The 72,089-nt window shown below is 32.2% G+C and overlaps 1 protein-coding gene across 15 annotated transcripts; it reads left to right on the top strand.

Annotated features, from left to right (window-relative positions):
• The first annotated feature begins 12,338 nt into the window (after positions 1-12,338).
• On the top strand, positions 12,339-47,685 carry LOC127719803 (solute carrier family 2, facilitated glucose transporter member 3-like). Of its 15 annotated transcripts, XM_052226092.1 has the most exons (12): positions 12,339-12,513; positions 24,805-24,903; positions 26,725-26,885; positions 27,622-27,746; positions 28,521-28,691; positions 31,125-31,232; positions 37,116-37,204; positions 38,465-38,563; positions 38,873-39,085; positions 41,680-41,755; positions 43,254-43,381; positions 44,737-47,685. In XM_052226092.1, exons 1-12 carry the CDS (start codon positions 12,376-12,378, stop codon positions 44,956-44,958), a joined length of 1,629 nt encoding a protein of 542 aa, XP_052082052.1. In that variant the 5' UTR covers positions 12,339-12,375; the 3' UTR covers positions 44,959-47,685. The 15 variants fall into 15 exon arrangements, with proteins under 15 accessions (XP_052082052.1, XP_052082058.1, XP_052082057.1 ...); XM_052226098.1 differs by lacking the exons at positions 12,339-12,513; positions 24,805-24,903 and adding an exon at positions 24,915-24,966; XM_052226097.1 differs by lacking the exons at positions 12,339-12,513; positions 24,805-24,903 and adding an exon at positions 25,049-25,092.
• The last annotated feature ends 24,404 nt before the right edge of the window (positions 47,686-72,089 follow it).

The following is a 72,089-nucleotide window of genomic DNA, read 5'->3' as shown; positions in this document are numbered from 1 at the left end:
CGTGGTAAAATCACAACTGATAAATTCAAGCCCCCGTGAAATATTTCTTAAATAGTCACAAACTAAAACCGAAATTGTCAATAAAAGTATTTGAAATACAGTGAGTCTGTGAAATTTCCATCTTTGCAAGCAAAACTATATCAATATTGAGATTTGTAATGTCTGTTCGTATGAGTATACGGTAGTTTCATAATGTGTCTGTGTAACTTATGTTGTTCTGTTTTACTTTGTTTGTTGTCTGTAATGTTGCAATGTGGATTGTTAAATTTCATTGTATTTTTTAATGTTGCATTATGGGTTTTTTTATGTGACAATTTTTTATTGTGTCTGGTTCTTTGCAGTATCTACTAGTATGTTGTAGTTTTGTGTTTTTATGTCCTATGAAGATATTTTTTGCTGTTTTGTCCGTGTCATAGCTTTGCTTTGTCTAACATCTACTTGTTGTTCGAATTACCTTATTTCACAGGGTTTGTTTTAAGTCGACTTATTACTTTATTGTATATCTTTATTGTTAGCTTTATGACGATTTTGAGGCGATTTCGATACAAACCTTTTGAACGTTTTTCCAAAAAAACACTTGTTTTGCGCATGGAAATAATATCATACGCATCTCAAAGACCCGCGTGTTGTGAGCAGTGTATAAATAAGTAAAAAATGCATGCCTGTGCTTGCCTTAGATATTCAGTTGTTCAATCGGTTAACCTCGGGTGACTCCGCTTCTCTTCATCTGTGCAGAAACGGAATCGGCCGAGTTGTGACGAATGCCAGTTGTTGTCATTGGTTGTTGTATGCCATATTCGTTTTTCGTTCATTGTTTCACGTTTTTGTCATGTCGGGGCATTTTATAGCTCACTATACGGTAAGGGTTTTGTTCGTTGCTGAAATTGTCCATAAGCCTTGATAATTGAAGATTTGTCAAATTTTAAGCATGCAAGGGATATATTTATTTCTTGGCGCCATCAAGCTATTTCAGTACCAAGCTACTTTGACAAATTGTTTGCTTAATAATTATTTGATCGTTATAGATTTTTTTTAAATACATTTTGTTTACAAAGTTGTTTTATATATAAAAGTTTCAGAAGAATACAAAAAAAGGTTTTCTTATTCAAAGAAAAATAATCTCAAAACTGAATTGTGACTTTTTGCATGTCCTGTGATTTCTGCCCCGCATTCACTATACGGTACGCGTTTTGCTCATTGATGAAGGTCGTACTCTGACCTACATTAGATAGTTGTTTATATACTCGTCCTTAGGTATCTGGTGCATAGTTGTCTCATTGGCAATCACACCACATCTCCTTTTTTACTATAAAAAGAAGATGTGGTATGATTGCCAATGAGGCAACTCTCCGCAATAGACCAAATGACACAGAAATTAACAACTATAGGTCACCGTACGGCTTTCAACAATGAACAATGCCCATGCCGCATAGTCAGCTATAAAAGGCCCCAAAATGACAAATGTAAAACAATTCAAACTAGAAAACTAACGTCCTAATTTATGTACAAAATAATGAACGAAAAACAAATATGAAACACAGAAACAAACGACAACCACTGAATTACATGTTCCTGACTTGGGACAGGCACATACAGAATATGGCGGGGTTAAACTAGTTTGAAGGCGCCGACCATCCCCCTAACCTGGGACAGTGGTGTAACAGTACAACATAATAACAAACTATAAAAGTCAGTTGAAAAAGGCTTAACTCATCAGATGGATACAAATAGAAATACATCCATCAAAAACACAAAGTAGACGTGGACGGGTACTTACTTGTACACCCCAACAATAAAAAGACACTTAGCACAGATCTAAGAGTACTCGCAGTTACTGACAGCTAGTTCAAAGCCAATAACAACTAATAAAAAAAATCATGCATCTAAGACTAAATCAGTACACTTCAACATCCAATGGATTTAGTGTAAAGAAGTCATAAACAGTCAGAGAAAAACATGACCTTATGCAATGCCAAATATAGATATCGACAGATTGTAGAGCCATGAATGAGCATATGTATATAACAATAATATTTAGTTTGATTTTAATTTACTGATAACAAAATCAATAGTAATACCAATAAAACAATATTCAAAGATCTAATTACAGTGTTGAATTGGTAACCTTTTCGAATGAGTTTATTTAATGGATCGATAAGTTTACCGGGATCGTATACTATTATACTAAAACTATAATGTATATTTTGATTGATTGATTGATTGTTGGTGTTTTAACGCCACTTTCAAGCGCAACTTTTAGGCTATTTCGTGGCGGCCAGTTTTTATTGGTGGAGGAAGCCGAAGTGCCCAGAGAAAACTACCGACCTTCGATAGGAAAACTGACAATCCTAGTCAATTAAGATTGGAGTCGAGTGCATCATGTATATTTTGAAGTGTTACTACAACACGAAACGGGAAGCAATGGGAAAATCAGATTTTCTGTAAAGTTTTGTTAATCTTAACTTGCTTCATTTCATTGATCGAATTCCAATAGAATTCTTGTAATTATTGATATTGCCTGGGCAGTTAATATATCGGAAAAATGCAGTTCAATATTACCTACAGTTCATTACGTGCATTCATATGAGACATTTGTCAATTGATTTTGTATTTTGTTATTTTAAAGAACAGTTAATTACATCCGTAAACAAATGCTAAATGTAATTTTCGCTAGATACTAGCAACCTTTGAAGGTTTTATGATACTACTTTCCTAACACGGAAATGTTATGACTAAAAAACAGAATCATTTGACATTTATTTTCAAAAAGGGAAGAAGTCACATTTATATGGTGTCTGTTTATCAATACTTACAAAAGAATTCCAGGAACTCAATTCAATTAAATCGGTGGATTAGCAACATTAAAGTGATTCAGATCGCAACTGAGTTCGATGACATCAGAACGGTGACAAATTCCAATATCGATTCCAAAGACCGATTTCTGACACATACATGAAAAATAAAGCCATACTTATACGAGAGAAATATTAATCATTGTCGAGTAAACAAGTCTTAATTGTTATATAGAATTCCAAGGACAGTTTCCTCTGTATGTCTCTGATTGAAACCTTCTGAGACAGGTAAATAGACAGATTTAATTATAAATACTAGTAGTCCTTGAAGATGATCAAAGGTACATGTCCACACGAAGTATGGTCATTGACATTGTTGTTTTGAAACTTAACGAAGAGAGGAAAAAGATACCAAAGGGATATTCAAATTCGTAAGTCAAAACCCAACTTACAATGCCATGGCAAAAATCGAAAAATATGGAAAGCCTCAGCTGTCATATATTAGAGATTTACAAAACGTTATGCTGAAGCTTAAAATGTAAAGTTAAGACAGCGTGATGTTGAATTAAGTCATCAAAATGCTAACTTTAAATTACAATATGCTAAGTTGAATTTGCGCAATGTTGACTTGCAATGACAAGTGCTTTAGTCGTGATAGTATAATGATAAGTCACGATGTTGTGATGATATGTCAAACACACGTAACGTTGGGTTTAAAGTACATGATGTGAAGTTGACGTTGCATGATGCTAGCTTGCAGATGGATACTGCTCAGTCATACACTTCGATAGCTATGATAACAAATAAAATGAATAGCTAAAATGTATGGTGCTGACTTGTTATTAATAAATGTTGAGCTGAGAATGTACGATGTTATATCATTGTGATATTACGATGAGTCTATAATGCAATCTGTTGATTTAAAACACCATGATGCACAGTTGAAAGTACATGATGTTAAGTTCAGATAACACGATGCTACACCGCTATATTGAAACGAAAGGCTTACCATACAATTTGTTGACTTAAAACAACACGATGCAACGTGTTAAGCTAAGATGCTTACTTGAAACTACACGACGTACAGTTGAAATTTTGTAATGTTAAGCTACGATAGCACGATGTTATATCATTATAATGTCACTATAGGCTTATTATACAATTTGCTCATTTAAAACTACACAACGTACAGTTGAAAGTACGTGATGTTAAGCTAAGATGGCACGTTGTTATATCATTAGAATGTCACGATAGGCTTACCACACGATATGCTCGTTTAAAACTACACGACGTACAGTTGAAAGTACGTGATGTTTAGCTTTGATAGCAATATCTTATATCATAATAATATCACGATAGGCTTGCCTTCCAATATGCTCATTTAAAACTACACGACGTACAGTTGAAAGTACGTGTTGTTCAGCTAAGACAGCACGATGTTATATCATTTTAATGTCACAATAGGCTTATCATACAATTTGCTCATTTAAAACTACACAACGTACAGTTGAAAGTACGTGATGTTAAGCTAAGATGGCAAGTTGTTATATCATTAGAATGTCACGATAGGCTTACCACACGATATGCTCGTTTAAAACTACACAACGTACAGTTGAAAGTACGTGATGTTGAGCTATGATAGCAATATATTATATCATAATAATATCACGATAGGCTTGCCATACAATATGCTCATTTAAAACTACACGACGTACAGTTGAAAGTACTTGTTGTTGAGCTATGATAGCACGATGTTATATCATAATAATATCACAATAGGCTTGCCATACAATATGCTCATTCAAAACTACACGACGTACAGTTGAAAGTACGTGTTGTTGAGCTAAGATAGCACGATGTTATATCATTATGACGTCACGAGAGGCTTATCATACAATGTGTTGACTTGAAACTACACGATGTAAATTTGAAGTAGTTTGGTCTTGACTTGAAACAGTAAAATGTTAAGTTATAAAAACAGAACGTAAAGTCAAAATAAAACAATGATAGGATGACATATACTTGTACAGAATTGAAGATTTTTGGTGTTGACTTCGAATATAGTACAATTATTAGATCGTTTTATGTGAAATTGAAAGACAATAACGATGCGTAAAACATTACAGAATTATGTGAATTGAAACTGCAATTCTATGGAAAAGAATGAGGGACAAATCCCCAGGATTTTTTCTTCTTCATTTGCAAGTTGATGAATATTAATGAAATTTAACTCCGGAGGCAAAATGATATACAAAGAAAGTTTTCCATAAATTCATAAAGCAAAAGAATTACCCATCGGTATATATTACACTTGAATACAGTTTTGCCGTATATTTTACATGTTTTGTTTGGATTTTTTTTATGATTAAAAACCAATCTTTTTTTTTATGAACAATATTTTAGAAAATATTTATCTATGTTGTTTGTTAATATATACAACATAATATTGTGCTTATAAGACTTATGACTATGAGGATAAAATTTTACTCATATAAAATCACATCTATGTAAGAGTTAGCGGAGAATTTGTAGTTACCACTCTCGTTTTCCACAAAATAGAACATAAGAATCTTGAGTATTAATCTTAAAAAACAAAGATCAACTGATATGACAAATAATAACATAAGCGTAGGACTGAGAGGGTCAGAGCTATATCAGAATGTGACTCCCCCCGGTCTTGTTAGAGGTATCTGCAAATTTGAATTTTCTTTTCCACCAAATAAAACAAAAGAATCTGGACTTAATCAAAAGCGATCCGATTACGATTTCCATAGAATGTCAGAGAGAGTTCGTTGAAAATTCGGTTGGGCAAGTAAAGTATGTCTTGTAACAAGGCAGGGTTTATTCATATTCATATCACACTTACATGTTCTCGACCTGATATGCATGTAATATTTGCCACTGTACGTAAAACGCACCTCTTTTCCCCGAAATAAAACCAAAGATATGGACTTAATCAAAACCGATGCTATTTGGATTTCCATAGATTGTCAGAGACGGTTTGTCAACTAGTTTGTTAAAAATTCGGCTAAGCAAGCAAAATATGTCTTGTACAGAGCCAAGATTTATTCATATTCATATCACACTTACATATTCTCGTCCTTATATGCATGTCATATTTGCCACTGTACACTGAATACAAATACATTTTCATTAATTCTTTTTTATGAAAAGGAGCCTATTTTAAGCACGTTCATCGATTTGACACCCTGTAGTTCATGTTTTTTTGGAGTTCCTCGAAAATTATAACACATTCCTTCTTTATTAGCAAAATCGCCAAGTGACGGGTGCCACATATGAAACAGTATCTGCTTACCCTTCTGGAGCACCTGAGATCACCCCTTTTTTGAGGGTTTCGTGTTGCTCAGTTTTTGGTTTTCTATATGTTGCGCTTAATATACTGTTGTTTGGCTTTTGATCTTATTTCTCTCGTTTATTTTGGCTCATGAGTTTTGTCATGACATTGTCAGTTTGGTTAAGATTTTTATTATCCCTTTTGTATCTTTCACCTTCTTTTATCCATTTTTGTGTATTTTTTTTTCGATTCTCCTCTCCCCCTGAACAGTATAATAGATAGATAAATAAAAACAGAAACCCTTTTCAACAAAAGGAGATCTACAAGTAACTCGACGTGACCGAAATTGTAAATTTCTTCCTCATTAGACATATTGCCCTTAGGGTAGATCGGGTGTCTTCCGCCATCTTAGGGAGCTACCATTTGATTTTTATTGGGGCTAGAATGAAATTTGAAAAAAGGCAGGACAGGAGTCTTGAGTAAAAAAAAGGCAGGATGAGCAACTTGGCAAAAAAAAGGCAGGATGACAATTTATGTAAAAAAAAAAGTCAGAATAAACTAATAAAAAAAAAATGCACGACCGAATAGAGTGAAAATAAAAAGGCAGGACAGAGATTACAACTAAAAAAAAAGGCAGGACAAAATTTTTCGTCCTAGCACCCTCCCCCCCCCTCCATCCCCCCCATAAAAATCACATGGTAGCTCCCTTAGATTCTCATATAGCTCAACACAATCGGTCTAGATCTAAAAAAATATACACATTTTGACAGAGGAATGTTATTCATATGTAGTACTTTTCATCTTGATGAAGAAAATTATGAGATTTATCTGATTAAAACGACTATTTGTTTTTGAATACAGAACGTTCAACTTTTCCATATAGGGGAGATAACTCGAATAACATTATTTTTTTGTCGTTTTTTTTTTGCCATGGCATTGTCAGTCTGTTTTCGACTTATGAGTTTGAAATCCCTTTGGCATATTTCGTCTCTAATGATGGAATGTGTAGGGACTTTATCTATTTTGTTTTGTAGACAGAAAACGAGTCTCGTGATCCCAATTTTTATTTTTATTTTCTAACATAGAGTTTTCCATATAATATAGTTTATACAAAATCTGACAATACTGCATAACCTGTAGCTTGCAAAATGCTCTGTGGCCCAAACTTTTTATTATGTTTTTCAAAAAAAAAAAACTACATTTTGGCAAATAATTAAAAAAAAATTACCGATTTAAATTGAGACCACAGAGAGAGAGAGAGAGAGAGAGAGAGAGAGAGAGAGAGAGAGAGAAAGAGAGAAAACATATCTACAAATTAATCAAAGCAATACCAAAATAATTCATGGACTTTAACAATTTTTACAGATTTTTGATTTTTTTCTTTTTCTTTGAAAACACATATAGATAGAGAGAATCTGCAAAGAACCAAGAAAATCACTATGAACAAGAAAATAAGTGACGGAAATCATTAATTGGCTTCTTATTATAAGTGATAGGGGTCATTGTTCATTAATGACTTTACCAATTTGAAAAAGATAAAATATTCTCCGAGTGGATATATACATAAACCTGGGCACTATCTTACTTGGTGCTGGAAAAATGGTTGGCATTGCTGTAAATGATGTATTTTTTATTTGAAAGTTGACGATTTAGACTGGAGGCTCTAGGTCAAATTTCATTAGGTTTCATATAGACTTCATGTATGAGCGAAATGTATGCAACAGAATCTACCATACTTTATGTTTTGGTTGGCCCCATCATGCAGCAGGATTCTTCAACCTATCAATTCTTTTATTTCGTGGAAAAGAACATTCAAATTTTCAGATACCTCTAACAAGGCCGGGGGTGGGGGTCACATTCTCATATAGCTCTGACCCTCTCAGTCCTACGTTTTACCGTATTATTTGTCATATCAGTTGATCTTTGTTTTTTAAGATTAATACTCAAGATTCGTATGTTTTATTTCGTGGAAAACGGGAGTAGTAAATACAAATTCTCCGCTAACTCTTACATAGATGTGATTTTATATGAGTAAAATTTGACCATCACAGTCATAAGTCTTATAAGCACAATATTATGTTGTATGTATTAACACACAACATAGATAAATATTTTCTTAAATATTGTTCATAAAAAAAGTCTGGTTTTTAATCATAAAAAAAAATCCAAACAAAACATGTAAAATATACGGCAAAACTATATCCAAGTGTAATATATAGCGATGGGTAATTCTTTTGCTTTATGAATTTATGGAAAACTTTCTTTGTATATCATTTTGCCTCCGAACTTGCAAATGAAGAAGAAAATATCCTGGGGATTTGTCCCTCATTCTTTTCCATAGAATTGCAGTTTCAATTCACATAATTCTGTAATGTTTTACGCATCATTATTGTCTTTCAATTTAACATAAAACGATCTAATATTTGTACTGTATTCGTTGTCAACACCAAACATCTTCAATTCTGCACAAGTATGTCATCCTATCATTGTTTTATTTTGACTTTACGTTCTGTTTTTATAACTTAACATTTTACTGTTTCAAGTCAAGACCAAACTACTTCAAATTTACATCGTGTAGTTTCAAGTCAACACATTGTATGATAAGCCTCTCGTGACGTCATAATGATATACCATCGTGCTATCTTAGCTCAACAACACGTACTTTCAACTGTACGTAGTGTAGTTTTGAATGAGCATATTGTATGGCAAGCCTATCGTGATATCATTATGATATAACATCGTGCTATCGTAGCTCAACATCACATACTTTCAAATGTACGTTGTGTAGTTTTAAATGAGCATATTGTATGGTAAGTCTATCGTGACATTCAAATGATATAACAACATGCTATCTTAGCTTAACATCACTAGTTTCAACTGAAATCATGTAGTTTTAAATGAGCATATCGTGTGGTAAGCCTATCGTGACATTCTAATGATATAACAACGTGCTATCTTAGCTAAACACCACGTACTTTCAGCTGTACATGGTGTAATTTTAGATGAGCAAATCGTATAATAAGCCTATCGTAACATTATAATCATATAACATCGTGCTATCTTAGCTGAACAACACGTACTTTCAACTGTACGTCGTGTAGTTTTAAATGAGCATATTGTATGGCAAGTCTATCGTGATATTATTATGATATAACAACGTGCTATCTTAGCTTAACATCACCTAGTTTCAACTGAAAATCAAGTAGTTTTAAATGAGCATATCGTGTGGTAAGCCTAACATCACGTACTTTCAACTGTACGTTGTGTAGTTTTAAATGAGCAAATTGTATAATAAGCCTATTGTGACATTATAATGATATAACATCGTGCTATCGTAACTTAACATTACAAAATTTCAACTGTACGTCCTGTAGTTTCAAGTGTTAGCTTAACACGTTGCATAGTGTTGTTTTAAGTCAACAAATTGTATGGTAAACCTTTCGTTTCAATATAGTGGTGTAGCATCGTGTTATCTGAACTTAACATCATGTACTTTCAACTGTGCATCATGGTGTTTTAAATCAACAGATTGCATGATAGACCAATCGTAATATCACAATGATATAACATCGTACTATCTCAGCTCAACATTTAATAATAACAAGTCAGCACCAAACATTTTAGCTATTCATTTTATTTGTTATCATAGCTGTCGATGTGGATGACTGAGCAGTATCAATCTTCAAGCTAACATCATGCAGCGTCAACTTCACATCATGTACTTTAAACCCAACGTTACGTGTGTTTGGCATATCATCACAACATTGTGACTTATCATTATACTATCACAACTAAAGCACTTGTCATTGCAAGTCAACATTGCGCAAATTCAACTTAGCATATTGTAATTTAGAGTTAGCATTTTGATGACTCAATTCAACATCACGCTGTCTTAACTTTACATTTTAAGCTTCAGCATAACGTTTTGTAAATCTCTAATATATGACAGCTGAGGCTTTCCATAGAAAAACGACATAAAGACAAACAACAGTACACAAAACACAACGCTGGTGCTCTGGAAGGGTAAGCAGATCCTGTTCCACATGTGAAGGAAGCATGAAAATATATATCAGCAAAATGTTTGCAAGGAGATTCTGGATGTTAATTAGTTAGAACCTTTATATTACTCATTATTTTATCTAATCTTGAGACATTTTCCCGTATGTCCAAAGAGAGAAAAGTTGCATTTTTTAGTGACATAAAATTCGATCGGAAGTGATTCGAGCTAGTCTAAAAGTTGTCCCCGGCACTATGTAACCTATCAACCTGAAGTTTTCATCCTGATTATTTCACTTTTGTATTTGAAGTTTTAGAGTCCCGCTCGATAATACGTCATTTTGGGGCCCTTTATAGCTTGCTGTTCGGTGTGAGCCAAGGCTCCGTGTTGAAGGCCGTAATTTGACTTTTACAAAGTGTGACTTGGGTGGAGAGTTGTCTCATCGGCACTCATACCACATCTTCTTATTTCTATATATATGGTTGTACATTATTTTTGAGGTCTTTAAAGTTGTTAAAACACAAGATCATCTGTTTACTAAATGACTATCAAGCTTAACCATTACCTAACAATATCGAAACAAATACATAGAAATATATCAAGGAATTATTATATACGGTACCACGCTACGAAGTAGCGGAGGTTATACAGTTTTTGGCCCGTCCGTCTGTCTGTCGGTCATTTTCATTACTCAAATACTTTATATCGGATTACCACCTTACTTTGGTATATAGTCACATATAATAAGAGGAAGATATGTATTGATTCTGAGGTCACCACGTTAGAGGTCAACGTCAAAGTTACTAAAAAAATACCGAATTTTGAAGGATTAAAAGGTATGGCCGAAGATTCTCTTAGTCCTAGGAATTAAAGTCAGTGTCAAAGACTGAGTGTAGTAAGAAGAAAAGAATTCCAGGAACTCAATTCAATTAAATCACACCGAACAGCAATACGTCAACTACCTCAGAATTGGATATATTGCTAAGCCGACACCTCAGTCTAGAATTGAAAGACGTTTTTTTAATTTGAGATGAGGGATAAATACTAGTCAGGAAAAGTTACGCAATCCATATTTGTTCATTATTTGAGCTACATGAATTAAGTTTAAACTGACCTTTCGAGGACTATACGTGTCTTATATGTTTTGGAATGTTTAACTTTTAGCTTAATATAACTTATGATATGAATGTGCTGTGTTTTGGATTTGAAATTTCTTTTAAACTTTCCTCTGTTTTACTTAAACTCACTCAGGTCTCTTACATACCGATACAAGGCCCAAATTAAGAAAGAGGAAAGTCATAGAAAAAAAATAAAATTAATGTTCCGGCATGACACTCAAACTTGTACATGTAGAAAAAGCGCAAATGTCCTACAGGAAAGGCGCAAATGGTAGAAAAAGGCGCAAATGTCCGTGATCAAACAGCGTTAATGTCCTAAGAATTGAAGCGCAAATGTTCTAAGAATTGAAGCGAAAATGATCATGAAAAGTTGACTCGCGCAAATGCCTTATCAAGAGCGCAAACGTCCCACACCGTTTTATTCATATCATTTATGCAATCCTTATTGATTAGATATAATATTTTGAACAAACTCAATGTTTTAAAAGGTTTATATTATAATATGTTTGAAATGACATTGCTACTTCCTATGGGGATCTCTCTCTATATAAAACATACCAAATGAAATATATAAATGGTATATATTTGAATCAAAATGGATAGTTGATTCATTGGCAACATTATGACACTGCCACTCTTTCTTCTCATTACAGTGTCATTAATATAAATAAGAAGATGTCGGGTATGACTCTCCATATATAGATATAACTTGAGAAGATGTGGTATGAGTGCCAATGAGACAACCCTCCATCCAAGTCAAAATTTATAAAAGTAAACCATTATAGGTCAAAGTACGGTCTTCAACACGGAACCTTGGCTCACACCGAACAGCAAGCTATAAAGGGCTCCAAAAATTACTAGTGTAAAACGTGACCATTCAAACGGGAAAAGCAACGGTCTAATCTGTATGTTTATTTTCTTGGAAATAATATATCAATTTTTAACAATTTTTTTCAAATAATGTCATATCAAATCTTTCTACAAATATTTAATACGATCGACGAACAGTTTTTTCATCTTTTTTCTGTTTAAAAAAAATAACAATTAGATCTTGATGATGATTCTTTGTTACTGCAACAAACGCTTGGTTAATAGACTTTCCTTTTCATATAAAATCACATGACCCACATGTGACTAACAATACAAAATGGATGAATCACAATTTATTTACATATGGAGAAGAGATGTTTATTAAGCGACAAAAACGATGTTTCTGTTGATCAAAGCAAATTAACACGTATTGCAATCCTTGAATCTAGTCGAGAAGAACGCATTGACGCAGTGGTCATTATGGATGAAGAGACTTCAAGTGTAAACAAATAAATTATATAAACAAAGTTTGCCACGATCAAGAAATTCCGGGTCCGTTCGCACAAGCACTTGTTTCTATCCATTGAGAGAAGTCGAACTCCCAATGGATAGAAACAAGTGCCTATGTCTGTTTTATCAAAATTACGTTCGCATCCTTTTAAAAGGTTTTTGTGTTGAAATTTTTTAAAAATTGTATTGCTATAAAAAAAAAAAAAAAAAAAAATAATAATCTGATCATAGATATAATAGCCATAGATAAAGTACTGGACCCACATCAAAAGCAGATGATATTTGCCGAAATTTTATCACCCTCTTATTATATACATGTCACGCTTGGTGTTAATTAGCCTTCATTGACAATTGCCATCGATCGATATCTAATAAATTGTGAATCGGGAGACTTTTAAACACACGAATGTGCTACCTAATGACTTTTAACCATAATAAAAAAACAACTTTTTTTTAACTCTGCCAGGTCCAAAGCTCAGATAAAATAGGAGGGAAGTCATGAGAAGTAAATATTGTAAAAGCGCAAATGTCCTATATAAAAAGCGCAAATGTCCATTTAAAAAAGCACAAACGTTCCTAAGTAAAAGCACCAAACGTCCCGCGCCGGAAGGGATATATAGCTGTATTTATAGTACGAATCACACCTCTAACACAATTGTAAGAAGGAAGAGGAAAAAACCATGAATGACACAGGACAAAACTCCTATATTTTCATTTTATCATAGCCATTATAACGCTTAATCTATATATTGTTTACTTCAAAAATGAAATCGACAATCAGATTATACCACCGTCTATTTAATAGCAAAACAAGCACAAAAATGGTAAGCGGAAAGGTATATAGAAGAAACAAATTCAGAGACATGATTGTGCTACATGTATTTCCCAATTATTTAATGTATTCAGTGTGTCCACTACATACGTTTTCTTCACCAAACGGCGTTGAATAAGTTTATAATGTATTCCTTTTTTTCTCTTTATTTTCTAAAACTTTGTGTTACGACAGAAAGTTTCAACACTTGTAAAAATCTTTTTTCTTTTCTAAAAAATAATAATTTCTTCTTTCTGGCATAAAATATGATTACACTATTTGGAATCTCGATAAAAAAGAAATTTTTTTAACTCGCCATAGAAAAATTCGACCAGGTTCGACCTCTGAACCACGTATACTATCAGTAAACGATATGTCTCCTCTTGTCAATCATACAGGTCTTATTTTCCGAGTGCAACCGATGCAAGTGCTATGACAATTTAATTTTACATGCCTGTTAAGTCCATTTTCCATGATTTATAAAATTGAGAAAGGAAATGAGGAATGTGTCAAAGAGACAACAACCCGACCATAGAACAGACAACAGCAGAAGGTCACTAACAGGTCTTCAATGCGGCGAGAAATTCCCGCACCCGGAGGCGTCCTTCAGCTGGCCCCTAAACAAATATATATACTAGTTCAGTGATAATGAACGCCATACTAAACTCCAAATTGTACACAAGAAACTAAAATTAAAAATAATACAAGACTAACAAAGGCTAGAGGCTCCTGACTTGGGACAGGCGCAAAAATGCGGCGGGGTTAAACATGTTTATGAGATCTCAACCCTCCCTCTATACCTCTAGCCAATGTAGAAAAGTAAACGCATAACAATACGCACATTAAAATTCAGTTCAAGAGAAGTCCGAGTCTGATGTCAGAAGATGTAACCAAAGAAAATAAACAAAATGACAATAATACATAAATAACAACAGACTACTAGCAGTTAACTGACATGCCAGCTCCAGACTTCAATTAAACTGATTGAAAGATTATGTCTTCATCATATGAATATCAGGCACAATCCTTCCCGTTAGGGGTTTAGTATCATACTATCATAACATATGTGAGAAGAACATAACCCGTGTCATGCCAACAACTGGTTTTTAAATAAATGTGTTTAGTGCCGATGCAAAGACCCTATAAGTGAATCAATATTAACGCCAAAATATGCAATCTTTAATGACCTGACAACAGTATCGTAACTATATCCCTTCTTAATAAGTCTATTTAAAGGTTTTGTTAGCTTCAGAGGTGAATACTGACATTTTTGTGCTTTATAAAGAATATTTCCATAAAAAATTGGATGTGAAATACCTGAACGTATAAGAAGTCTGCATGTTGAGCTATATTTAGGAATGATGTCCTTATACCGATGATAACATTTAGTAAATGTTTTGACTAGTTTGTGATATCGAAAACCCTGGTGTAATAATTTTTCAGTAATACATAAATTTCTCTCGTTAAAATCTAAAACATTGTTACATACATGAGCGAATCGTACAAGTTGAGATGTATAAACACCGTAAGATGGTGACAAGGGAACGTCACCATCTAAAAAAGGATAATTAACGATAGGAAATGAAAAATCATCTCTTTTATCATATATTTTAGTATTAAGCTTTCCATTAATGATATAGATATCAAGATCGAGGAAAGGGCAGTGGTCATTGTTAGTATTAGCTTTATTTAAAGTAAGTTCAACAGGATAAATTTCTTTAGTATACATACTGAAGTCGTCATTATTGAGAGCCAAAATATCATCCAAATATCTAAAAGTATTATTAAATTTGTGTATCAGATGTTGTTTCGATTGGTCTTTGCTGATTTTTGTCATAAATTGTAACTCATAGCAATACAAAAAAAGGTCCGCAATAAGTGGTGCACAGTTAGTCCCCATTGGAATTCCGATAACCTGACGATATACGGAATCTCCAAAGCGAACAAAAATGTTATCTAGTAAAAATTCAAGGGCATATATAGTATCAAAGCATGTCCAATTGACATAGTTTTTTTGTTTATTGCTACTAAAAAATGACCTAAAAGAGTTTGAACATATGTATTCACATTCTGACTTTTTAAATGCCCATTTAATTAGGTGTGTGAATTTTTTCTTAATGAGAATGTGAGGCAATGTGGTATATAGGGTAGAAAAATCAAAACTTTGAACAGATTCAAAATCAACAATATATGCACGTAATTTATCAAGTACTTCCAACGAGTTCTTGACACTCCAAAAGTAATTAATGCCACTATTTTCGAAGGCCTTATTTGAACAATTTATTATCAGGTTTTTGATTGTACCAAGTGTACTGGTAAGAAGAATAGACAATTTAGTAGTGGAACAATGGCTTGAAGACGAAATGAATCTATATTTGTAAGGTGTTTTGTGTAGCTTCGGAAGCCAATACATAGTTGGGACTTTCATTGTATTTGGTTCTGCTTGTAAAGCGGTAGCTAAAAGTTTATGTTTGTTACAGATGTCGTTTTCTGAAAATGGAGTCAGTTGGAATGTTGGTGAATTGGTGATTTCTTTTTTCAGAACCTCAATGTAAAATTTACGTCAAACAATAATATTATTAGCAGCTTTATCGGCCGGGACAAAAACAAATTCCTTGGCCAGTTCTTTTAGTTTATGTTTGATACGAGAAATAGGTTTATTGTTGTTATTGTTAAGAGTAAAATGTTCTTTAAAATGTTGAATACGTATATCAACTATGTTCATTACTGAATTGAAAAAAGAGTCCAAAGATTTTTTGTCAGCTTTTTCCCGTTTTATCCATTTCAAACAGTAAGTATGGAGTGAGTCGTGGATGATATTACGACACTCATTCCAATTAATAATTGACGGGGGACGATATTTAGGTCCTTTACTGAGGAATGATTTTAACTCTCGGTCTTGAACGATGTTAAGATCTCCTGTTATAACATGGGAAATGGGTCCATAAATGTATTCGGAATTACTGCAATTACATGAAGTAGGTGTATTTTCACTGATATTAACATCTTTACACAATTGGCTATAATTAAACACAAATTTCCGGGTAGATTTCTTGTAAATATAACAAATAAGAGGGAGCTCAGTATTATCAAAATATCCCGGAATTTGTTCTTTAACTGAATGGTCGTTAAAAATACCGGCAATATTTACAAAATCAAAACCTTTATTGACATACTTTATTTTAATAAACTGTTTTTTATGATCTTCAGGGCGATCAATTTTGGGAAACAGTTTAGAATAACAATATGCCATTATAATTTGAACGATTTCATACTTAGGACTACTATATGAAATTGTGTTGCAATCCTGTAAAATTTTATTTAACTTAAATTATTAACCGGTAATGAACAGAGCTTTGTTAACAGATAATGTCTGCCGTTGTTTTTTGAAATAGAAATAAGGTCCGAAATATTGGTATGATTGGTCCGAAATTTTCTTTGATTGCGATTTTTTCTACGACCATGAGAACGGTTTTTACGAACAGTTTTAGAAACTATATCCAAAATGTTAACAGAATCGGTTCTTGATATATTACCAATTCCCATGATATTATCATTAAGACCGAGAGGGTAAACTGTCTGTAATTTTATTTCTCCATTTTATTATTTCAACAACAGCATAACCTTTTCATTTGTTGACCGATTTTCTCCAAATAAATTGCAATCCGAACAACTTTTACAACCAGACGCTTTATATTGCTTCCGCGTCACGGCATATTATTACTTGAGACAGGTAACGCATATTTATTATCGGTTGATAAGACGAGTGCCTGATAATTTAAATATAATTATGATAAGTAATTAGGGGACGACCATTTGATATTCTGGGGGGGGGATTTTGAAAATAAATAACTCAGCCTTGATAATCACAAAAATAAATGGTTTGTTCTGTGGTAGTTTGAAAATGAATGACCTGAATTGCAAAGTATTGAAAATAAATAACTCAGCAGGTCTAATCGAAAGTATGAGATGGCACCAGATTCTTCATAAATTCATTTTTTTTCCAAAAAAAAATCGGGAAACACTTCCCATATCTTTTAATAATAAAAGTATAAATATTATTCAAATATACTTGAAATGTCAGAAAATTGGTTTCATTTAACTTGAGGTTAATTGTCCCAGGAACACTTACCTGACTTTTATTAAATTAGGGCCGTAACTACATTGAGACAAATGCCTCATGTAGGAAATTTCAAAACCAAACGCTTGTCTCCATATCAAATTGTGTTCACCGTGAGTGCCTTGCAAGAAGCAAGTTCTGTTCTCCCTCAGAGGTAGCCCCTGATTTTTCGGGATCAATGTTTCTTATTTATTTGTCTTTTGTTCATTGATTGCCCTTCTGCATTCATTTTGTAATTTAGTAATTTTATTATTAACTTGATCATGAGTTTAAAAAAACACAGCAGCCACAGACTTAACTATGTGAATTACATTTTTGCTTTATCATGCATATTTGTCTTTTGATGTTGTTCCTAGAAACTTAAGTCTTACACTGAATCTATAACGTGATTTTGCTTTGAGACCAAAATATTGTCATAAAATTATTAAAACAGAACTTGCATTTTCAGTTTAAGAAAGGGTCTGGGGAACACCCAGAAGGCATGATTTTGCATCATTTGTTCTATAGCTTCTTGGGCCTTCAGCGGTTCAAAAACCCTTCAAAAAAACTTTGCCTTGCTCCGCTCGGCTAAACATGTTTGCCAATACTTTTAAAAGAGCCTTAGTTACAACCAAACTTTAATACTGTGTATGTATGCAATACATGTATATGCATTGGAGAATATAGAAGATTCATTTCTGCAGAGGATAATAATTAATTCTGATTAAATGGTACATAATGACTTGACTATACATGAATTATTTATAATAAACCAATAATTTAAAAATTGTATGTTTTCGAATATTATAAATATAGTTGTGAAAATAAATAATCAGTCCCTTGCTTTAATGAAAATGAAAAATCTTGCTTCAATAGTGCAGAAAATAGATAATCTGTCCTCTTAGTTTACAAAAATAAATAACTGATCCAAAACAAATCCTCCTGGCCCCCCCCAGAATATCAAATGGTCGTCCCCTTAGTCTATTGGGAGGATGTCGGCAAATATCATCTACATCATAGGCCACTACGCGCAGTGCCCTGCTTTTGATATTTCAAAGGAAACTACATGGGGCTCAGTGTGACAAATTCTGAGTACTTTATCTATGGCTATTATATCTATGATCTGATAAAGATTTTGTGTTATGTGTGTCAAAAATTAGGGAAATCCCTGTTTTGACAGTTCTCTAGTGATTTCGCACATGCCAACTGAAAATAGTTCATTTTGAATAAAGGAAAGATTTTATAAGTGGATTTGAAATACTATATTCAGTTTGAACTGAACAGATTGCCAAGGATGCAGAGCTAAAATCATTTCATCATGTTCATTATTATGAAATTAGCCTTAGATTGAAACCAATGTTATTTGATGATGTTGGGGCCTCGGTGGCCGAGTGGTCTAAGTAGTTACTACTGTAATCACTAGCCAGTCAACACTGAGGTTGTGAGTTCGACCACTGCTTGTGCGGGTGCACTCGACTCCAATCTTAATTGACTAGGATTGTCAGTTTTCCTATCGAAGGTCGGTGGTTTTCTTCGGGCACTCCGGCTTCCTCCACCAATAAAAACTGGCCGCACGAAATAGCCCAAAAGTGGTGCTTAAAAGTGGTGTTAAAACACCAAAAATCAAAAATCAAATCAAATTTGATGATGTCATAATTTTGATGGAAAATGATTAAATATAGTCAATCATGGGTTTGCAATTATCAATTTATGCTTGAACTTATTAATTTTAATATTCTCTGTCCCTTCAGAAGACGAAAACAATGACAAGAACTATTCTATCTATGTTACATTAAGGATATGAAGAAATCAGGTAATCGCCAACCGCATGTACACAGGGGATTCCACTGTAATTCATTTAAATACTGGTCAGGTACCAGTTACTGTCAGAAATTCAAAGTTTTTTTCATTTATATTTTTTTTTTACAGGAACTCCTGTTACAAATTTTCTTTTACCAGAAAATTCGTATACTAGTGTGTCAATTTTGCAGTGAGATTTCATGGTAACATGGACCAGTTACTGCATTTAAGAATCTACTCACTAAATAATAGATATTTCCACTTTTATGAGTATTCATGTTATATACATGTATAATGCTTTTCTGTAGTAAGACGAGAAGGTTCTTTGCTGAATTGACCAAGCTCATAGTCATAACATCGGTCTATTCTACATCTTTTCTTCCTTTCACAAAGTCTGAACTGGTCATAAATAATGTCGCTTGAGATCAACAAAATATACTATATTGAAGGAGAGCAAAATATATGATTTTCAAATTTATAAATCTGTCCTTATTCCATGTATTCTTATAAAAGTAATGTGGGTTCATAAGCAAGATTTGATGTATTATGTATTTGAAAACAGTATATTTTCTAAAATTAAGGAGGCCATAAAGTAATGATGTCATGTCCCTGCAAACGTCACTTCTCCCACATGTTATAAAAACGAAAAACGCAGAATTTCATCATTTTAATTGGATCAAACAAAACAAAATTTTTAAATATAAAGCAAAAATATGTGTCCTCAGATTAGCAGTATGCCAAATTCATGCAACCATCCCTCATTACAAAAATGCCTAGTGATGGAACTGATAACCTACAGTAACTGTTCCTCGACCAGTAGTGTATTGTAAATTATTTTGATGTAATGAATAATTAATATTTCATGATGAACAAAGGCCAAGTTCATTCATATAAGATTGTAAAAGAAAGGCCAATTATTATAATCAACTAATTATCACAAAAAAGTATTTTATTCAAACATGTCAAATAATTTATGAATTTTTATTCGTTAAAATACAAATATTTTAATATATACATCTAAAAAACATCTAATAATTTAAACTGTATTTGAATACAAATAGGGTGCAAACATGTAGGGTGTAAACTTGTGGTGTGAAAACGTGTTTAGGGAGCGAACGGACATGATACCCTGATCAATAGGTTTAGGAAGATCCTTATAAATGGTTACTGTATTATACCCCGAATCAGATATCAATTTACTGTTGGAAAAAAACAGAACCCCCCTTTTTTTGATGATCAATGCCTTTGAATGGGGACGTATGGTTGGAACCCCCCTGCAATACATGTAGTACAAGTGTTACAAATTCTAAAAAAACTGTAAGGTCTTTTACAACATCATCCATGTATCAAGGTTTATAACTTATTTACAGATTGGAACACCTTACAATATCTGTAAACAACTTTGTTGTTTCTTCCAAATTGCATCTTGGTGATGATTTCCAGAGGTACAAAATGTAGGAGCAGGGTTCTGAAGATTTTTGACGGCAAGTCCAGGGACCCTACAGTGACCATATTTGGCAATGCGAATTTAACAGTGTGAAGAAAAACAGTTATTGCTTTGATTAATTATTTAATTCTCCATGCAACAAAAGAGCAAGGTGATCACTTCAAATTTAGATTAATTTGAATACTTTTGCTATGAAATGAAACAACATTGTACAATCTCAATGCGTCTTAGGGCTCCCTAGTTTATAAAACGATGAATCCAGATTGATTATCATGAGTCCTGAACTCATTCATGGAGTTGTCTTAGTGAGAACCCTGGGTAGGAGGTTCCAATCTTTTTTTATTTGGTAGGAAGCTGAATTGTGAAGTGTCCATATTGGCTGGAATTCTTAGAAAGTGCTGACTAATAATGTGTGTTCTATGATGTTTTCTTAAGTTGTTTAAGATTTTCTCTTGGTATGTATTTTGGCTAGATGTTGTATGTCTTTTCAAATAAAATCAGTCTGTTTAGTATTAGCCTACATGTACATGTACATTTATCTCTATGGGATTCTAGTTAGATTTGGTTGGATTGTTCCTTGAGGGACTCCTAAAAGTACTGCCTAATTGCCAGACTTACCCTCATTTACAACTATGCATTGTGACCTACTAAACAGGAATGAGTCGACCAAGTTCATTATATATTTTTTGTACGCTTTATCAGTAGTTCATATGTCACCATGTCAAATGCTTTTTCTCAGTCTAAAATGAATTTTTTACTTTTTGCCATTGTTAATGGCACATGCCAAATCATGGAGGACATTTATAAATTGAATTTTGCGGCTATGATGTTACTTAATGTGTGTTGTCTATTGTTAAGAATGTTGTTGTTTTGGAAATGCTGCATCAAATATGAACAAATGAATGTTCCAAAAGTTGGCATTAATTACATGTTAGATAAAAATGTTCTATAATAACTTGGGAATATTCTGTCATTTTTCTTAAAAAGTGGACTGACTAAATTGGCAATTTTCCACTCAACTGGTATAGTTCCTTTGCCAATTAGATTGTTGAATGAAGTGAGTCATGACCTCTGAGAGTTTAGTTGCCAGTTCTTGTAGCACTCATGGGTGAATAAAGTCTTATTAATATTAACCCAACGCCTTGTCAGTATTTAGTCCTTTCAGTCTTTTTTCAGATCATTTTTTTGTTGACTGTCTCATTATCTACTTGTGATGGCTGGTGTGGTACAGAATTGTGCTCTGATCTTGTAAATCTACTCATGGTGTTTCTTATAAATTGATGGTTAAGTATCTCAGCCTTATCTAGATCTGTTTTTGCAACTTTGTTTTCTTAAGGGATCTGTTGTTTATGTACTGCCAAAATTGGTTTAGAGTCCTTTTAATATTTCCTATAAGATTGTTTTATAACAGTGGTATTGTGAGCCTCAGTTACTTGATATTTCCTATAAGATTGTTTTAATAACTGTGGTGTTGTGATCCTCAGTTACTTGATATTTCCTATAAGATTGTTTTTATAACAGTGGTATTGTAAGCCACAGTTACTTGATATTTCCTATAAGATTGTTTGATAACAGTGGTATTGTGAGTCTCAGTTACTTGATATTTCCTATAAGATTGTTTTTATAACAGTGGTGTTGTCAGCCTCAGTTACTTGATATTTCCTATAAAATTGTTTAATAACTGTGGTATTGTGAGCCTCAGTTACTTGATATTTCCTATAAGATTGTTTTTATAACAATGGTGTTGTGAGCCTCAGTTACTTCCTTGTTAAGCATTTGACCTATTTCCTGCCATTGTCTATTTAATCTGTTGTTGTTAGTCTTCTTGTAGTGCATGTGTTCTGTTAAGTCTTCATATAAATCGGTAATAATGTTGTTATCAATCGATGGTATTGTAATGACTGTTTACCTTTGGCTGTTTTCGGTAAGTTCTTTTTATATTGTAGATGTTTCCAAGATGACTTTGAAGTTAATAAAAATTAGATATTTTTCCCTTTAACTTCAAATTAGATCTGAATTAAAGTAAGTGGCCTCCAAAAATTCTATTTTTTTAAGCCCAATTAAGTTTTATCCAGATGATTTTTCAGTAATGGTGTCGTCAATGCCTTAAGGCAATATGTTGCCTTTTACGTGATTTTTTTTTGCAATATCAGCAATATCGTGAAATCCAAGGTTTAATTTTTGTATCACTGTAAATTGATACCTGATTTTTGGTATAATACCTATAGCTATAAATGAGGATAATACCCATTAATGAGGATCTTCCCAAACCTTTTCAAGGACACAAAAGTCCAACTAAGAGCATTAAGTAATTGCTGTTTAGGACATAAAACACCCTCTAGATAAATTAGGATGTATGTAAGTCCTTGTCATGATTCAATAATGGTATTTTGTGAAAGGAAAAAAATCATCACAGGTACAAATCTATTTATCCCAAGTCAACCTATAGCCCCATTTGAAAAATAAATTCACTCATGGGTAAATATAAGTAAAAAAGTAGTCTTTAGTAAATGTTTTGTTGAGAATAATTGGAAATCTTAACATATATTTTAACAGACCAACCTGAGTTGAAGCCCAAAACATGCCATATATGTGTCAGAAAATCATGAAGTATTATTTTCATTAAGGATTTTGATAGATTTTACTATAGATTGAAATCCTTGTTTTCATCAATTTGAGCACAGCTTTTACATGGGCTTTAGTCAGAGCTAATAGCATTTAGAATTTTTTTTTTAAACAGCTCAGCCATTGAATAGACTAAAGATCAAAGACAGGGACATTTCATGATAAATATTGATTGTTCTAACTACTGCTTATATTTTGTTTATGATTATAAACATGATAAACACTAATAGCCTTGATGACTTTAAATAAAATCCTAATCAGAAGAAGTTCTCAAGCATAATTAGTCACAAGGATTTCATTCAGGAACATTTTATTGATATCTTTTATTCTCTAATGTTTTTCAACGTGTTCATAGAATATCTTGTTGAATAAACATAATACAAGAATGACCAATTTCCAAAAAAATGAATTTCATTACTCATTATTCCAAACATTATTCAAATACATAAGAAAGAAAAGTCCTGGACACAATAACAAATTCTGTGTTATGCATATAGGATTTTGTCATTCTTAAACCATCTTTCAAGAGTAAGGAATAGGCAAATTTGATTTTAATAGGCTTTTCTGAGGCGCCTGATAGGTTATTTTTGTTCTTCGTGATCGGCGCATTTTCGCTATCGTGATCAGTTTTTCTACAGATTTTTTTTTTATATTTTCGTGATCTGTGATCATGGAAATTTATTTTCTGTGAATCATGATTGACAAAAAAATCAACTCGTGAATCGTGATGAGACCCCCCCCCCCCCCCCCCCATCAGGCCCCTCTTTTCTGCTGCAACTGTAGAAATTTGAATATATGTTTATGCAATTAAACGGCAAGTATCTGATTTCTTTGGCAAATTTGAACTTCTACTTCAATATCTTTAAACATCCACCGCATATATAATTAGTCTTGAAAATGGTGACTGCGGAAAATTAACAGTCTTAAAGTTTTACTGCTAGGAAAGTTGATTCTATAAAAATATTGTGTTATTGCAAGCATTTTTAAATTTTTTTTTCTATCTCAATGAAATATGGTAATCAAATTGTCATGTAAAATTGGATCCATGGAGGGCCATGCTTAACTGATTCAGTTTAATACTGTATTCATCATTGTATAAGGCATTGTACCAGTTAGGATTGAAGGGCAGAAGTTTTGAGATGAAGGGCATGTTCAGTGCTGTGTCTTGTCTGAAATTTTTATCATGTGTTTATAGGTAATGAATTGAAATGATTAACTAAAGTAATGTATTTTTGTTTGAAGAAAGCTTTTTCTGAAGTATAATTTTTTTGCATTGAAATGTATATGTTTACCTCAAAAAACAAAAATGCATATATAGAGCATGTCCATAAAGGCAAAAGGGGTGCACACATAGGGGGGCTGGGCCCTATATTTTGGGCTAATTGGGAACTCTTATTTATATTAAAGATAGTATCTGTTTCATATGCAAAATAACTGACTACATTCAGATTTTAATCTGTTTTAAACCAATACTAATCATCATGACAAATCTATTTTTAGGGTTTTAATGGAAGGCTGGCATTTTCTATAGCATCATGTGTCCTTGGGGCCTCCTTTACATTTGGTTACAACACTGGTGTAGTGAATACAGCTGAAGGGGTAAGTATTGGAGCATCCTTTACATTTGGTTACAACACTGGTGTAGTGAATACAGCTGAAGGGGTAAGTATTGGAGCATCCTTTACATTTGGTTATAACACTGGTGTAGTGAATACAGCTGAAGAGGTAAATATTGACACCTCCTTTACATTTGGTTACAACACTGGTGTAGTGAATACAGCTGAAGGGGTAAGTATTGGGGCCTCCTTTACATTTGGTTACAACACTGGTGTAGTGAATACAGCTGAAGGGGTAAGTATTGGGGCCTCCTTTACATTTGGTTACAACACTGGTGTAGTGAATACAGCTGAAGGGGTAAGTATTGGAGCCTCCTTTACATTTGGTTACAACACTGGTGTAGTGAATACAGCTGAAGGGGTAAGTATTGGGGCCTCCTTTACATTTGGTTACAACACTGGTGTAGTGAATACAGCTGAAGGGGTAAGTATTGGAGCCTCCTTTACTTTTGGTTACAACACTGGTGTAGTGAATACAGCTGAAGGGGTAAGTATAGGAGCCTCCTGTACATTTGGTTACAACACTGGTGTAGTGAATACAGCTGAAGGGGTAAGTATTGGAGCCTCCTTTACATCTGGTTACAACACTGGTGTAGTGAATACAGCTGAAGGGGTAAGTATTGGAGCATCCTTTACATCTAGTTACAACACTGGTGTAGTGAATACAGCTGAAGGGGTAAGTATTGGAGCCTCCTTTACATCTGGTTACAACACTGGTGTAGTGAATACAGCTGAAGGGGTAAGTATTGGAGCATCCTTTACATCTAGTTACAACACTGGTGTAGTGAATACAGCTGAAGGGGTACGTAAAGCTATATACTGTGGATTCATTGAAGTTTGTGGATTGAGGATAAATTGTATTTTCATGGATATTTTATTTAGTGGTTTTGTCAAATAAAATTGAGAATGGAAACGGGGAATGTGTCAAAGAGACAACCACCGACCAAAGAGCAGAAAACAGCCCAAGGCCACCAATGGGTCTTCAACACAGCTAGAAAATCCCACACCGGGAGGCGGGACTCAGCTGTCCCCTAAACAAAAAAGTCTGTTTACAAGCCTACAGAAAATGTGTTAACCTATACCCTAGAAATACATTGACTTGTAACATTGAAAAAGATAATAATCTTCCCTTCGTAACATAAAATTATATGTCACTGTTCACATCTACAAGACTAAAACATTATGCATCAGCCCGTGTAAAAAGAAACCCCAACAATGTGCAACATAAATGTTTTTTTCATTGCATTGCTTCTTCTTTTACTTCTCATACACCAAGACACAATTTATTGCTTGTCAACAGCCTATAATCCAAATATTTTTTGTAGTATTTTCTGGTGTATTGTGTTGATTGATTGCTGCTGCATTGATGTAGACCACACATCTCTTTTTTCATACTTGAAAGTAGAAGTAATTTTCCTACATTAAAACACTGTTCTAATATTTTATATAACATCCTGGTAGACATGTAATTTTGAAATACCATCCTGTTTCTAGAAATTATATCATCACATCCATATAAACACAATCTATAAAAAAATGATTTCAGATAGCATCACATTACATTGTACCATGATGTTAAAAGGCCTTAAGACAAACACTGACTGAAGACATGCAATTTGTGTTGAATAGAAAAAATCACCTGTTACACTAATAAACTACTAATTTATTAGTAATAAACTAATAAGTTACTAACTTCTACGTTATTTGGTCTCTGGAGTAGACTTGTCACATTGGCAAAGATACCACATCTTCATTTATTTTACTGTTTATTGTAAGGTGAAACAGTATTTGTTTATTTTTTCAGGTTATAAAAGATTTTTATAACAGAACTTATGAAAGTCGAGATGGTAAAGCCATGGAACAGAGTACAATGACATTACTATGGAGTTTTACTGTAGCAGCTTTTGCTTTGGGGGGAATGATCGGGGGTTTTAGTGCTGGATACTTCTGTAACAAATATGGAAGGTAATTTACTGTAGCAGCTTTTGCTTTGGGGGAATGATCGGGGGTTTTAGTGCTGGATACTTCTGTAATAAATATGGAAGGTAATTTACTGTGGTAGCTTTTGCTTTGGGGGGAATGATTGGGGGTTTTAGTGCTGGATACTTCTGTAATAAATGTGGAAGGTAATTTACTGTTGCAGCTTTTGCTTTGGGGAGAATGATCGGGGGTGTTAGTGCTGGATACTTCTGTAACAAATATGGAAGGTAATTTACTGTGGCAGCTTTTGCTTTGGGGGGAATGATCAGGGGTTTTAGTGCTGGATACTTCTGTAACAAATATACATGTAGAAGGTAATTTACTGTAGCAGCTTTTGCTTTGGGGGGAATGATTGGGGGATTTAGTGCTGGATACTTCTGTAATAAATATGGAAGGTAATTTATAAAACTTTGATTCGATGGAAATGATATTTTTTAAGTGTCTTTTAGATTAATCAACAATATACTACTACTAGGTGGGTGTTTGATAACAATGACTACCCATGAGGGTCTCGCATGGTTATTCAACAATATTATAAAGAAGCATGTAGACTGTAAGCTACCTTTAAATGTAATTGTGCAAAAATATTCAATGCTCTTTACTTTTCATTGATTTATTAATCAAAACATTTCATGTGACCATAAAAATCCATGTAAAACTTAAAATAAGATAACTTCCCAGTCTGCTGATATTTTTACAATCAATGATTATTTTGTTTCAGAAAAGGGACATTACTGAGAAATAATTTATTAAATTTACTAGGAGGATTATTAATGATGTTTTCTGACAATGCCAAGTCTTATGAGATGTTGATAGCTGGGAGACTTGTGATTGGAATATGTGCAGGTATAGATTAGAATTTATATGACCTTAAGTAATTCATGCTCACATTGCAGTGGGAGAACTATGCCATCTCTTTCTATAGACCAAAGGTTTCAAGGTAATCTTTAAAAAAAAAGTTTTAATTATATTGTTGATAATTTGAGTCAATTTACTATTTCTGAAAGTTGAGAAATATTTTTATTTGTACACAAAATGGCTTCTGCCCTAAAATAAAAATAACCTTGGAAATAATATTTGCAATGAATTGAAGAACCTGCAATTTCTGATAAAATGTATCCTCCAAAAAAACAATCTTTTTAAACTGAAGACCTCATTCACATTAGGCCTGTGTTTGGTTTATGCAGGTTTAATAGCTATAGAATGTTTGATATCTTTTATATTACAAGTGATCAGTTTCAGTTTGATTCCTGCTTTTCCATTCTTCAATTCTCTATTGATAAATTTAGAAATTATTTTAAAAGAGACCAATGTTCAAACTCCCTTTGGCAAAGATGACCTTCAATGGATATGACTATTCTTATGACACATAGGTACCCATTTGGTCTTATAACTCCACTTGTTTTTAAGTATTGATACATTGTTTGCTTTTAAATTGTTGGGTTTGTGGGTCCCTGGTGAAGGTATATCCAGAAAAGAGTTTTGGATGCACAAAATTTATAAAGTATTTTTTAAAAATTTTCATAGTTTATTTTGACAGGTTTCACTGTATTTGTTTGAATAAGAATAATTCTTGTTGTTTTAAATCTAGAAATATGACATTAAATGTTTGTTTTGTAGGTATATTTACTGGAGCTGCACCTCTTTACCTGTCTGAGATTGCACCCATATCTCTTCGAGGATTTGCTGGCGTGTTCAACCAACTAGCTATAACTTTTGGAGTGATGATATCTGAAATACTTGGATTACAGTTTATATTAGGGACAGCTTATTATTGGAAATATGCTGTAGGTCAGTATGTACTATACATGTTATAATTTGTCATGTCTTCACCTTTTTTAGCCTACTATATGGTAAAGGTTTTGCTCACTGTTGAAGGCTGTACAGTGACCTATAGTTGCTTACCTCCTTTAGTCTCTAGGGGATAGTTGTCTCATTGGCAGTCATACCATATCTCTTTATTTTTAAGCTAGATAAAAATTATCATATCAGACACATGTTAAGAATCCAATTGTAACTTAAATTCATCATTGAACGTTACGTTTTTTAATAGGATGCTTTCTTAAAAAGTAATTTACATATACGGTTTACGTTTACGGGACGTATTATGGTATACCATTGTCCGTCCGTCTGTCGTCAACATGTCGGACAATAACTCAAAAACACTTAAACCAATTTGCATGAAACTTTGGTGAATTGTTAACATCTATTGACGTGAGCTCCCTTTTGATTTTTATAAATTTTAGATTTTACTTTTCCAAGTTATGGGCTTTTATTCATTAAAAAAGGGGGATTTTCCAGTTTTTGGACAATAACTGAAAAGTGCTTTGAGCAGTTTTCATGAAACTTTAGTGAATTGTTTATATCTATTGACGTAAGCTCCCTTTCGATTTTTATAAATTTTAGACTTTATGTTTCTGAGTTATGGGATTTTATTCTTAAAAAAAAGGGGGATTTTCCAGTTTTCGTACAATAACTCAAAAGTGCTCCAGTTTTCATGAAACTTTGGTGACTGCTTTATATCTATTAAATAAACCTCCCTTTAGTTTTTTTTATAAATTTCTGATATGACATTGAGGAGTTATGGAACTTTATTCTTTAAAAAAGAGACGGGTGTATCATGCACTCATGGGGCAGCTCTGTATTAAGCATTCCTGGCTTTTTAAATGTTAAGGTTTGAGGGTTCTTGGTAAAGGTAAATCCAGAAAAACACTTCGGGTGAAACTAATAATGTGTTTATTTCATCAGCTAAAGTATTATTCATTTATACATAACATATATATGCCTGTCAAGTTACAGAATATACAGAGTTATATTTAAATGAAAAATAAAAAAAGAAAAAGGAGATTAAATTTATATCAAACAAAAAAGTATAAAACAAAAATGATACATATATCAATATTGTTGCAAGCAAAGTGTACTTGAAGTAAGGAAACTTTATACCACAGATAGACTTCTCTGTAAAGTATCAAAATTACACTACAAAAAGAGAAGCCCTTTCTCCGTTTGATTCTGAAGTTTTGTGAACCTTGAATCAGTTTTACCACTGCAGATTTTTTTTTTAAATAATTATCTCCCGTGAAAAAAAATAAGATGTAGTAGAGTTATTTCCCATTTTGTGTATAAGTATACATATCTCATTTGTTTGTTAACATTGTACAAATATTGTTACCAAATTGAATTTGCCTGAATTGACATTGCCTGAATGGGTATATAATGAAGAACATTCTATTTATTATAAGGTTAATAAGGAATCACTAGTACATGTACTGTTTGTTTTATATAAAAATGGAAAAACATTGCTATTGGGATACTATGAAGTTGATCAGAAAATATGATAATAATCTGCATAGGATTGCCTTTCCTTATAAAGGACCTCCTAGAATTTTGTTTTAAGCCTTGCCCAGTTTTCTCACAAAGTATAACAAAAATAATGAAATCCAAGGTAAATTCAGAAAAGGGAAGTCCACAAAAACTGACATTATCAACCAACAGAACGAGTGGAAAACAACTTTCATATTCCTGACTTGGTACCTTTTAAAGTAATACACTTGTGATACCTATTTTATACAGTAATTGCAGTATTATATTTTATAGGTAGTTGTCGTTTGTTCATGTGGTTCATAAGTGTTTCTCGTTTCTCGTTTTTTATATAGATAATACCTTTGGTTTTTCTGTTTGAATGGTTTTACACTAGTAACTTTTGGGGCCCTTTATAGCTTGCTGTTCGGTGTGAGCCAAGGCTCCGTGTTGAAGACCGTACTTTGACCTATAATGGTTTACTTTTATAAATTGTGACTTGGATGGAGAGTTGTCTCATTGGCACTCATACCACATCTTCTTATATCTATAACTATTGTTCCCATATGTTTACAGTTATGTCATTAAGCCTCACCAAGTCTGGTCAAATTTATAAAGTAATACACTTGATATTCTAACTTAGTACATTAGTGACAGTATTTTATTTTGTGATATTCTAACTTAGTACATTAGTGACAGTATTTTATTTTGTGATATTCTAACTTAGTACATTAGTGACAGTATTTTATTTTGTGATATTCTAACTTAGTACATTAGTGACAGTATTTTATTTTGTGATATTCTAACTTAGTACATTAGTGACAGTATTTTATTTTGTGATATTCTAACTTAGTACATTAGTGACAGTATTTTATTTTGTGATATTCTAACTTAGTACATTAGTGACAGTAATTTATTTTGTAGGTATGACTATTGTACCCATGTGTTTACAGCTATGTACTTTAATTTGGTGTCCAGAAAGTCCAAGATATCTCATGTTGTTAAAAAGTGATGAAGAATCTGCTGAGAAAGGTAAATCTTAGTCTCTCTTCATTCTTTTACATGAATATAAAGATAAGAGGATGTGGTATGATAGCTAATGAGACAACTCTCCACAAGAGACCAAATGACACAGAAATTAACAACTATAGGTCACTGTACGGCCTTCAACAATGAGTAAAACCCATACCGCATAGTCAGCTATAAAAGCCCCCAAAATGACAAACATAAAACAATTCAAACGAGAAAACAAACGGCCTGATTTATGTACCGCTACAAAATAATGAAGGAAAAACAAATATGATATACAGCAACAAACAACAACCACTGAATTACAGGCTCCTGACTTGGGACAGGCACATACAGAATGTGGTGGGGTTAAACTAGTTTGAAGGCACACCAAAAGTACAACATCAGAACAAACTATAAAAATCAGTTGAAAGGGCTTAACTCATCAGATCGATACAAAGCAGAAATACATCTAACAAAAACACAGAGTGGACGTGGCAAGGTACTTATACATCCCCACAACAAAAAGACATTAATAACAGATCTGAGAGTACTGACAGTTACTGACAGCTAGATCAAAGCCAATATCAACTAATAAAAGAAATCATGCATCTAAGACTAAAATACACTGTATTGTATTACATCAACAAACTTTATACACTGTAAATCCATGATATACAGTCAAACCTATATTAAGCAGTCACTCATGGGAAGAATCAAAAGTGACCACACAAGAGAGGTGACCTTTTAAAAGAGGTTCTCAAAAATTCTGATCCAGACATTGCCCATAGCCGGGATTGCGGCTAATTGTTTTAGTGTTTTCAATCGATCGAGTTATCATTAATACATTTGATCTAGCATAACATTATTACTTAAAGTCATTTTGCAGTGAAATGGAACAGTAATTGATGTTTGGTATGCAGTTAACTCAGGGGACAGGGCCAAATAATATCAATGGAAATGAGATGTACTAATGCTAACACATTTGCATAACTGCATACCAAATATCATTGACTTACTATTACTGGTTCCCCAAAAATTGACATTTATCCAGTCAAAGCATTAAATTACCAATCACTTACCCCTGTATACTTCATTTGCACTGATAGCAGTGTTACATGTTTTAGAAAGTCACTTTCTACAAGAAATCTGATAATAATATTTATTTTGATGTTATTAAATCTGGTTTGTGTTTAAAGAATTATGGTGGCCTTGTTTTAATTTGTGGAGGTAGTTGGAGAACCTAGAAAAACCATGACCTTCTAGGAGGTGTTTAACCTTGGGTAAGAAAACTTGCAATCATTGGAACACAGCTTGTCAAAGTGGGGTTTGAAATCATAACCTTAGTGGAGACAGGCAAGTGATCACTGTATATGAACAACTTGGACCACTTGGCCATCAAAGTCCCAAAATTACAAAGATGCTTTGCCAATGTGATTAAACATGTTGAATTGTTAACTTTTTATACATTGTGACTTGGATGGAGAGTTGTCTCATTGACACTCATACCACATCTTTTTATTTATATTGACATAAAATAGATATACATTGTAATGTATTCTTTTGGTATCACTTCAGTAGTGTTCCTTGTTTTAATGCTGTAAAAAACAACTGTAGAATTCCAAAACAGGTATCCACCCTCACAAAACCATCCCTTAAATGTGTCTAGTCACTTGTCCAAAACAAAACAAAAATCTTCAAAATATTAGAACTGTGATTGAACTCTATATTTCTGTTAATACACATGTATTTAAAATATTTAAATGACTATATAAAGTCTAAAAAAAATTATGTAAAATGCAACAGAGCTAATAAAAAAAAATTTCTTTAGGCACATCCTTGGGTAATGTTCTATATCTTTAAGTCTGATTAAGAGTTGCTCTTATGAGAGACTATTACCAAATATTGCACTGTTGAAGAGATTTCCAACCCCTTAAACATTTTCATACCTGATGAAATTTATATATGCATGTTTGTGAAAATTTCATCAATATCATATAAAATAGTGTTATTTGGAGTTGATTTAGCAAACCCAACCTTCTAATGGCTCTCATAGTTTTGATTTATAAAAAATGCACAAAAAATCTCTGGATGCACTCAGATTTTGAAACATGAAAAATATATCATGGAGGTTCCTTCAGAGGTAATAAAGATGACCTAAATTAATCCTTCAGAGATGATTGGCCAACCATTATGCTTGAATTTGAAATTTGAAATTTGAAATCAAGTCTAGCAATATGAACCTTCAGGTTTTTAGAGTTTTCTATACCTGAAAATTGTCAGTCTTCATTAAAATAATTGAATTAATTTCATTTATATATGAAATTAAGAAAATTGCTACTCACAGTTCTCATATTAGATGTGAAAAATTGCAAATTACTAGTAAGACAATAAGGAACATTGTAATTGTTGAAACTTTTGGTAGATGTCCAAAGACATTGTCATTGAAAAATATTCACTTATAACTTACATAACATTTTTGTCAACATTAATATTATTCAGATTCTTGATGATTAATCAATGAACTATGTTATTATACTGGACTATGGTCTAAACATCTTTTAATCACTATTTAAAAGAATTTATGAACTCAAGTGAACTCACAATTTTTTTATCAGAATAGCATCAATATTAGTTCACCATTGATGAAAGTTCAGGGATAAGAATTAAAAATGTTCATTTACAAAAGATTTTATCACAGTTCAGCTCAATTATTACTCAATCAGAGTTCAATTATTACTAAAACAGTTATAACAGTATTCATCAGAGAAATAAGTATGGCTCTTTACAAAATGGACTGAACTGCTTAGGAAGAAACTATTTTAGTCCATATTTTAATGCCTACATATTTTAATGGACTGAACCGTATAGGAAGAAACCATTTTAGTCCATAATTTAATACCTACATATTTTAATGGACTAAAGTAAAATAATTGTGTGGTACAAAGTATGACGATATACATAAGTACAGAGTCGCGTCAAATGTATATCACAAAAAACAGACTCAACAGTAAAAGTAATATTAATAAATAAAATAATTTTGTCGTTCAAAGTATGACGGGATACATAAGCACAGAGTCACGTCAAATGGATATCTAAAAAATACCCAGACTTAACAATAAAAGTAATATTAATAAAGATGAATAAAAGAATACTATAACACGTTATTAAGATGATAAACAACGTCAGTACGCAAAATCTATACTTCAAACCATCGTGTATTATTTGTGAAGTTGATACGGAATATTTATCAACAAGGTCTTGGTACCTGCCGATGAACTTTTTTAGGAAAAGGAGGAGACGTTCTTTGACATACCCCTGGTTCATCAACTTTCTGCTCAGACACTGGTGATGTTTTACAAAGTCTGAGTAGGAGCTGCAAGCTCTTGAATACCGAATAAGTTGGGAAATGTGTATCCCATATGCAGGTGAAGTTGGTATATTGCTACTAAGGTGGGGTAAATTGATAATTTCAAAATTAAAATCGTCTCGTTTGTCATAGATTCTGGTACTGAGATGACTGTGTATGTCAAATTCAAGGTATAAGTCTAAAAATGAGGTGGAGGAAGCCGTGTCTGTTGTTTCTTTAATTTCTAGTTCTGGTGGATATATTAATGGAACCCAATCAGAAAAGTTCAGATTGGTAATTGGAAAGAACATCATCAATATATCTGAAAGTGAAATTAAATAACCTGGCTTCTTTGATCTTCTTGTTTTTGACAAGAATGATTGGCAAAATTAATAGGATGGAAAAATACAAAGAACACATTCAAAATTTAAAAAGGGCTCTTGTTTCCTAATCCCAATTATAGAATTACTTTTATATTTCGTATTTATGTATTTACTCTTGTAGCTATACATAATGAATTCATTAATAAAATATGTTTACACTAAAAAATCCAATCATTTACCAAGATAACGATACACAAAATTGGCAATCAAAGTATAGAGACTGACGGTCAATGACTATAATGGTAAATGAAAATGACTACAAATAAAAAACAATTTTACCTTTGTATGTTTAAAAATAGATCTGTTTTAATTATTAGTATAAATGTTTTAGTATTAAGGTTAGATGAAGAAAATCATAAGTTTTACAACAGTTCAAATTTACACTTTTTGTTAATCCTTTAACTAGACATTGATTTGTGTTTAATTTTCCTATTTTCTTAAAAGAAAGAATACAACAGTAGTACTTATTATCCCTGAAATTTGTAGCAAAAAATAGCACTATCAGACAAGAAGTAATGCTATATAATGCCAATGTAATGCATTACATTACAACTACATGTAATGCAAAAAATTTGGGCATTACACATTACATGCATTACTTGGGGAAATGTAATGCATTACAGGGCATTACAATTACAAATTAGCATTCATTATCCCATGCCTGGAGACTGTTGCTTTCCTTCATCAAATTATAGAGACTGTTGCTTTCCTAATCATTTGTACTGCTTCTTTTAACACAAAACAAATTTAATAACACCAAAATAAACAATTATTGTCAGATGTTTTGTAGAAAGTAAAAAAAACATGTAACATTGTTATCAGTGCAAATGAAGTATATAGGCGTAGACAATTGGAAATTAAATGCTTTGACTGGATAAACGTTTAATATTGATACATTTTATATAGTTATGATAATTTGTCTTTTTGAGTTTATTAAGAGATATATTAAGATGAAATGGTACAAAAAAAATTCAAACTAAAATAAAAGACAAAAGAGACAATTTCAAGTTTGTCTTCACAAACTTCCCTTTTTGGACAAAGATCTTCGGGGTGCATACATTACACAACTTGTATGTATCCTACTAAATGTTCTTATGAAACTGACTTTAGGAACGTTACTTTGCATTAACACAAGGATATTTTTTACAGCATTTCATATACCACAGACTTTTGAATATATATATTCAGAATATTTACAGTACTTGTCAGCATCTTATCAAAAAACAGAATGTATCTTGTAAAAATTAATATTCAATAGTATTTCTCACAATATCTTTTATTGCAATTACTTTAAAAGAACATGGGCTTTGCTCATTGTTGAAGGCCGTACGGTGACCTATAGATGTTAATTTCTGTGTCATTTGGTCTCTTGTGGAGAGTTGTCTCATTGGCAATTATACCATATCTTCTTATTTTTATAAAACACTGAAAATTGATGAACTAGTAACTAAACTTGGAAAATATCAGCTTTTTTCTCGTTAACAGGGGCTAAAATCATGGTAGACTCACTAATAAGTTAAAATGGTTTCTTTCTTTCGATGATCTGACGTTTTTTAGATACTTACTGCACCTCTCACAAACACTTTGAATTTCAATTAAGTTTTAAGAAGAGACATCATGAAACCTATTAAAAGTGTACATGCTATTTCTTGTTTTTTTTTGTTTTCTTGAGAAGCAGTATCTATCCAACAGATTAAATATAAAAGAAATAATGCTGGATTGGTGTTTATGTTCAGTGGCAAATATAACATGCATATCAGGACGAGAACATTTTAAGGCGATATGAATATAAACCTTGCTTTATACTACACGGACATGCCAAGCCAGATTTTTAAGATACCTGCATAACTTCAAGATATCTCACCCCAACATTATTCTTATTTCAAGCTGACCAGTTTTTCATTACACTTTATGCCACATGCTTAGCAGAGAAGCAGCATATACCAATTTAAAAGTCTTTGGTTTTACCTGGTTGAGGATAGAACCAACGTCTTCCCACACTTAAGGCATTTTAGTTTAGAAAGAAATATTTTTTTTCAGTGGTGAATTGAAGATGAGATACTATTGATTAGTTGTTGAGCTTTGTTAATTTTGGTTTAATTTTATGTGTAAAGTATATGGCTTGTCTCAGCAGTCTGTTTTACTCCTTGTACAATTTGCAATGTTTTATTTCAGCATTGAAATGGTTAAGAAATAAAGTAGATGTGTCTGATGAAATAGAAGAAATGAGAATAGAAGGCGAAAGAATGAGAAAATCTAAAAAAGTGAGCTTTTATAATATTTTGACACTACTTTACAATAATGCAATAAATCATGTAAATTGCAACATATCAGATATTTTGATTATATATGTATTAGATGTAAGCTCCAAAGATATGGGAGGATTACATATGATTTACATAGAAGTAATAAATAAATATTTTATCTTTTCTCTTGTTTTTAAAAGAGCAATTAGTTTTGATAACAAAGGAAAAGTGTCGTTATCTCAAATTTTACAGATGCTGTACTTAACAATTTCATGAGATGTTTTGTAGTAATGGATTTGAAATGAAAACACTTTCTTGAGATGTTTTGTAGTAATGGATTTGGAATGAAAACACTTTCATGAGATGTTTTGTAGTAATGGATTTGGAATGAAAACACTTTCTTGAGATGTTTTGTAGTACAATGTAATGGATTTGGAATGAAAACACTTTCATGAGATGTTTTGTAGTAATGGATTTGGAATGAAAACACTTTCATGAGATGTTTTGTAGTAATGGATTTGGAATGAAATCTTAATTGGGTCTATTTTTCTGTCATCAAATTGATACCTTATCACTGCTTTTGTATGGCAATATGAATCGCTGTTCTATCTTATCTTTTTCTGGTTTAATTGTCAAATTCTGAACTTTTTGCTTATAAATGATAACACTTCTATGCAAATTTTAAATTAGTGGCACAATATAAACAGTATTGGAAATATATCCAAATAGTCTAGAAGACTTTCACATTCATGCATATTCCTGTACATATCCAATATCACAATGCTTATGTTATTACGTCACAGAAAAATTCCATTGACAACCTGCATAACTCATGCATAAAATGGAACTTGAAATTGGACTATAGTTATTAAAAGACTTTAAAATTGGTAATTGCTACTACTCTTCAGTAAGCAACCAGCATGTTGGAATGGGCAAAGACAAAATGCATGGAATAATGCATTTGGGTTAGGGAACATGTCCTTCTTTTGATTTGATATGGCCACCAATGAGACATCTATCAATAGATCAAAGTACAAATATGCATATTTAAAATCCATATCAGCATAGTGACCTTGTACAAAGAAGGGTATTTTTATGGGATTATATTTTTATGGGATTTATATTTTATCATTTTGAATATGCAAGCTGCAGCAGCAGATTTTCAACAGAATGTTCAGCATGTATTAAATGAAGTCTGAGAATAGCATTTATATGATACATAGCATACACTTATGACTTATACCATTTTGAATAATTTTTAGTGTGATTTATTTTTAGTTCTCCATCACAGATTTATTTCATCATAAAGAGTTATTAACACCATTAATAATTGGTTTGGTGATGCAGCTTTCCCAACAATGGGGAGGTATAAATGCTGTAAGTATTGGTATACTTATAAGTTGATTTTAACATCTGAAGATAATATGATCTAAAAAATGTAGAGGATTTTATCTTAGTTTACGTACTTTACTATAATTTGTCTTTGGGATGACAGATTAATCCTAAGTATGTTAAACAAAATAGAAGTCCAGAAAAAGAGTTAACTATCTGTTGATTTGGGACTGTATTACCCACAGTTATTAGACACAAGATTATAACAAATAATCAAACATAACTAAATTACAGGCAATAGAATGTATTTCTTATGCTTGAGGCTTTAACCTTAACTGTATATGTGATTTGTAGGTGATATATTACTCCACTGAAATTTTTGAAGGAGCAGGACTTTCTAAAGCAAGTGCTCAGTATGCAACAGTTGGAGTGGGAGGAGTTAATGTTGCCATGACATTTGTATCAGCCCTGATCATGGATAGGGCTGGAAGGAGAACTCTACATTTGATTGGTTTAGGTGGAATGTTTGTAGGTTCTGTGGTGCTCACAATAGGTTTAGAATATCAAGTAAGTTGTAGACATATATATAGATCCTCACATTTTTACATACCGGTACATATATCTCTAAATATCAATCACAAGTCACAGAGTGAAGCTTGAATGGCAAGTGGGCACAGCAAAAAAAATTCTTATTGTGTAGATCTGTTTTTAGATTAAACTATCTTTATGCTGAAAAGTGATTTTCCATTTATGGTATTGGATTTTAGTGTTTTCATTCTCAAAGGCATGGTTTTTTAGCTCACCTGGCCAAAGGGCCAAGTGAGCTTTTCTCATCACTTTGCGTCCGTCGTCGTCGTCATTAACTTTTACAAAAATCTTCTCCTCTGAAACTACTGAGACAAATTTTACCAAACTTGGCCACAATTATCATTAGGGTATTTAATTTAAAAAATGTGTCTGATGACCCTGCCTTCCAACCAACATGGCCGACATGGCTAAAAATTGAACATAGGGGTAAAATACAGTATTTGGCTTATATCTCTGAAACTGAAGCATTAAGAGCAAATCTGACTTGGGGTAAAAATGTTCATCAGGTTTAGGTCTATCTGCCCATTAAATTTTCTGGACAAATCAGACAACCCATTGTTGGGTTGCTGCCCTGAATTAGTAATTTTAAGGAAATTTTGCAGTTTTTGGTTATTTTTAATATTATTTTAGATAGAGATAAACTGTAAACAGCAATAATGTTCAGCAAAGTAAGATCTACAAATAAGTCAAAATGACCAAAATCGTCAATTGACATCTTATTGGAGTTATTGTCCTTTAAAGTAATTTTCTGCAATTTTTTGGTAATTTTTGTAAACTTTTTTCAAAAATCTGCTGCTTTTAATTTAACTACTGGGCCAAATTAAACCAAACTTGGCCTCAATCATTATAAGGGTATCTAATACTATTTATTATGATTTTAACCTTATTAAACATGATTTCCAAAACCACAGTAGATACAGGTGAGCGACACAGGCTCTTGAGAGCCTCTAGATAGTTAATGTTTCTGAGCCTGAGCTTGTTATTGTTGGGTCAATACATAATGCTGTCATTACTAAATCTAGTTCATATATGATTTTCAGAAGTTCTGAACCAAATAATAAAGGGAAATACATTGATATTAGTTACCTATCTTTAGTACCGGGGTAAATTGATTTGATAGAAATGTATAATTTAGCTAACTGAATATAAATATTATCTGCTTCATAATGTTTGATATTGTTCTGTTGGAACTAACTGTTACATGAATTGACTGTAAGCCGTATAAATGTCCACTAATGTTATGAAGGTTCAACTCCTATATCCTCAAACATTTATACAAAAGTAGAACACTATGATGATGGGCATGAATCAAAATGATTTTGGTAAGGCATTTTGAAAGGGCAAAAACTGAATTCAAATATTGAAGATGAATTTGAGGGGCATGTCATATTTAAGTGTTGTTTTTGGAGTAGATTGGGATTTGTTGAAATGTAATGTAGTATTTAAAAAAATCTGAGACTTCTATCAAGACTGCAGAGTCTTGAATTAAAGATTTGAATAGAAACCTTCATGTCACAAAATCTTATGCTGTTGTTCAAGAAAGTCAAACTATATTTTTGACATAATTGGCGGTGTAAGTGAGCTATGATAAAGTTCTTGTTAAACTTTGGATAATTATTGGATGACAATAATATCATGAGATCTAACATTTAAGATGATTTTACAAATAAAACTGGTCTTCATACTTTTAAAACTACATTCAATGCTTCTTATTGCTATTTTGTGTAATTTTTTCTTTGATCTTTTTTGTGATAATTTTTCATATCAGAGATAGAAAATTATCGCTAGAAACTAAGGGCACATGTGCCATTATCAATGTAAACATCAACGTCATAGGCAAAATAGCAATAAACAGATTATCAATGGTCTTTCAAACTCGAGGATGTTTCTCTGCCATATCCCACCTCAGGGCTGTCACTCTTTGATGAGATTGTAGCTGAGAAACACCCTCTCGTTTGAAAAACCATTGATAATCTATAATTTTCTCAATAAATTAATTAATATATAACAATGTAGTTGAGAATAACCTTGAAAACTCACATACTAAGTAATTTAGTTAGGAACTTTATTGAAATAAAGGCCAAACTCTGGTCTATCTTCAATAGGCCCCTTCACGATTAATGCAGCCATATTCAATATGGCTGCAATAACCCACAATAACCGTGAAAGGGCCTATTACAGCATGAATGTATAAAAAACAAAATTAAATATCAAAAATCAGTACAATGAACTACAAAATGTTTGAGGCACTTGGAACAATATTCATCAGATCTTTGAAGAAAAAAATTTAAAATGATGTTGTATCCCACATTTTTTGTCCACACTTATAATCTAGGAAAAATATTAAGAATACAAAAACCATAACAAGATGTAGAATAGATACTGTTACATTGATTGCAATGAAATACTGTAATTTCCCAGTAAAATAAAAACTGATAATTTCACATTTGAAATAAATTTGATAATTTCACTCCTCTGACATCAATACAAAAATAATGTTGTCGAGACATGGTGAATTAGGTTTTTTCTATATTTGAATCACATTTTTCACAATATTTATTTTTGATTTACAGTCACACCATAAGTGGTTATCCTACCTCTGCATCGTAGCTGTTGTGCTGTATATTATATTCTTTGCCACTGGACCAGGTAAGATTCTATGATTCTAAATTCAATGTTGAAGGTCATCCGTGTCTCATTTGACAGTGAAATATTTTTTTAACTTGTAGAGTATTACAAGGCAAACATTCACTTAACATTAAAAAATGTGTCTAGATGAAGCATATAGACATTATATATTAAAAGCAAATGTGAATACAAACAAAAGTCTGCATGGACTGGTTATCAAAGCAATAACTAAATATTTTTGAATATTACCATGAATCTCAATACACCTTATTGCTATTTATTCCATTCGGGATAAGTTTTGAAATTACATAACTTTTTCATTATGTCACAAGCCAGTTGAAGTTTAAAAAATGTATTGTGCAAAGAAATTTTCAGAGAGACATGTTTAAACCATTGTAAACAATTCAAAGAAAGTATAGTTATGACTAACTTGTGCTTAACAAATTGGATCATAAAATATCAAAATCTCAAAATGTTCACTTTCTAAAGTTTTCCAGATTAAACTTAATAGCGATAAGGTGAATATGGCATGGATACATAATGTCAGTAGTGTAGCAGGAAATTCTGATCATTCTGGAGCACATGAGTTCACCTCAGGTTTTTGACGGGGTTTGTGTTGATCAATCTAGTTTTCTGTGTATTATTTTGTTGACTGTTGTTTTCTTTTAGTCTTTTTTCTTTTGGCCTTGTTGTTATCTTTTTTCTTCAACATATGGTTTTGATTGTCCTCCTGAAATGATCTTTTTTTCTCCCAATGAGTGACTTATTCCACATAACCAGATACAAATGAATCAATTGGTGTTCATCCAGATTTGATTTTTTGATTTGATACACATGGCTGCAGTACAACATAGGTTTGTTATGGTCTGTAACTTTTTGTATTTTTTCAAAAATAGTTACATGAATTTAAACTTTTTAAATGACCAGAATATTAATTAAAAGGTTAATTTTGAATTACATTTTCAATTACCGGTAAGTGTAAATTATTTTTAATGGCAGTTTACACAGACACTTGTCTCTTTAAGTTATTTTTATCTATATACCGTAATATAACACAAGGTACCCAACTTGCATTTTTGAGAAATCCCAATAAAATTTGAAAAGGGGTAAATCTACATTGAATTATCTACAAAATGATGTATGACATGCTAACTTCTGTTGTTGGAATCATTCGTAGTAGGCCTTCCAAGTAGGTTAATCGTAAATTATTTTTTCTTTTTTTATTTTTTATAACATTATAACTTCTGGATGCATGATACTAGAAAAAATGACAAGTTATAACTTCTGAATGTTTGTTGTGTTTAGTCTCTGTTTGTGTGTCTGTTTTTTCGGAGGAGTTGCATGTTGGTAGTTAATGTGATTTGTTGTTTTGTGCTGTAATTTTGTCAATTCCTTTGATCCTTTTTTATGTATTTACACTTGCAATTAGAATAAACCAGTGACTTCCATTTAATCGGTCAACAGTCAATTATTTCATCCTAACATAATATTTTATAACTGATTTATCTTTCTTAAACAGGTTCCATTCCATGGTTTATTGTAGCAGAATTATTTGACCAGCAGTCAAGGTCAGCAGCTGTGAGTTTAGCTGTTCTAACCAACTGGTTTGCTAATTTTTGTGTGGCATTAGGCTATCCTGAAATGAATGTAAGTTTTATTAGAAAGTTGGTCAGAGGTTGAAAATTGTAAATGCATGGGAAGAATGAAAAAATAAAATAAATACCAATTAAAATTATACACACACTCCAATTAAGGGATACACTGTTTATTCCTTCTTTCTTTTTTCTGTGTATCCCAGGAATTTTTGTCACTCTTTATACATATGAACTTCAAATCAGGGCTCTCCGTCATTAAACTTTACTCAGTACTGGGAGTACAAAATTTGTGCTCGAAACACCAAATCCAGGATTTTGATTGGTTGATTTCTGAGTCTGAGTACAAAAATCGTGCATGAAAGTTTTATGACCGCAAGGCCTGACCTTTTGGAAGTTTGGTATCTCACTTCATGTGAGCATGGTATATTGTGTGATTCATTTGTTGTAACTCTACTCTTCCTGTTTAACCATGAATGAAATTTTCGTCACATTTTTCACAGGAACTATAAAACAGGGATTTCTGAAATTTAGAATCAAGCTTCATGTGAACATGCAATATAGAAATTATATCTGTATGTTATTTTTCCAAATGTTAAGAATGATAAGAAATTCACTATTTTGCATATAGAGAAATACTTTGGTTCATGATGTTTACCAATTTTCTTGGAATTGAAAATGGAATTGGGAAATGTGTCAAAGATACAACAACTCGACCAAAGAGCAAAAAAACAGCCCAAAGCCACCAATGGGTCTTCAACACAGTGAGAAAACCCCGCATTCAGAGGCAGGCTTCAGCTGGCCCCTAAACCATTATGTATACTAGTTCAGCCAAAATGGATATCACACTAAACTCTGAAACATATAAAAAACTGTTTTCATGTAGATACTCGATTCCATGCATGGCTTTAACAAATCCTACATATAAGCCTATCAAAATATTGTATTTCCTTGAAAACTAAAATTCAAAAGTCAACAAACACCTGCAAAATCCACGAAAACAAGTAGCAAACAAAAATAATAAATTCACAGTAAACAAAACTGTCTGTTTTCACCTTTTACCTCAGAAGTTTCAGCCTGCACACATGGATGTGGTCTAAATGTCTCGCATACTGGAAATTACAAAGCAAAGAAGGTCTAGAAATTGAAATGAGAGAAACAAGTCTTAGAATAGACCAAAGCTAATCAAATTGACACAGACTTTTTACTATTTTTCTCAAGCAATGTATTTATGCAAATGTTGCCAGTGGAAAAAAACATGCATATAAATCTTTATGGATAATGTCAAACTTAAACCTTCATTTAAATGAATATATCAACAATTAAAAATAAATAGCTACATAGTCAGTTAGAAAATGCTAACATGAGAAAATTATCCACAAAAATAAGTTGGATTATATTTTCTTTCAGACACATCTAAAACAGTTATCTTTTGTGCCTTTTGTGTGTCTTCTGTTCTTTTTCTGGTTGTTCACATTCTTCAAAGTACCAGAGACCAAAGGTAGAAGTATTGAAGAAATTAGACAGATGTTTCAACAGCCAATAAATGTCTCATCAGATGATGGAACAGTTCAACGTGGGGGCAAAACTAAATATACCCTAATACCAACAGATGAACCTCCAGTAACATAGGATTGAAAAGTTTAGTTACAGTTATAATATAAAACAATTGAATTTTCAACTGTTATTCATTTTTATGGGTGTGGTAAGTTAAGTTTTGTTAGTAGTATTTTTATCAAGGTTTGGTTGGCAAATGGTTTGTCACAGCATGTTTGGGGGTATTTAATTCTTTTTATTTTTGCTTGTTTTTTTCTTTCACTTTTCTTGTCCCAAAACTAATTTCAGCAAATGGTGAAAATATCTAGAGTTAGAGTCATGCAGCTATTTAATTATGATTTCTTTCCTGTTTGACCAAAATTTATCCTTAGCATCAGCAAGTTTGTTGGAATACATTCATATTGTATTCTTAGACAGACCCCATATAGAATCAGAAAACATTTTCATAATTAGAGAAAGAATCTCTAATTATTGATTACGAACAACTAGCATAAGAACTAGACTAAGGAAAGATACAGTTAATTAGATCAGTTTGAATTAATATGAATAGACATACTGCAAATGAATTCATTACAAATGTAATACTGGCCAGTACAATGTATTCAATTTTGGAATAGTTTCAAATGCTTTTGCATTATCTGAAATGCTTTTCATGGTTTTGGGTTGAAAAATTTGGTTTTTGGGATATATTTTGTAATATATATTTAAGGCAATGTCACAAGTTAGTTTATTAAACTATTAGACTATTGTTAAAGACAGTATTTTGACCATCAGATGTCCCTTGTTTTTGTTATGTTGTTTGGTTGCTTACTCATTAACATATACCCAACATCATATTTTATTTATATATGATGTTGGCTGGTAATTATATCAGTGAAGTTCCCGAACTTAACAAATGAATGAAATTACAGGACTTTATGGTATATCATTGGAATGGAGCTATTACTCATGTTAATGTAAGCAGGTAGTAATTTACATATTACCTCAATTATATGGTTGTTATATCAATGGGCATTTTATTGTTTAGTTGTTTTTTTATGGGAGACAGACAATATTATTTTTTAAAGGAAATATATTTCTTTTTCAAATATTATGTAAACATAAAAGTCTAGATTACTATACTTATTAATCAAATATTTGGGATTCATGCTTTTATACAGATTATTATTTTTTGATAAATAGACATCTTTCGAATTCGTGCACTTCCCTGTAAATTAACTGTGTCATAATGCTTATGTTATTACGTCACAGTAAGAATGTATTGTTCGATGACTTTGTTTATGCTGATTTACTCCTCCCCCCGGGATCAACCGATGTAGCTCATTCATAAAAAAAAGAACTGGAGATTGGTGTATTAAACACAAACCTATCAATGTTAAAAGATAATCTCTTTTGAGGGGATTAATAAACTCCATAATATAGAAAGAAAAATTGGGATACCAATTGTTTAAGGTTGACGCTCAATTTATTTGCTTTCTTCATACTATTTGTGTATTTGATTAAATCTTTTAGTATGCTCAAAACAACATTTGCTTTACTGATGACATTTCCATGACTGTTTTTTACAATCTTATAAAAACAAGAAGATGTGGTATGATTGCCAATTCAATGAGACAACTATCCACCAGAGATCAAATGACATAGAAGTTAACAACTTGTTCAGTTGTCATACCGAAAACTTATTTAATCTTGTATACTAGGCTTTATATCAGTTCATGATAATATAGTCTTTTAAATGTGACTTAATTTGAAATAAAAGAGCTGATGATCAATAAAGGAGTTAATGAAATGAATAAAATTATGTAAATTGTATTATTTTCGTGAAAATGGTATCAAGTAGGAAAAGTAAATTATTGTTATAATGACTGCAGCATATTTATACTAAAATGTAAGATTTGTTATCTATATATCAGGATGTGAATTTTGTGTATTTATGACATATTGGTATAAGATTATTGATATGGCTGGGTTAAATGCTTATTTATGTTATTTCTTTTTTAATATTATTGCTTCATTTTACTGATGTCTTCAGAAATGTTGATGATTAGAGCTAATATTTGTTATGCAAAATTGAGAGTTTAAAAAACAAAATACTCTAAATTCAGAAATAATTGGGTGTATTTATATTTGTGATTTTCAAAAATAAATAAAAATATGAGATTGTTATATAATATATAAATATAAGATATAAAATATATAGAATGCATTACAAAAGGGGAATAACTCTTGAAATAACAGTAGAAAATGTATGAAATTTAAGAAAAAATATCTCTTAAGACCAAAGAGATTTTTATAAACTGATTTCATGATTTACAGCTGTACCAATAACTAAATTAAATGAAACCAAAAAATCTCTGCATTAATGTTTAACCTGTATCTCCATCATAATGGTCTTTGCCTGGGATTTATATAATAGTTATATTTAAGTTGTTGACAGATAGAACATAAGTAAAATTCAATTTGGTGCTTGATCAGAATATTGTAACTTGTATAACTTTGTGGTATTTTGTTGTTCTATCTATGCAATAAAACAGAAGTTTTTATATTATTGATAATTGTGCATATTGATATTCACACATATATTTTGTATTCTTACATCTTATATTTATTCTTTGTGAAAATGTAAATTCAGTTAGAATATATCTATGCAATAAAACAGAAGTTTATATATTAGTGATGATAGTGCATATTGATATTTATTTGTGTTTGGATATTCACACATTTTTTTTGGTATTCTTACATCTTATATTTATTCTTTGTGAAATGCTCAGGAAGAGTGCAATAAATGTATAGTATTAATGACTTGCTATATTCTAGATGTCTTAATATTGAAAAAAAAACAAAAACCTAATAGCCCAACATGCAACAATGTGATACCCGAAGACTTGCTCTGATCAAGTCAATGGCATGTAAATTCAGTTAGAGTAAATAGTTTTTTAAGCACAGATCTTTCTAAATCTGATTTTAAATCAACTAGTACATCTACACACTAAGCTGAAAAATGAATCATAGAATTTCGTTGCTGATTTTGTTGATACTAATGGGTCTATTTTAGAGAAAACAATCGTCTGGTGTACCAAATTAAAAGCATAGTTTCTTTGAGGAGTTTGTTTTAAGAACATTAAACTGCAAGAATAAACTCAAAAAAGCAACTAATCCTCTTTTTACCATTCACATTACAGACAAATATATCATATTGTCAGAGTTATGCCACTTAATAAATGAATCAGGTTTTTGGTTTCTGGACGATAACACTAGTTAGCCTCCACCAAATCATATGAAATGGAAAATATTGTTAGGGACAACTCGATACAGATCCAGTTCTAATTTTACTGATTTCACTTTTGTCTGTTCAAAATTATGCCACTTGATTAAGTGGAAATATGTCATTTTTCGGTTTCCAGATGATGAATTCAGTAAGCCTTCAGCAAGTGATTTGGAATTTTGATAATGTTGCCAGGCTACTCTACACACAGATCCACTTTTCTTCTGTCTTTCCAAAGGTATGCTCCTATCTAAAGTGGAAAATAGTAAAAACAATTGTTTCTGGACGATACATGTAACTTGAGTAAGATTCCACCAAATTATTGCAAATCCAAAAATGAGGTTAAGGACAACTAAACAGATCTAGTATAATTTTATCGATTTTATTTTTGTCTTGAAAGAGCATAACATAGTCATTTTTTTTTTGTTTCCAGAAAATCATTCGAAATTTGGTAATGTTTTAGGGTTTACTGAACAGAGGTTGAGTTCAAATTTGATGGCTTTCCTATTTGTCGTTCTGTTGGTAAATTTGAGACCAAAATGAAGTTGAAATATCATCCATAGCTCGGCTTACAGAAGATGGTTCCTGTATAGTTTGTATGATGCATTAATTGATTTCAACAGATTATAGAGTTTTTGTGTCTAAAATAACTTTTTTACGTCCCAAAACCTTTTCTTTAGAAATAACTGATGCTACTCCTGCCTTCTTTAATATACTTATGTTTTCAAGCGATAAACATAGAAAAGTGTAGTCGTGTTGTGAACAAAAAGATATGGTTGCACATAATTGTGATATATTATGACATGGCAGTAGTCTAGAATTTGAATAACTTCAGACATTTTAGACATCAAATATGAGAATTTGTCCTTTCCAAAAAGTAATCTACTAATGACCAAGGAAAATAATGAATTGTAAAACTACCAAAATACATTGCATCACTCGCCACAGATGGAAAACCATCTTCGATTGCAGACAGGTATTAATGTAGAGATAGATACGTGCAACATCTGACCTAATTATCATATCATGATCATATCATGTTAGATCATGTAGGGTCGTTAAACTAGTTTCTACAGGTTCAATGCAATGTGATTACAATAGAAGATGACATAATGAAGAAAATGGATAGTAAATACAAGTGGTTGGTTTATAAAAATGTAAGAGGATTCCATCAAATACAATAAAAGAGAGTGCGAAAGATAACAAGGGAACATTCAAACACAATTCGAAAACAAGCTGACAACGCCATGGCAAAAACATTGACCACTAAAGACTGAGCAACACGAACCCCACCAAACCGGGGCTGATCTCAGGTGCTGAAGGGTAAGCAGACCCTCAGGCTGTTTCACATGTGGCACCCGTAATGTCGCTCATGTAAGTACAAATCCGGTGATAAGTCTAAGTCTGTAGGTCACATTCTGGGAGAGAGGATGGGATTGTGGCTACGAAAACCTGAATATATTCGCCGTCATCTGTGAAACAGATATTCCATAACGGTCAACCAATTCGTGATAGCGACCGTACAATTTTCAAAGGGATGATTTCAATTTCACTGGTTGGAACTCTTGGCTTAATAGCTTCCTTATGAGTAGTAGCCCTCTATCAAGGAAATCATGATAGGAAATGCAAGATCTGGAATATCGAATTAACTGGGAGATAAAATATGCTGGAACATAGAAAAAAGTTCACACGTGCAAGTTGAATAAAAAAAAACAACAGAGGGAGCACCTCGAAACACACACCACAAGATTAGGCAATGAATAAAACTTATCATAGATATCAGGAATAAAAATTTTGTACGGCAGAAGTGCGTTTCGTCTACAAAAAAACTCATCAGTGACATTCGAATTAAAAGTTTAAAACGATTATAAAGTACGAAGTTGAAGAGCATTTAGGAAAAAAAGGTTTGCCAAATATAGCTCAGATAATCTCTCCTGGGGTACAAATCCTTAGTATTTCGAAATATTCAAAGTTTTATAAACAATTTATCATTATGACCAAATCAATCATGTCAACACATAAGTGTTCCAGGATAGTATTAAAGTTTGTAGCACCGTTGTGTTGCACATAACTTGCAATCAATCCAATATTAAGTCGTACTTGATGATGCTATTACCAAGTATAAGACGACGGTACGTTTGTATATTGTTGAAGACCGTATTGTGACCTCTAGACGACTTTTGGAGTTGTTGGTGATTCCTTTGCTGTCCTATTGACACATGCTCCACCTCTGCTATTCATATAATGCACTTTTAACAGTTTTGAATGTTTTTTACACGTTTTATGGTTTTGCATGTCAAACGCACACTGTTTATTTTTTTCGTTGTACTTTTTTAAAAATAGGTATAATATGCTATTTACAATGTTAACATTAAACTGGTGTAGTATATATGGCATTATGTCTTCAGAAAGGCAAAGAAATGCAGATATGGATGTTTCTGCAAAAGAAAAAACCGAGATTGAATATTATTTAGTATAGAAAATCACGACGGAGACCCAATATACATGTCTAAACAACGTTAAGGTAGATATACATGGATAAAAAATAAATGCCGGTGTTTCTGAACAAATTTAACGGAAATAAATGTAAAAATCTTTAATAAATCTCACTTATATAAACAAGTTGCTTTCTTTAAAAAAAGAAAAGCAATATGTGAACCTAAGACCGCTGACTGGTCACAAAAAGATTGTTGCTGAATTTTTGTTTGCTTTTTAATTGAAATAATTGACTGTGAATAGAAGGAGATAATGATGAAGTTAAACTACCTTAATTAAAAATATGTAATAGTTTGTACATTCTTGCACAAGTCAGTTGAAAGCAATGTTGGATAGGTGTGAATACGGAAAAGTCACGTATATACAGCTACTGTTTGATTATACATTTTAAAGCTCGACTATTTCATTTATTACGTGGGATTGTACATCATTTTTTATAATCCTATTGCAAATCCCAGTTTCTACAAACCGATTGTATAATGCAAATTGCACAAACCAATCGCAATATAAATTTGCTCTCAGTTTGCTTTATAATCTGGATGCATTTATTTTATCTATCACATCTTTATATTTTGTTTCCTGCATGGATGCCTTCATATTCTCAACTCGTTATTGAAGTTGTCTGTACTCATGGTAGATGTTGTACAGATAAATTTAAAGTCCATTTTCCATGTGAAGTGAAACCCTGTAGCATGCAACTTATAAGAAGGTTTCGTATATTTTTCTTGAGAGTAACACACCAGCTTCATTTGGACCTCTTATATAGAGACTTATTTTGGTCTCATAAAACATCTCAAATTTTAAGGATTTCCTGATTTTACTTAAATCAATCCAAATATTTTACAGGGAAACTTGGTTTTGAAGAATATCTTATTTTCAGAAGTTTTATGAATACCTAAACATACTCTCAAAAGAACCAATTTATATAAAAAGACATGTAGATACATGTATAAAAAAAATACCAGGATTAACATGTTGTACGCCAGACGCGAGTTAAGTCTACAAAGAATCATCAGTGACGCTCGAATAAAAATGTTAAAAAGGCCAAATAAAGTACGAAGTTAAGTAATCTATTGTGCCTGATATTCATATGATGAAGACATAATCTTTCAATCAGTTTAACTGAGGTCTGGAGCTGGCATGTCAGTAACTGCTAGTAGTCTGTTGTTATTTAAGTATTATTGTCATTTTGTTTATTTTCTTTTCTTTCCTATTCTGACATCGGACTCGGACTTCTCTTATACTGAGTTTTACTGTGCGTACTGTTGTGTGTTTGTTTTTACTACATTGGCTAGAGGTATAGGGGGAGGGTTGAGATCTCAAAAAACATGTTTAACCCCGCCGCAATTTTGCGCCTGTCCCAAGTCAGGAACCTCTGGCCTTTGTTAGTCTTGTATCATTTTTAATTTTAGTTTCCTGTGTATATTTTGGAGTTTAGTATGACGTCCATTATCACTGAACTAGTATACATATTTGTTTAGGGGCCAGCTGAAGGACGCCTCCGGGTGCGGGAGTTTCTCGCTGCATTGAAGACCCATTGGTGGCCTTCGGCTGTTGTCTACTCTATGGTCGGGTCGTTGTCTCTTTGACACATTCCCCATTTCCATTCTCAATTTTATTCCTTGGGTAGAAAATCCTTGGCATTTCGAAAATGTCAAAGTTTATAAAAGGACAGTGACTTAAAAAAGAAAACAAAAGAGAACAGCTAGAGGTCAGAATACCGTAAGCAATGATGACCGTGCTTGAAAGTCACATGGCAAGCTCTTATTGTCGTGTCCTGAATTTAGATAAGAAAAGCGAAAATTCGCATTCGCGAGTGAAATTAATATTTATGCATGAACGTGGTATTTTTGCGCAAGAAATAGTAAATAGAAAGCATACGCACTGTCAAACTACCTACCTCAAGTGTTTTGACTCCGGATTCATTGACATTTTATCCGGAATATTTGTGAACGCAAACCGATAGTGTGCTTGTGAACTGGGTGAAGTATAATGTGAATGAATCAAGACGTGTAGGATAGCTGACCAACACAATGAATACAATTTTCAAAACCGTACCATAGTACAAATATTTAGATGCTATAAGGTTGAACTTATGAAAGAAAAATAAAAGAAAAAAAAGAATTAACATTATGATTATCATAGTAATTAAATTTTGTTATGATTATTGTAAAATATTAATTACGCTTTTTGTGAGATGCACGGATTTGAAATCCTTGTAAATTGAAACCACGCAAGTATTTTTTCATTCACGACCATTTAAAATTTAGGTATTTAGCTTACTTTGGGTACGCATCCCTGCTCATTGGTGCTCATACGTTACTGGCATATAATTTTCATAAATGTAATGACTGATCAAACCTGTGAGACATAATGCACGTATACATTACAATTTTAATTATATTCTATAATTATTAGGAATAAATTCAGTCTCAAATTTACCTTAACAATGAATATTCTCTTAGTCTGATAGTATCTATTAATGAAATTAGATAAAAAAAATTACAGAAAAATCCTTTTGTTCGATTATCTTTCTGCTTTCCGACCACTGTGTTTCCGACCTTAGATAAATATATTTATCAGAAATATCGTTTTCTTAATTTTCTTCATTCATTCATTTTCTCATGCTATGATTGAAATACTAAATACCAAATGATAAACGTTCAGAAATAATCAGTTTATTCTGGGTCATTTTATATCAATAAACGATTCCCAGCTAGGTTTATTAAATACAACACACACAACGCGTAGAGGGGCCGTCTCAAAGCATGAATTATATAATTGCGTTATCATTATACTTGATATTTAATAAACATTCACATTTTTAAAAACATATATGTTTTGTCAAAAGGCAAATAGGTTCTAACATATAAATGATTTTTAGAATGCAACCTAGTCTTTATTGTTTTACTTTCAAATCTACAAATGAACCGTTTGTCGGATTGTTGAAGTATACAATGTCACGTTGTAGCCTATCCATAGAGGGACCGTATCAAAGACATAAATAACTACCTTTATAATGATGGAAAATTTTCGAGACGTTCCGAGAATCGTGATTCCGAGGATATCGAGTGGCCCATAGACACTTCCAAAACTCACCAATATATAAGCGTGAACCCCTCAGGGGGTTCACGCAAAAACAAAAAGATGGTGAATGATTGCTAATGAGACAACCAACCACCAGAGACAACATTGCATAGTTGTAAGCAACTATAGGTCACCGTACAGCCTTCAACAATGAGCCAAACTCATTATGGCGGATATTCCCTTCCATATATAATTGGGTCAGTTTTTAATGTTAGAGGAAGTCAGAGCACCCGAAGAGAATTACCAACATTCGGGAGGAAAACTGGCATTAATTAATCAATCAATTAATTAATCAATCTTATTATTATTATTATTGCCAAATATTAAGTCCAAACACACAGCACATATAAACCAATCAGTAATGTTGAGCATATCACAGTTACACAACAATATAAACTAAAAATCAAATATAATTAAACTTGAACAAATATATTTTGCAAATGGATAAATATAGAAATAATATACAACACTACTGATATATTCTGCAAGGCGAAAATGTCAATCACAAAGTCCACAACAAGGTTAAAAGGTGAAAATACTGAGAAATCGTACCACCAGACAAGTAATCATATCTACATCCGATCTTGGAACGACACCCGAACCCTTCAATAGCGCTATCAAAATACACTAGTATCAAGTGCATATAGGTTTTACCAGTTTACTGTGCACCGACCGCTAAAAATATATCATCACCATGTTCCTTAAATGTCAACTTATGTCATGTAACAGGATCTTGTTGTAAAACAAGGGTTGTAATTAATTCATTTCAATATCGACTTGTCTAGATATAGTATAATTATGCATAAACACGTGAACAGCTAAATGACCAAAAGGGACTTTAAATATCTAGACCGATTGTCTCCGGCTAATTAGAACATATAAGATGACGGCGACAACCGATTCACATTAAATCAATTATTTCAATAATAAAGGTTCATAAATTTATTTCTTTATGAATTTAACAAATTAAACTTAAGTACAACCCTACATATATGAATTTACATTACACCCTAGTTCTATTGTTATACTTCACAGTTTCTATTTCTGAAACAAGTGTAAATTGAATAGATCTATTGTTACGAATAACAATGGATTTTGACAACAGGGTGTGACGAGCGGAGTTTCTGGAAACCCCTGCTTCTACATCTACATCCCGTAAACACAGTCCATTATTATTCATAACAATAGAAATTGATTATTTTTTTTAAATAGCATGAACATAAGAAATTACGGTGTCTTCCTCCTATTCCCACTTTTTAAAAATCGCTATTCCTTCTATTCCCACCTGCAAATAACAATAGATGTTTTGACAAATAATTTGTTTTTATAACAATCAAGGTTAATTAAAAATTCAACTAAGATTTACCTTTATTTTTTAAAAGAAAACATATTTCTTACACTGTTTAAGTATAATATTGTTAAAAAAAAAATTAATACACTGTTTATTTATAATATGTTTTTCTTCTTCATAGAAATACAGAAAAATAAACAATAAATCAGATAAATAGAAGTAAGATTAAAAAAACATTGAATTTGTAAAGTTGAAAGATTGTCATCCGAACAAATAAATTGATGATAGATAATATTATAACAAGCTTTCCCATCTTGCAAGAATTCCATGTTCAACAAACGCAAGAAGAACATACCAGCTTTACCAAAAACTGTTAATGAAATCAACATAGATGGTATTTGGGCACATACTACCATACAAGGAAGACAACAACATTCATGAACTAGTACACCGCTGTTCTTCCACTTGTACCTACTACTGAGGTCGAATATGTGTGGTTTAATGCCCTTACCGACATAGATCAGATTGATACTAACATCAACTACACGCCCATTACAGACTATGAAACAACATACTGGGTCGAACAGAACAGTCACCTTTAGGACCATTACACAACAAAGGGACCGATGACTACAAAACATCTAGAGGGATGGCACAGCAAGCTAAAGAAACATGTCCAGCACCCACACCCAAACATCTTTCAACTCATAAAACTGGAACGTGAGGAAGCTTTTTATGCCCTGACCATGATCCAATATGCAGCCGGTTGGAAACGAATGACCCAAAAAAACGAAAGTATGTCAAATTTAACAAAAGATTAGAAGAGCTTAAGGTTATACACGGCAACCAGGAAGTCACAACAGTACAGTTTGGTGATGCAGCCTCCCACCTTCTTCACGTTGAATGGATTAATATTTTTTAATAGACTTATATACAGTGAATTTCTAATGTGTGTGCTACGATGTATGATTTGTTTTAGTGCTGTTAACTTGTATTGTTTGTTTCACATTTAATTCTTGCTTGAATCTACTGTTAAATTTTTGTTATAAAATAAATAGAATAATTTACTTAAATTTGTTTCCATTTCTTTCATATTTGTTTTAATTAAAAACACAGAATTCATACACATACAAATATGCCCCCCCAAAAGGGATTCCTAAATATTCAATCTGTATTTTTCCTTGGGGGTGTCTTTTCTATTAAAACCGTAACATATAAAATTTTATGATTACCTTCATTAAACTGATAAGATAAGTACTTTGGGTTATAATATTGCCTTTATCTTTAGTCTCTTCTACCAAATCCAACGCTTGACTCAAAATGTCGTCCGTCTTATACCCGTTCATACAAGGAGCATGATGTATTTGTTTTTGTAATAAGAATCACGAAACGGCCAACCTTGACCTGCTGATCCATATTAGCACATGGATTTAACGGGAATATGCAAAACAGCTACTTTGACATTTGTAAAATCTACTCACTTGTCAGTTTGAACGAAGATAGCCAAAGTAAGGTTACTAGTGAGGTTTCATGTAAAACCAAAAAAAAAATAAAAAAGTCATGGTTTGATATTGTCAATAAATATGCTATCCGTTCTTTTTCATTTAATAATCAGTGTTAACAAATATAGGGTTTAGTATCGGGTGTAAGTTAGTTATACACCTCGGGATACGGCGTGTTTGTTCTTAGCCAGACACACCTATCCCTCAGTGTATAACTATTACGTAGCAGCTGGTTTATATCTTTTTTTTTGGTTGTAATTACATTTTAACAACTATGAATACAGTTTTTCACATTAAAAACGTCGTGCTGATCCGTTGTATTTCTTTTGTTCGATTATACATTCAATTTTTTTTCAGTTTTATAATGGTACATGCAAGGTTGAGTTAAAATACCTAATGAGGTGTTTGAGGGTTGAATGAGATGTGGAAACTAAAATATTTCAAAGATCTGTTAGAGTACGTGTAATCTAATTTTCTTTCTTCTAACAACATTATTAACACAGTCATTTGGCTTTTATACCTTTTACTCTTGTATTCCCTTTTCTTAACTTGCAGACAGATTGAAAGAAGTAGTCCTTTAGGCGACGTTGTTTAATTAAAAAGAATGGTCAACGTACATACAAACTTCTTGTTTACAGAAGGAATAAATCATACCTAAAAAAAAAAACCCCAAAAAATGGCTCTGAGACTGACATCATTAAGATGATTGATTTTGTGATAGAAAACATATTTGTTTGGAGGACGTTTTTTAACAAATAATCGATATTCCTATGGGAACCAACTGTGTTTTTCTTGCCGAATTGTTTCTATATCCATACGAGAGAGACCTGATTAAGAAGCTTCTCAGGAATTATGAAAAGAATCAAGTATCATTCTTTAACTTCACGTTCCTCTATAAAGATGATGTCCTCTCACTAAATAATTCAAATTTGGTGACTATGTTGAAAACAGCTATCTAATCGAACTTAAAATAAAGGATACAGTCAAATCTTCCTCATATCTTGAGTTACGTGTAAACAATGAGAAGGAGGGTTTGGTTGAGAACATAACTGTACCACAAAATGTCTGCCTTCCAATTGAGCTTTCAATCTAGTTCTATGTAGCAACATTCCAGCATCATTTGCATCTGGAGTATATGTAAGCTGATGCGACATTCTAGAAGTTGCCACTAGTAGTTAAACAGCCACATCATCATCATCATCATCATCATCATCATCATCATCATCATCATCATCATCATCATCATCATCATCATCATCATCATTGGACAAGTCGATAATAAAATGCATTAATTACAATGAAATAAGTTGAAGTAGTTTAGGCAAAAACAATTAATGGACTGACTGTATTTAAGATATTTATGGTTTTCTCATTACCATGAATGTTTGCGGTTGAAAATTAAAACGCACACTGAATAATCAAATAGTTTTGTAATACCTGGAATTACAAAATACACCTTTTTTTGTTAATGATGAACTAAACATATTATTTTATAAGATAACACAGCTTACGCACTAGACTGTAAAACAATGTACTCCAATCTTATAATTTTCTGCGTAATTACATGCTTATTGGGCGAAAGTATTGTGAGAAAATTGGGAAGAAATCCAGGTAAGCTTTAGTATTTTTGAAGGTTCACAAGGTTCTTAGATTAAAAAAAAAATGCCATAGAGTTAATGTATGCTAAAGAAATTAAATAGTATTTTTTAACGAAGGAAACTTTTATTTCTATAATAGATATATTGGTATCTTTGTTATCAAATCCCCCCCCCCCCCCCAAAAAAAACAACAAAAAAACAAAAAAACAACACAACCCCCATAACAAGAACCTTAAAACTTGACAAAAAAAAAAAGGAAAAAGAATAAAATAAAAATCCATGAACTAACTCTTGTTTCTATTTAACAATAAATACTTTGAAATTTATACAGCGCATCTCATGAGTAACGTGCGATTAGTTGACAGTAAAAATAATGAGGCGCAACATTTGAAAACAAAGAAATTCAGTGACAAAAGAAAAAAAATTAATGTACAGAAATGTTGTTTTATTGCATCTTTCTACGATTTGAACTTCATTGAATGTCAAGTTACAACTTCAAGTAGAAATTCTCACATGAGGGATCTAGTTCTAAATTTAGTTTTTCTACGAGATTATTTTCTGGCGTAGTATAATTTTCTCTTAATGTTCAAATAATTCTTTGACGTCATTGATTTTGTAATGCATGCATTTGTATGGAACGCCACAGCTGTCTTATGTGGAACTCTGATATTACGTTATGTTGTTTTATTATAACTTGATGATATTTTGTCTTTACATGATATGGTTTTGACATTACGTAATGATGTTTTGATATAACTCAATATGGAATAGTCATTACTTAATGATATTTCGGTATTACACGATATGGTTTCGTATTGACTTGATATAGTTTTGTCATTACTTAATATGGTTTTGTCATTACTCGATGTGGTTTCACAATTATTTAATGTGGTTGTGTCATTAGGCAATGTGGTTTTAACATTATTTGATGTGTATGTGACTTAAGGTAATGTGGTTTTGTTTTTCGTAATGATGATTTGCCAATTCTTTATATGGCTTTAACATTACGTAATGATGTTTCAAATCATCATTAATTTACGAAATAACAAAACCACATCATGTAATGAAACAACTACATTACGTTAAGTCACATACACATCAAGTAATGTTAAAACCACATTGCCTAATGACACAACCACATTAAATTATGGCGAAACCACATCGAGTAATGACAAAACAATATTAAGTAATGACAAAACTATATCAATTCAATACGAAACTATATCGTGTAATATCGAAATATCATTAAGGAATGACTATTCCATATTGAGTTATATCAAAACATCATTACGTAATGTCAAAACCATATTATGTAAAGACAAAATATCATCAAGTTATAATAAAACAACATAACGTAATATCAGAGTTCCACTTAAGACAGCTGTGGCGTTCCATACATTTGTAGCAAACTATTTCTTAATTACTGCTGCAATTGAAAATGTTTTCAAGTTGAGGCAAAATTTCTTTTCTCTTAACATGAAACCCCTAATAACTAGCTCCTACCCAAATAGACAATAATCTTGTTGGTGTATTTAGGTGTTTAAATTTTTAAAATTTAACTTAGGCAGGAAAACAGTCGTGTTGTTCTTAGCATAAGGGCTTTCCCTTTTTGAAGGAGACGTGATTGTCATCTGCACCATTATACCACAAAGTAAACTGAAAAACGAATAATAAAAAGTACATGAATAACAAATTGATTAAAACTTTACTCGAATAGAGCACCGTACATATATTATTTCACACAATCAATTCAAGTTATGACTTTTCATGTGAAAAGGTTTGCCTTTCCTTTGGCACTGATATGAATTTTAAGTCTGTAGAATATCAGTTCATGAATGTGAAACATCACTTCTATTATTGTTGCAATTCGCTCACAAATTGACCTTATACCTTTCACGTCGGTTTTTATTTTGTGGAGATTCTTCGGGTGTTTTTACGCTAACACGTTTCACTTATTTGGTTTTCCCAATTAATTGAAATATCCAATAACTTTAATAATAGTATTGACAGTAAGTATGAAAATGAGTGAATAGGCGCATATGTTTGAAAATAATTGCTTTTGTCCGTTAAATAACCATGTACAAATAAGATAAACAGTTAACAATCAGCATATAATATAATATTGAAAATTCATTTATTAATATCAATAAATCATACGGAATATTTAATATTAAAAAATGATTTTTTAATATTAATAAACGATTTATTAATATAAATAAATGATTTATTAATATTAAAAATTCATTTAATAATATTAAAAAATGACAGGATTTTTTAATATTAAAAATTCGATTTATCAATATTAAAAAATGATTTTGTAATATTAAAATATCATTTTTTAATATTAATAAATGGATTTTTAATATTAATAGATAGGGAATAAATTCCACAACGGCTTGCCATAAACAGTCGGTGGGTTTCCAGTTGTTAGTGTTCGGGTTTGGCTATACGTTTTTTTTTCTTGTCGTTTATATCAGCTCTTTAAGGTTTGTATTAAGTTAGGATTTTCTTATATTTTAACCTCGATCATCACTATAGAGACATTATTTGTCGTAATTCGTATCGTATTCCACAATATTCCACAGTATTGAACTTTTTATTGATTCTATAAACAAAATTTAGTTTAAATTGAACAACAGTTTATGTCCATAACGACTATCTACCAATGCTTTCATGTTTGCATGGCCTTAGAAGTATTCTGCTATGCTTAAGCAACAATTTATTTCAAAGTGAATTGCTAAAAAAAACATTAACCACACAAAATACTCCAAAATAACCCCATAGATATAGAGTAATAATTTCAGGAGACGCATAAATATTCGAAACATCTTGGCTGATAGTTTGTGTTCTTATTGCCACAGAATCCGTCGTCGTAATTGTGTTATGTTCTGTAATAGTGGAGTGAGGAAAAGAATTGCTTGATGGATAACACAATGTTTTATCACTTCCTTTTACAACTTTGACGTATAATACATATTCAACTGTCCATTTCCGGTATGAATACGTATGATACTATCTTTGTATTAACTACACGACAAATGTAATAAAGATTTTATCATTGGTTTTTCTTTATATTGACTCTTTCGTATTCTCTTTTATAAGACCGTTTCCTTTAAATAGATAATTCACTTTTTGTTTATTTCATTTAGTTGCTTAGGACATTGATATAAAAATATGTCTGAATATTTTATTGCAAAGAAAAGTTTATTGTTTTATAATTGTTTATAAATTTGGTAAGTATAGTAAACCTATTGCCATAACCAACCACTGTCTGTCAGTTGGTGTAAAATGCGCCCATTTCTTACAGTTGCTATTGACCTAAAGTTGTTTTATTTACCTTCAAGGAATTGCAAGTATTCATTTAAAATCTGACGTATAGCTTTGTAACAAATATACACCAATTGTTTTAAAAAGTAAAATAACAAAAATACCGAACTCCAAGTGTAAACAAGTGTAAACGGCATTCCCCCCTCCGAAACGTGATTAATTGATTGATTGGTTGATTGACTGGTTGTTTTATCCTGTGTAATTTTACAAGAAGATCATCTTTTCAGACAATGTAGATATTTCAGCAGCAGTTTGTAACACAGATTTGTATTTCAATCAATGAGTCAATTGATTGTAGGATTGCACTGATATTTACGGAGCTCGACAGCGATTTTTATGTCATTGAAATTTGTTTTCTCTTTGACATTCTTGTGGGGGAAGGGGGGGGGGGGGGGTAACTGCACACTCAAAGTTTGATGAAAACAGAGTACATGCATACGCTGTTGGCTGCAAATTTTGAGGATCGATAGATGGATGACTGTATAACGTCAAGTGGAAAATTTAATGCATATTCAGGACAAAACATGATAATGTAGTATGAGTATAAACCCTGCAATGAACTAGACCGTCACGCTAAGCTGAATATTGAGCTTGATAGTTCACAAGGTAACAATCCGCAGTGAGACACGTCACTCTACCCAGACAGATTATTTTGACTCCAATCCGACCAGTCTTTGCTTTTACTCTTTAATGCCGCGTGCTTAGCGGAAAAGCAGCAAATACCAATTATAAAGTCTTTGTGTTCAAACCCATTACCTTCCGCACTCGGGGCGAGCACGCTACCACGATACTGACGAGGCGGTACACAGTTTGAGGTCGATTGGCCATGTAGTTGCAGAGAAGAAATGATAACCTATATTTGTTCCATGTTTTTCGAGATGAGATGTAATAACAATATTAAAAAAAACAATTGTTCAGAGATGAATTCGATGTCTTTCCACCCCAATTGCATATATTTTCGTTGGAAATTATCAACTTCCGGTTTAGGATGATATTTCCAGTGTCAGATTATATCTTACTTTACGCTGATTCTTAAAATATATTGTTTTTTTTTAATTTTTGCTTGGAATAATAGAGATAATTGGTACTTCCGGTTTGAAAAATGTCACTTCCTGTATTATATGATAGGTGACTTGATGATACAGATTCCAAAAATATTAGGTTGTGGATACTTTTACATTAAATTGGTGTAAAAATGGCTTTTCCGGTTTTCTTCTGATCACTTCAAGCTGACATTTCATGGTCATATGTATTCCTACCCAATGCAAAAGAGTCTATGGCTTATCATGTATCCAATATGAAGTTATAACAAGGATCAAAATCTAGAATGTCAAATTTACCTGTGACTTTGGCCTCAATTTAAAGATCATAAGACAAGGATATCAAATCTGAGGTCTCTTCTGTGTATGGTAAATGAACTATATCACCATTCGACTAATTTAAAAGATGAGAATGGACAAAACTCCTATTTAATGTCAACGTACCCTTTCAACTAAAATTTATATGTTACGACATATCGCAACTAATATTTGGTAGAATGTTTTCCGATATCTTATACGGTTGTTGTAAAGAGTATCGATAATGTGCAAAGACAAAATTTAGAACATGGCATTGACCTCAAATTTCTTCTGGTTGACCAATGATTTTAAATCAAAATACCCTGGTCACTATGACTTACAGTTCACGAGTTATATTTCTATATCAATTATGTCAAATACAGAAGGGAAAATACCTCTAATATGGAGTCTCCGTATTGCGTAGGTCAAAATTGAACAAAACAACTCGAGGATGTATCAGGATAATATAGTCTTGTCACCTTAGTTAGCACCATTATGTCATTATTTATACTACCAGCATTAACATGTCGAAATAGTCAGATTTGACCATAGATGACCAATTTACGTACAATTTTGGGTACAGCATATTAAAGATGTGCAGTCTTGTCCCAAAAGATATTCAATCACATCAAATCTCTCTAAATATATCTTATGGTATACTATTTTTTTATGGGACTGTTCTTTAAATGTTGCAGTGTTTGCTATATTCATTTTCCAATCTTCCAATCTGACAGACTTATGTTATGTGAACATCTCACTATCATTTCAAATATGTTAACATAAACAGTTTAAAAGACATAGTTTAAAGTTTAAAAAAAAACCAGATTATTTAGCACCATACCCATTTTTGTTTACGCAAAACAATGACTGAACTTGTTTATAACATTTACAGAAATATTCGTTTAATATGGCAAAGTATAAAACAATTCAATCGAGAAAACAAAGACAAGACTGTCTTAGTCTAGATTTTATGTAGGAACTTATTAAGGTAAACATCGGGATTGTAAAGAAGAAAGCAACATACCTTATAATATATAGAGACTCAGTAGTTGTCGTTTGTTGGTGTGGTTCATAAGTGTTTCTCGTTTCTCGTTTTATATAGATTAGACCGTTGATTTCCTGTTTGAATGGTTTTACACTAGTCATTTTTGGGACTCTTTATAGCTTGCTGTTCGGTGAGAGCCAAGGCTCCGTGTTGAAGGCCGTACTTTGACTTGTAATGGTTTACTTTTACAAATTGTGACTTGGATAAATATAGTTGTCTCATTGGCACTCATACCACATCTTCTTATATCTAGTTGGCGACAGACTATTCTGGCAGTTTTAACTATTTGGCACTTGATATAAGAAGTTTGAAGCTCTAATGTCAATTCAAAATTCAAAACTAAAATACTTATGTCCGACAGACTCATATTTTATGGACATCTAAAGAATTTTATTTGGTAGATTAATATTACTTTTTGATTTCCGAATTCAAAGGTCCAAAACGTGGCCTTGTAATACATTTACCTTACATATTACATTATATAAAAAACGAAAATAACAATTAATACATTGTATACGTTCGAAGCAGTTTTCTGGATTAATCTTCACTATGAAAGTTCAAAGAAAATATGTGAACGCCAAGGACGTATAAGTACCCAAACACGTGTTTAAGGGACTATAACTATCTAGACATATTGTTTCCTGCTATTTTAAAATCTAAGACGACGGAGACACCTGATCAACCATAAACCGCTTATTTCTATAAATAAAAATCACACATTTAATTATGAATTTAACACAAGACAACTAAACACATATATGAAAATACAGTAGCCGCTGGTTTTTATCCTATCTTTTTAAAATGATAACATTTGTACAAATGCAAATACAATCTTAATCTAAAACGTCGTCCTGATACAGTGTGTTTCGATCTGTTTCGTTTGTTTAATTATACGTTCAAACTGTTTCGGATTTGTTATGGTACAAATGTTTGGATCTGATGTGGATACTTAAAATGTCTAAAGATCTGTAAGATCCTAAGCAGTTTTCTCGACCTATGAGTTTAAATGACCCCTTGGTACTTTCTACTTTAAATATTCGTGATCACTTCTCATGACGACATCGCAATGAGCTAAAAATTTCATAACAATTTTAACTTCTGTAATTTTATTTTCTATCATGAAAGACTATGTCTTTCTATTTGATTATAACATTTCTTTATAATACTTTCCGGGCCCATTTCTGTTTTATTCAGAGCTGTTGGGTTAAGTGAGCTATTCTCTTTACTTGGCGTCCGTCATCCGTCGTCTGTTACTTATTTAGAAAAACAAATCTTCTCCTCAGAAACTACTAGGCAAATTGCAAACATTATTGGGTATCTTTCAATTGCTTTAAACATATGTCCAATCATGGAAGTAATATTTAAAAGGAATAACAACGACTAATTAGCATGTATTAACAGCCTGCAGAGCTCTGTACTAAAGTTATGATTTTATCCAATTATAGTCTCAGCGGCAAGACCCCTTTGGTTACTATCTGTGATACCGCGGTTGTAAAAATGGCATCTGGAATTTCTTATCAGTCACGTGATTTTATCGAGTCCGGTAATTATAAAGCACCTGTGTGAAATCCGAGGTTTATTAATAAGAAGGTGGCGCTGTATCATATAAAACCTCTACCTTCAGAAAGAAGTCGTATGATGTAAAAAACTTGAAAAACGGACGAAAATTGTTCAACCTACAACAGTTTAGCATGGAAAATTGTATTTAATTTGGCATATTTTTGCTTTTTACCGTTTGTTTTAAACTGTTCTAAAAGTATTTTCCGGTTAAAAGCGGATCCCGAGTAAAACAGTTAAATACCGATGAATCGATCAGGTTTCACATGATGTTTAACAAAATAATGTAGACAAATCTAGAAATAGATTTGTTTACTGTTGAAATGTGCAAAGTTTATCGAGAAGTATTCTAAATTTATGTATATGTCATAAATGTCATTGATTACATTATTGAAACTGGACAGCTAAAATAGGGATAATATGTTCGTAAACATATATTTTTTTTAAAAGTGTTTATTGTGGAATACTTGTATTAATGTAACAAGCTACAGCAAAAATTAAAACAAACCGACAAAATGAGCTTGACGCTATCTGTCTTACGGCAAATTCATTTTTACACGAATTAGTTTATGTATCAAGAACTATAAATCAAAGGATAGAACCGTTTAGAATTGTGAATATTTTAATTGACTAATACACGAAAGACTTAGATTATTCGTTTTTAATAAAAGGGGGTCCAAACGTAGTTTTTGTACAATCATCTTCTTAACTTACGGAAATGGCTTTTTAACTGTCTGTAAATATTAGAATTGAAAATGACCCAGGCTTGTTCTCCAATTTCATATGTGATAGCTGTCGGTACTATTAAGATCGAACTAACACGAAATAGGAAAATTGGACTAAAATAAAAATTGAACGAATGACTCTATTCGGCAGCGTACATCAACGGAATGGACTATTCGGGTTACTTCGCACGTATATACGACAAAAACTTGTCTGTTCGTAGTTTTCCGTGAACACGAAAATGACCGAAAAGTGTCAGTGATTTGATCGATCACATGCAGAGAATCAACTTCCATGCCAGATATTAAACCAATTAACGAGTTATCGAAAGATGGGCGGTAACGCAGATGAAACCTTTGAAGTGACGACGTTGTTATTCCTTTTAAATATTACTTCCATGGTCCAATGATCCTTCCTGCCATCCAACATGACCTATGGGTAAACATAGAACATAGGGATTAGGTTTGTCTACTATCTTCAAAGGCGCTACAGATAAAGAAAACTCGACCAGACAAAGATATTCAGAATGCTAGCGCTGAGATCTACTTACTGTTTATTTACATCGAAACTGTAACAGACTTCTTATAAAAGATATTGCCCTTAAATGACGAACTTTACTGATTCGTTTTCATTTTTGAAGATAATAATCAAGTTCTACAAATTATTCAACAGGGCCAAAATCGTTATATGTCTCCCAATAATAGGTTTTGCTCTTAAATACAATTTTATTGAAAAATATAATAGATAGATCGAAACTTAAAAACCAGAAATAATCAGCAAGGCCAGATTTTCAATTAGGCTTACATGACCTTAATCGTCAGTCGACTATTTATTTCCCTTAAATGACAAATTTTAGAAAATTTTTGTTTCGCCTATCATCTTGAAACTATAATAGATAGATAGATAGATAGATAGATAGATAGAAACTCTAAAAGTAAGAAAAGATCTTAAACTAAGTCGTATGATAGAAATCGTCAGACGACGCCTTAAAGGAGTTATTGCCTTTTACATGACGATTTTGATATTCTTGTTCATTTTTGCCTCTTGTCTTGAAAACTACAATAGATAAAGAGAAACTTTATATAACAAAAATGATCGGCAAGACAAGATCTATTTTAGCCTTTAAAACGAATTTCCGTGGTTTCGTTTTTGAATATATCAAGAAGAAGTATGTTTGATATCGGTGTTTGAATTATTCGCAAATATGTACAGCTGAACAGATTACAATATCTGACTTTTAATTTATTATGTGACATTTTCAAACTCATTAGACGGCTAATGATAAGAGTTATTGCCCTAAAAATTTCGACTTTTATCAGTTGTTTTTTTTTTGTGCATATTTCATGTTATCTTAAAAACTATAACAGATAGGGATAAGCTTTACATAGGAAATATAACAAAGAAGATAAGATCTTTAAGTAAATCAAACATCGCCAAAATCGTCAATTTTCTTTTAATATAAGTTAGTGTGTTTAAGTGACGACTTTTACAATTTTTGTAGTATTTGCCTATTATCCAGAAAACTACAAAATAGTCAACATAACCAGAATTGTCAAGACAATTAATGATGTTTTTTACGATTTTTGCGTTTTGGGTAAAACTACAGAAGATAGAGAGAAATTGTTACAAATGATAACAGGAAAACTGACCAGCAAGACAAATAAAAAATAGGTCAGCTCAAGAGAGTAGGCGTCATACAACAACTGATTGCTGAATGTCTCTTGTCTAACAAAGTTAATAAACCAACTCTCATCATAGATTCTAACCCTTTAACATTTACTGAACATGAAAGACTGAGAGTTTGAAATGAATACACGGTTATTAAGGACGAAGGATAAACCAGCCAGTTTACGTAGAAACATCACAGACATTGAAATTCAAATAGTACAAAACACAACACTGACCACAAAGTAAATCTAAAAGCAAAATCGATATCAACTGGAACAGCGGGTAGCAGCTTTAGAGCAGAGTTCATGGTCAACGCAAGAAGCCGCCAGAACTTTGCAGTTAGACAACTACGTGAAGTATCTTAAAAATGATATTTCTTCAGTAAAACAAACGTTAGCACAACAACTCAACGACACCAGTACCATGGACCACATAACACGTGCAATAGGTGATCATAGTACTGTTAGCAGAAGTACAACGAATTGTCTCACAAATATGATGTTCTACAGATAAGATATGATACGACAAATAAAAAGGTTGCAGAAGTTGAGAAGAAAATGGCTAGTTTGGATCATCTGAAATGCATAAATCAGCCACAAATAATTGATTCAATACAAAAAGAAGTCAATTCGTTACATTCAACCAATAACGGATCAACTACTTAGCACCAGCATTGATCGCAGTCAGGACGTCCTAGCTCTTCACAACACGACTATCATGTCAGAAAGGAAAATAGATGATCAAAACAGTTGAAATGAAGTTACACCATGCATCTTCCTCAACTATCGCAAACGTCAGTGAACAAGTGCAGAATATAGAAAGACAACAAAACTATTTGACAAAAGAAAGTCTATTTGTTTAATTTAAAACATACCAGTACTAACAAACATCACTAGTACCATATTGTAAACAGATCGATCGACATGAAAATATCAATATTGTGCTATCTTGTTTTGACTGTAACTACCGTGGTGATTTCCTAATACACTTTCAAAAATAAGAACAGTAATTGCATTGAATTCGTTTGTTTATTCTTTCCTTATCGCATTATAAATAATACTATCAGTAAGACGGTGTTCTAATAAAATGAAATAAAAAGCTCTCGCTCGCTCACAAAACACACAAACACATACATTTAGTTTTACCAGTTAACAGCGTTTTTGTTTATCATATACTTAAGTAAATGACTTAAAAGTTTTACAGTATGATAATAGCATTAAATCTACGTGAATTCCATATTTTCCGAAATGGTGCTAAGCGGGCTGATATGAAAAATTTATCAACTGCTTCCGGCTATTATCGTACGCCTTTCCGCAACTTTATCGCATGGCATTCCGACGTTACTCGGCAAATTCCGGAAAATACACCTCAATGGTACGTTTTCATTGAACAAACATAACAAAGTAGGGTACAAAACAAATATTAGAAAACAAGAAAATATATTATGTAAAATGCAAAACAAATGATACAAAAAATGCATTTTTCAAAGTTTCCAGCATAATATAGCAAGTTATTTTACAAATGTTGACTTTTCCAAAATGTTCATTATGCATACTTACGGCGGATTTTTCTTTATCTATCACAATAGCTCTTTAGTTGTATTTGCATATGTGTATGATAAAGTAGGTAGCAGCGGTGAAGACCATAGCAGTACAACAGTATCAGCAGTTGTCCTGAATGCAGGTGATATTATCAGTGTCAGAACAGCTATATCATTAAATGTACACGCAGTTTATTCATGCATGACAATAATAAAAATTAAATGTATCAGTTTTACATCTCTTATGTTATACTGGCTTTGAAAAAAGGAGATGTGGTATGATTGATAATGAGACAACTATCCACCAGAGTTCAAATGACGAAAGTAAAACAATTATAGGTCAACGTGCGGCCTTCAACATTGAGAAAAATTCGTACCGTATAGTCAGCTATAAATAGCCCCGACATGAAAAATGTGAAACAATTCAAGCGAGAATACTAAAAACAAATGTGACAATCATGAACCAACGACAACCACATCCAACTGATTTAGTGTAAAAGTCAAATCACAAAAATACAGAACTCCGAGGAAAATTCAAAAAGGAAAGTCCCCAATCAAATGGCAAAATGAAAAGTTCATACACATCAAACGAATGGATAACAACTGTCATATTCCTGACTTGGTACAGGCATTTTCTTATGTAGGAAATGGTGGATTGAACCTGGTTTTATAGCTAGCTAAACCTCTCACTTGTATGACAGTCGCATCAAATTCCATTATATTGACAAAGATGCGTGAATAAAACAAACAGACATAAAAGGTTAAAATGTCAAAATAGGGGTACAGCCGCCGACACCGTGTCATAATCTTAATCACAACAAAAACAAAAAACAAACAAATATTTAACAAAGAAGCACAAAAAAGCATATATCACATTTAACAACCTCCTTCATTGCTTACTTATTTTTGTATTTTATTTATGTATGCCAAATCAACCCATAAAGGATCAAAGGATTTTAAGCACTGGGACCGAATCGTTATTTTAACATTAACTCTGAAACGAAAAAGTTGGGAAATGTATATCCCATATGCAGGTGAAGTTGGTATATTGCTACTAAGGTGGGGGAAATTAATAATTGTAAAATTCAAATCGTCTCGTTTGTCATAAATTCTGGTATTGAGATGACTGTGTATGTCAAATTCGAGGTTTTAAGTCTAAAAATGAGGCGGAGGAAGCTGTGTCTGATGTTTCTTTAAATTCTAGTTCTGGGGGACTATATTCAGTTATGTTTTAATTTATTAAAAACAAAATCAATGTTAGTACCGATAAAACAATATTTAACATTTTACACATTTTACTACGGCGTTAAATTGATAACCTTTAAAAATAAGTTTATTAAAAGGATTAATGAGTTTACATCGATCGTATCTAAATTCAAGGGCTTTATGAAAAATATCATCGTAAAATTTAGGGTGTGATATCCTGTTTTTAATATACATTCTTCAGGTACAGCCAGACTTCCTACCCAAATATTTATATTTTTTGAAAGAATTTAGTAAAAACCTTTTTTTTAATTTGTGGTAACGAAATCCCTAACTTAATGATATATACCGGTTATACATAATTTACGTGAATTGAAATCTAAAACGCGAATGCAGACAAAGGCATAGTGAACAAGTTGTGACAAATTCACACCATACGAAGGGGCAAAAGGAACATCAACATCCAAAAAGATTCGTGTGACCCACAGTTCACAATTCTATTATGCTGTATTTATGTACTGTCGTAAATTAATTTTAGGTGTTCGTTGTTATTCTATGGTTTACATGTCGAAATGTACTATTATATTATTTATTTATGTATTTCTCTGTCCTAAGTGTTCTTGCATTTATTTGTACTGTATTCCTGTCACGTAAAGTTGTCAGTTTAACGGTATTTTTAACATTGCCATAAAAGCGGGAGGTTTGGCTAGCCATAAAACCAGGTTCAACCCACCATTTTTTCTTAAAATGTCCTGTACCAAGTCAGGAATATTGCAGTTATTATCAAATAGTTCGTTCCTATGTATGTTGCATTGGCGTTTGTTTTTGTTACACTTCAGTGTTTCTGTTGTTTCGTTGTTTTCCTCTTATAGTTGATGTGTTTCCATCGGTATTTGTTTTCTCTCAATCGAATTATGACTTTTTAACAGCGGTATACTACTGTTGCCTTTATGTATGCATTTACTTTTGCAAAAAAAAAAAAAAAAAAAAAAGAAAAAGCATCTGCTGATGTCTTTTAATCTAGTACTAAATAATTGATGTAAGAAGTTCAATATGGCATGCGTATCACTCAGACATTGCTAAAGATAATTGAAGACTCACTGGTATCTTTTCTTTTGCAAAGAACAAAATGATAGAACATTGTAATTTAGTGAAACTCATTACATTGAACTCTTACATGAATTAATTAATCTCAAATATGGATATGTAGGAGAATAATAATCCGTTTTTCATGATTAAATACGAGCATTAGATAATGCTTATCACGAAGAAAGGATTTAACCTTCTCTTACACACACATTTTGTAATTGCTCAAGTCTCTAAAGACCTCTTGATTGGTTATAATGAATTCGAAGCATTGCTTTCATGGCCAGTGCAATGTATATAATCAACTTTAGAGTTCCTGTTATGAAAATTTAAATGATTGTGTGTAGACAATTGTTTAGATGATAACAATGAACGATGACAGAATTAAACTTAAAAATAAAATATATATCAACTCTTTCTATATGGTACCGTGCACTATCAACTCGAAGTATCAGATATACCCAGCACATTTCAAAAAAGA

This window comes from Mytilus californianus, unplaced genomic scaffold (genome assembly GCF_021869535.1).
Source record: "Mytilus californianus isolate M0D057914Y unplaced genomic scaffold, xbMytCali1.0.p SCAF_11, whole genome shotgun sequence".
Classification (NCBI taxonomy): Eukaryota; Metazoa; Mollusca; class Bivalvia; order Mytilida; family Mytilidae; genus Mytilus; species Mytilus californianus.
Note: the sequence above shows the minus strand (reverse complement) of the source record. Positions and strands in the feature narration are given on the sequence as shown.

Coding starts and splice junctions, on each gene's coding strand:
- LOC127719803 (XM_052226092.1), top strand. CDS start 12,376: ATGGAGAAGAGATGTTTATTAAGCGACAAAAACGATGTTTCTGTTGAT. Junction 28,692..31,124: donor TTATTGGAAATATGCTGTAG/GTCAGTATGTAC, acceptor TTTATTTTGTAG/GTATGACTATTGTACCCATG. Junction 31,233..37,115: donor TGAAGAATCTGCTGAGAAAG/GTAAATCTTAGT, acceptor GTTTTATTTCAG/CATTGAAATGGTTAAGAAAT.